At 45.2% G+C, this 54,984-nt stretch overlaps 1 protein-coding gene and 1 pseudogene across 2 annotated transcripts; one reads left to right on the forward strand and one right to left on the reverse strand.

Moving 5' to 3' along the window:
* The first annotated feature begins 2,153 nt into the window (after positions 1 to 2,153).
* LOC117076207 lies at positions 2,154 to 4,554 on the forward strand (annotated as a pseudogene).
* Positions 4,555 to 8,255: 3,701 nt separating this feature from the next.
* Positions 8,256 to 49,546, reverse strand: CUNH1orf100 (chromosome unknown C1orf100 homolog). 2 transcript variants are annotated; one of them, XM_033197679.1, is made up of 5 exons: positions 49,310 to 49,546; positions 37,367 to 37,435; positions 26,664 to 26,759; positions 22,229 to 22,401; positions 8,256 to 8,944 (listed from the first exon to the last, which is right to left on the reverse strand). In XM_033197679.1, the coding sequence occupies exons 2-5, from the start codon at positions 37,420 to 37,422 to the stop codon at positions 8,826 to 8,828; spliced, it is 444 nt and encodes a 147-aa protein (XP_033053570.1). In that variant the 5' UTR covers positions 37,423 to 37,435; positions 49,310 to 49,546; the 3' UTR covers positions 8,256 to 8,825. The 2 variants fall into 2 exon arrangements, with proteins under 2 accessions (XP_033053570.1, XP_033053571.1); XM_033197680.1 differs by lacking the exons at positions 37,367 to 37,435; positions 49,310 to 49,546 and adding an exon at positions 34,588 to 34,654.
* Between the last annotated feature and the right edge of the window lie 5,438 nt (positions 49,547 to 54,984).

Below are 54,984 nucleotides of genomic sequence, written 5' to 3' on the forward strand. Positions count from 1 at the left end.
CTCCAGCCTGGGTGACAGAGCGAGACTCTATCTCATAAAAAAAAAAAGGAAGTGACCTCAAGGGTTCTGTATATGATATTTTTGAACATATTTTGAAAACTAAGGAGTAAAAGAGCATTGGTTATTGCTCTTAAGGTCACTGAAATTGCTGAGAATCAAATCCTGGGACTTGATGAATTTCAGCGCATGTTGAATTTCCAGCCCCACAGCATCCGCTCTTAAAACAGGGGCATTAATTAGGAAATAGTGGAATCCTGTCACTTGAAATGGGGATGTTTGGGAAGACCTAGATAAAGCTGGAGACACTGAGCCCCTAAAATCTGATGAGTCTTTTTTGCCAGCGGTCCCCCCATCCCAGCGGAAGTGACTTCCCCAACCCCAGTGACAGTGGCATTCCTGCTCACAGTGATGTCAGCCTTTCCTCCGCTGAGGAAACCCTGCATTACGTAAGGAAACTGTGACAGGGTGGTGATTCCCACCGCATCCCCATTCAACACTATGTGGCCTGTGCAGAAGAAGATGGATCTTGGAGAATGACAGTGGATTATCAAGCTTAACCAGATGGTGACTCCCATTGCAGCTGCTGTACCAGATGTGTCATTGCTTGAGAAAACCAGCACATCCCCTGCTACCTGGTATGCAGCTCTTGTCTTGGAAAATGCCTTTTCTCCATCCCTCTCCATAAGGCCCACCCTAAGCAGTTTGCTTTCAGTGACATGACCAGCAATGTACCTTCACTGTCCTGCCTCAGAGGCATATCACTTCTCCAGCCCTAGGTCACCATTTAGTTCATGGGGATCTTGATCACCCTTACCTTCCATAAGATATCACACTGGGCCGGGCGCGGTGGCTCAAGCCTGTAATCCCAGCACTTTGGGAGGCCGAGACGGGCGGATCACGAGGTCAGGAGATCGAGACCATCCTGGCTAACATGGTGAAACCCCGTCTCTACTAAAAAATATAAAAAATTAGCCGGGCGAGGTGGCGGGCGCCTGTAGTCCCAGCTACTCTGGAGGCTGAGGCAGGAGAATGGCGTGAACCCGGGAGGCGGAGCTTGCAGTGAGCTGAGATCCGGCCACAGCACTCTAGCCTGGGCGACAGAGCGAGACTCCGTCTCAAAAAAAAAAAAAAAAAAAAAAAGATATCACACTGGTCCATTACTTTAATGACATTATGCTGATTGGACGTAGTGAGCAAGAAGTAGCAATAACTGTAGACATATGGTAAGACATTACCATGTCAAAGAGTGTGCAGTAAATCCAACTGAAATTCAGGGACCTTTACCTCAGTGAAATTTCTAGGGGTCCAGTGGTGTGTGGTGTCGAGATACATCTTTCTCTTTCTTTCTTTCCTTCTTTCTTTCTCTTTCTTTCTCTTCCTTCCTCCTTCCTTCCTTCCTTCCTTCCTTCCTTCCTTCCTTCCTCCCTCTTTCTTTCTTTCTTTTTCTTTCTTTCCTTTCTTTCCCTTTTTTCTTTTTTTCTTTTCTTTCTTTCTCTCTTTCTTTTTTCTCCTTCCTTCCTTCCTTAGAACGTCATTTCAAACAAATTTATTTGTTTCATGAGAAAGAGTATTCTAAAAGCAGTGTAGCCAGCATACAATCACATTGCTGCAGAACATTGAATGAGCTTTTTAAAAATCACAGGGCAGAGAATGGGATGGCAAATTGTTAAAATCAGGAAAGAGAGTCCAACAAAGTAGGAATCCAATTTTTTTCCCACAGTGGGGTAATCAGTTTAGGAAGTCCATTCATGATGTTAATTACAACAATGGAATGGAAACGTTTCAGTTGATACTATTTTCATATACTTGTTTTGGTAAGAGATATCCTTTCTAAGATGAAGTTTAAGTTGTTTCATCTGACTTCTCCCACAACCGAGAAAGAGACACAGTGCCTGCTGGGACTGTTTGGATTTTTGGAGGCAACATACTAATTTGGGTGTGTTACACTGGGCCATTTACTGAGTGACCTGAAAAGCTGTGAGTTTTGAGGCCCAGGGCAAAAGAAGACTCCACAACAGGTCCAGGGTGCTGTGCAAGCTGCTGTGCCACTTGGGCCACGTGACCAGCAGATCTGTCAATGGCAGGTAGGGGAGCCTTTGGGTAGGTGAGTCACACCTCCAGCTTTTGATGCCCCATGCCCAGCCTGAGGCTTCATGGGCCCAAAAACCACTAGGAAAAGTGAAGACGGGACTCAAGCTCAGAGATGGAAGGACACTTGCCCACGGTCACGGCACCAAATGAAGGACAGGGCCTTGCTTGTTCATCTGGATTTTCAGGGGTTGAGTCTGGTACCAGGCCAAGGGGCCTGACCAAGGAGAACGTCCAAGAAGCAATCAGTAGAGATGGCTCACCACTCTCTGCAAGGCTTGCCCCAGGTCCAGCCTAGCTCCTAGGCACCACATTGGACAGTGATCTAGGTGAAGATGAAGGCCTCCTCTCCCTGGCAGGCAAAAGGAAGCTCAGGGGGAACCTATCCAAGGAGTCAGTGGAGATCCTCGGGGACTGGCTGTACTTGCACATCTGTAATGCCTGCCCCCTGGGGCCGGGGAAGCTGAGCCTTTGTGGTCAGACCAACCTATCAGCACTGCAGATGTGTAACTGGTTCATCAATGCCTGGCGGTGGCGTCTCCCAGACTGCAAAGATGCGAATCAGTTTACCCTTTCCAGAGGTAGGGGTGAGGCCTCAGATGTGCCCTGCCCAGTAGCAGCAGCCCCTCAGGGCTGGCTGTGTCTGTCCCAGCTCCCACCGATGTGCCCTCTCTGTCTGTGTGCTGGGTGCTGCTCCACTCAGGCCAGCGGGGACAGCCTGCAGCCCCCTTCCCACCTTGGGAGCTGGACCCCCCCAATACCCTATGACTCCTGGTTGCACACTCAGCCTGCTGACCAGGACTGAGGCTGGAAGCCCCACAGGTGGACTCTCCAACATGCCACCAGCCACATCCCTAGAACAAGACAAAGAGGCTTCAGCAGCTTCCAGCTGCTTCCAGTCCTCCAACTACAGAGGGCTACTGAGATGGAGCTTGAGAAGTAGCAGCACCCATCACTCCCATTCCTCCACACTCCTTTAGTCTCTGAAAATTTCAAGTAGGTGTCTGTCAACAGGGGTGCTTGAGGCTGAAACCAGCAGTCTTGGGTTCCCGTTTGGGTCCCCTCCATACAGAGGGTTTTCTATGGATCACTGCCAAACATTGGGATCATGTCCTCCGTCCAGAGGTCTTCAGTAGAAAGATGCCAGCTGGTATTGCTGCACTGTGATGGGGGCCCTCTTCTCTACTGACTCTGACATTTCTCCAGGCCTCCCCTCAGTGAGGCGATGGGAGACAGGCATGGTGCTGCTGCTACTGCTCCAGAGAAACCCTGGGACACCTTTGTTCTGCCTGGTTTCCTGGGCTAGGCTCAGGAAAGCTGCCCAGTTCAGGCCTATGTTGGGTCCAAGCTGCCCCTGTGCTGCTCTGTCAAGCCAGGTGTGGACATTCCAAGTTCATAAGCATGAACAAAAGAGCAACCCAGCAGATGTAACAGAACTGACTCCAGTTGAGTGTGTAGATTTTTGCTAAACTGTTTATCCCTTTTTGCTGGGGTTTCTATTAATGGCGGTAGTTAGCCCAGGTGTGGGGAATGAGAATGCATTGCTTGATGGGATCTGATGAACTGGGAGTGACCCACCATTGCAATCGGGAATTGTTTTGCAAGGAAGTAGTGTTTTTATTTGGGGGACCAGCAAAATCTCTACATTAGTGTAAAATTTCAAATAGTTGTTATATCGTTGGTTTGGTTTACCAGGAAAAAAGGGCAGAACAAAAGTTTAAAAAGAAAAAATTTTGGAGCAGGGCCCTGCCAACATCCTTGGATAGCTTCTCTCCTTTTGAGAGACAACTCTTGGCCTACTACTGGGCTTTAGCAGAGACTAAATGCTTGACTGTGGGCCACCAAGTTACTGGGCAACCCTCGCTGCCCATCACGAACTGATGTTATCTGACCCACCAGGCCATAAAGTTGGGCTTAGCAACACAACATCCAGTTATGAAATGGAAGTGGTATATATGTGATTAGGCCCTAACAGGCCCTTCTGAAGGCACAAGTAAGTTATATGAAGTGGTCTAAATGCCCGTGGTCCCCACTCCTTCTACACTGCTTCTTCCCAGCCTGAGTCTGTGGCTTCACCGGGAGTTCCCTGTTATCAGCTGACACAGAGAAGGAAGACTGGGGTCTAGCGTACAGATGGCTCTGCATGATATGCAGCAGCACCTGGAAGTGGACAGCTACAGCAGCACAGTCCCTCGCGGGGGCACCCTGAAGGACAGTGGTAAAGAGAAGTCCTCCTAGTGAGGCATAACTTTGCATAGTAGACATGGTTATGCACTTTGCTTGGAAGGAGAAGTGGCCAGATGTGCAATTAAATATTAATTCGTGGGCTGGAGCCAGTGGTTTGGCTGGATGGCCCAACATGATTGGAAATTTAGTGACAAAAAGGGGCCAAGTGTGGTGGCTCGTGCCTGTAATCCTAGCACTTTGGGAGGCTCAGGCAGGCAGATCACTTGAGCTAAGGAGTTCAAGACCAGCCTGGGCAACATGGCAAAACCCCATCTCTATTATAATTTTTTTTTTTTTGAGACAGTCTCACTCTGTCTCCCAGGCTGGAGTGCAGTGGCGTGATCTCAGCTCACTGCAACCTCCGTCTCCCAGATTCAAGTGATTCTCCTGCCTCAGCCTTCCAAGTAGCTGGGATTACAGGCACCCACCACTATGCCCAGCTAATTTTTGTATTTTAGTAGAGACAGGGTTCCACCATGTTGGACAGGCTGGTCTCGAACTCCTGACCTCAAATCCACCCTCCTGAGCCTCCCAAAGTGCTGGGATTACAGGCATGAGCCACCACACCTAGCCGCTCTATTATAATTAAAAAAAAAGAAAGAAATTTAGGGAACAGTATTTGGATAGATCTGTCTAAATAGGGAAAAAACACAAAGATATTTATTCCATGTGAATATTCATTGAAGAGAACCTCAACAGAGGATTTTGTTAATTAATTAATTTTATTTCTGAGACAAGATATGCTCTGTTGCCCAGGCTGGAGTGCAGACGTTTGATCATAGCTCACTGCAGCCTCAAAGTCCCAGGTTCAAGCAGTCATCCCACCTCAGCCTTCTGAATAGCTGGGACTACAGGTGCGTGCCTGGCTTATTTATTTATTTATGTATTTATTTAGTAGAGATGAGGTTTTATTATATTGACCAGGCTGGTCTCAAACTCCTGGGCTCAAGCAGTTTTTCCTGCCTCTGCCTCCCAAAGTGCTGGGATTACAGGCATGTGCCACTGCACCCAGCCAACAGAGAAGAATTTTAATAATCAAATGGATAGGATGACCCATTCTGTGGATACCAGTTTCTTTCTCCAGCCAACACTGCATTACCCAACGGGCTCATGAATAAAATAGCCATGGTGGCAAGGAGGAAGGTTACACATGGGCTCAGCGACATGGACTTCAACTCACCAAGGCCAGCCTGGCCCCCGTATGGCACCATTCCCTGGAGCGATCAGTCAGCTACCTGGTGGCAGGTTGGTTACATTGGATTGCTTCCATCATAGAAAGGGCAGCAGTTTGTCCTTACTAAAATAGACACATACTCTGGATGTGGATTTGGCTTCCTGAACATAATACTTCCGCCAAAACTGCTATCTGTGGACTAACAGAATGCCTTATCCACCATCATGGTATTCCATATGGCATTGCTTTCTGATTAAAGAATTCAAACTTCACAGCAAAAGAAGTGCAGCAATGGGCTTATCTCATGGAATTTTTTTGGTCTTACTATGTTCCCCACTATCCAGAAGCCACTGGCTCGATAGAGCTGTAGAATAGCCTTTCGAAGAATCAGTTGCAGTGCCAGCTAGGTGGCAATACCTTGCAGGGCTGCAGCAGGGTTCTCCAGAAGGCTGCAAATGCTCTGAGTCAGTGTCCAGTATACGGCGCTCGCTCTCCCATAGCTAGGATTCACAGATCCAGGAATCAAGAGGTAGAAATGGGAGTGGCATCACTCACTCTTACAGTAACCCATTAGCAAAATGTTTGCTTACTGTTCCCAGGACTTCATGCTCTGCTGGCCTAGAGACCTTAGTTCCAGAAGGAGGAATGCTTCCACTAGGAGACACAATGAACCCGCTGGACTGGACTTAACACTGCTGCCCAGCCATTTTAGGATCTTCATGCCTCTGAGTCAGCAAACTAAGTAGGAAGTTATGTTGCTGGTTGGGGCAGTTGATCTGGACAAGCAAGGGGAAATTGAACTGCTACTCCACTACTCCACAAAGGAAGAATATGTCTGGGATATGGACCACTTAGGATGTCTCTCAGCATTACCATGCCCCAACCCAATCCAGGCAGGACTACTAATGTCCAGATCCTTCAGGAATGGAGGTTTAGGCCACTCCACCCAGTAAAGACCCATGACTGCTGAGTTGTGTGTTGAAGTCAAAAGGGATACAGAATGAATAGTAGGAGAAGGTAGCATTTTATAAATACCAGTTGCAACTGTGTGGCCAGTTACAGGAATGAGGACTGTAATTGCCATATGTCCTCATTTTTTTTTTTTTTTTTGGAGACAGAGTCTTGCTCTGTCGCCCAGGCTGGAGTGCAGTGGTGCGATCTCGGCTCACTGCAGCTTCCACTTCCTGGGTTCTAGTGATTCTCCTGCCTCAGCCTCCTGAGTAGCTGGGATTACAGGCACACACCACCATGCCTGGCTAATTTTTGTATTTTTAGTAGAGATGCAGTTTCACCATGTTGGCCAGGCTGGTCTCGAACTCCTGACCTCAGCTGATCCACCTGCCTCGGCCTCCCAAAATGCTAGGATTACAGGGGTGAGCCACTGCGCCCAGCCTCATCTTTTAGTAAGCGTGTTTGCATGTATACATACATATTTTAGGCAAAAATGTTTGCTTTATTTCCTCTCATTCCTTTATCATATTAGATGTACTGACCTTATATATAGTATTTGAGTATTGTTAATGCTACATCATAGTATTTAAGTTATGGAATATCAGGAGAAGAGTAAACTTCATTAAAAGACTTTACCTCCTCTTCTGGGAGGTAAACACCCTGGGATTAGCACGTTTTCAGTTGTATGCAGAATGTTAATATCATATTAGGCAGGATTATGACCTTGTTATTATCTTTTTTGGAAGTTAAGTATGGTTTAAGATGTTTATAGGTGCCAAGTTGACAAGGAGTAAACTTGTGATGGTTAATTTTTTTTTTTTTTTTTTCCAAGACAAGGTGTCACTCTGTCACCCAGGCTAGAGTCCAGTCATGTGATCTTGGCTCACTGCAGGCTCAAACCCCTCAGGCTCAGGTGATCCTCCCACCTTAGCCTCCTGAGTAGCTAGGACTATAGGCATGTCCCACCATGCCTGGCTAATTTTTGTATTTATTTGTAGAGATGGGGTTTCACCATGTTGCCCAGACTAGTCTCAAACTCCTTTCCTCAAGTGATCCACCCACTTCTGCCTCCCTAAGCACAGAAATTACAGGAGTGAGCCCCTATACCTGGCCTGATGGTTAACTTTATTTGTTCACTTGATTGGGCTAAGGGATGCCTAGTTAGCTGGCAGGACATTATTTCTGGGTGTGTCTGTGAAGGGGTTCTGAAGGAGATTACTGTTGGAGTCAGTAGACTGAATAAAGCAGACGTCCTTCACCAACAGGACAGGCATTATCCAATCCTTTGAGTGCCTTAATAGAACCAAAAGATGGAGGAAGGATGAATTTACTGTCTCTGGTTGAGCCAGGACGTACAGCTTCTCCTGTCTTTTGACATCAGCACTCCTAGTTCTCAGGCCATCAAACTTGGACCGAGACTTACAACATTGGTTCCCCAGTTTTCCAACCTTCGAACTTGGACTGGAACCACAACACCAGCTTTCATGAGCTTCCAGCTTGCAGATGGCAGATCCTGGGACTCTCAGCTTCCATAATTGCACAAGCCAATTGATCAAAACAAATCCTCATTTCATATATATATATATATACACACATACATACTCTGTTTCTCTAGAGAACGCTATGATTTAATCATTGATTAGCCCTTCACATCTAAAACTAAGGCGATGGAAAGCTACATGGAACTCTGCATTCTTGGAGAAGTTTATCAATTGATAGGTGTTACTTTGGAGTGAGTGAGGAGGGAGCTAACCAGTATGCTGGGGAACTGGGGGAGGGCAGGGGTCCCTAGAAGCCAAATGTAAGGTTTTTTTCCTTGGGATCCTTACCTCTCCTTAGAGAAGACCCTTTAGCTTTCTGCCTGAGGAGCTGATGCCTAGTTGTCAGGCTTTCTTCTTGCCAAGATAGGGGTGCTAACTCCTGTATACAGACTCTCAGTTAATCCTCTTCATCTCCCTAACAGCCCCAGACTACACCTGGGTTTCTCCATCCAGAGCCCCTTGACGGTCTCCAGTGCTAGTTTTCTTCCTAATTGGCCAAGTCCCCCAGGTTTTTTTTTTATTTTTCCCAACAGTGTTGCAATTATTGTGCAGACACAATGATCTTCTTACCTGATCCTACGTGTAACCGTTGGCCTAAATGTAAGATAGCTTGCCAGCATCAGCAATAAGAGGGAGGGGCTAAAATTCAAGTTCTTTTAAGGATAGATCTTGAGTCCCTGTTCTAAGCTGACCAACTTAATCTGCAAAGAATTTGCAACATGTAAATATTTTAGGATTATAGCCATCTGTATACACACTTAAATTGAAAGTAGTTCTGCTGCCATTAACTTAGTCTAAAAGAGCCACCTAAGAATGCCAAACGTTATTTTGTTCAAATGCCATGGTTATTTTAGTTTAAAAGCATTTCTTTCAAAGCCGCCTCTCTCTTCACAACAGTAGAGCTCTGGCAGTGAATTAAGTGGTCGAGGATTCAGCGAAACTGTGGCTAATTTCTGGTTCCAATCTGGAATTTAAAACAAATTAAGGATTTATTTAAAGACTACTCGCTCCTAATTTTTAACACACTGTCCTTTTAGCAGTTGTGCACAATAACAAAATAACTTTTGGGGTTTAAGACAAATGACTGCACTTAAAATATGGGAAAAAGGACTCAGTCAAAAGGTTGTTTCCTTGGTTCAGTCTCTGATTAAGAGGCATATTATTCAATTATGCCAAGATGTAAATAAAATGAAATAAATTACATAAATTTGCATGTTGACATTTCATTCTGTACCCCCAAACCTTTTTACTCTTACCTTACCAGTGCCTTATTTTGATCAAATTGCACTTGTTGCCATCCCTAAATTCTTTTTTTCCCTTTTTTCAGAGGTTTCTTTGTTTTTTCAAATTTTATTGACTATAAACCTTTGGATTAGAAAAGTTCAATGAACTCCAAAACAGAATAAACAAAGTTAAAAACCATACAAAATCAATCACTATGTTATTTGGGAATAGATATGTATATGGTAAAAACAGTCAATAGCAAAGGCAAGATTAACACAAATTCAGGATAGAGGGTATGTCTGGGTAGAAGGATGGGAGACTCAAAGGCGTTAACTATATTAGGAAATTATTTTTCACAACTGACCTAAGGGATAAATAAGTATTTTTCTTATTACTCTTTAAATTGGATATGTACAAAATATTTTTTGCAGGTATGATAGATATCACAACAAATAGAAAATAGGTCAGGCGCTGTGGCTCAAGCCTGTAATCCCAGCACTTTGGGAGGCCGAGGCGGGGGGATCATTTGAGGTCAGGAGTTCGAGACCAGCCTGGACAACATGGTGAAATCCCATCTCTACTAAAAATACAAAACATTAGCTGGGCGTGGTGGCAGGTGCCTGTAATTCCAGCTACTCGGGAGGCTGAGGCAGGAGAATTGATTGAACCCGGAAGGCGGAGGTTGCAGTGCGCCGAGATTGCATCACTGCGCTCTGGCCTGGGCAACAACAGGGAAACTTCATCTCAAAAGTTACAAAAAAAAAAAAAAAAAGAGAAGAGAAAAGCAAAGAAATCAATGAAGTTCATCCATTCTTCTGTGTTACTTATAATAACACAAACCAGAAACCTGGGAGTCACCCTTGACCACTCTCTCACCAACCAAATCCAATTAATTTTCACTTCCTACTTCTCTCCACGCCCCCATCACACCCTGGCCCAGGCCACCTAGACTCTCACCTAAAACACTGATATCCTTTCCTCTTCCTTACACTCCTGCTGTAATCCAGCCTCCACACAGCAGCCAAAGAAAACACTTTAAACCAGTCTTTCTTCAACTTGAATCTGTTTCACCATCCCCTGTGCTATCAGAAGCAACAGAGTGACAAGTACATTGCCCAAGGTCACACAGCCAGGAAATGGCGGAGGCAGAACTCAAAATCTACTGGTCTTACTTGAGATTTCACATGTCTTATCTACCCACTCTCCTGCCTTGGGTGATCCTGCCATTCCTAATTTCATACCCATTGGTGTTCCCTCGTATTTTATAATCTATAATCTATAATCATTAACAGTTTTGCTTCTCTGAAAATAAGAGTTCAAAGAGGGCTTCGCTTTAATACAATTATTGCTCAAGGAACCAAAGACTAGTGTTTCAAAAGCATTGTAAAAAAACTTTTTTTTTTTTTTTTCAGACGGAGTCTTACTCTATCGTCCAGGCTGGAGTGCAGAGGCGCCATCATGGCTCACTGCAACCTCCGCCTCCCGGGTTCAAGTGATTCTCCTGCCTCAGCAAAGTAGCTGGGATTACAGGTGTCTGCCACCATCCCTAATTTTTGTATTTTTAGTAGAGATGGGTTTTTGCCATGTTGGCCAGGCTAGTCTCGAACTCCTGAGCTCAAGTGATCCGCCCAGCTTGGCCTCCCAAAGTGCTGGGATTACAGGCGTGAGCCACTGCACCTGGCTGCATTGTAACAAAACTTTATTATATTATTAGGTGAATATTAGAGTGTATTACATTACTCTAATATTTAGAGTAATTCTCAGTGGTACACTGATATCGCCATCTCACAAAGATTAATTTGCCCAAGTATACATCGCTTGTAAGAGGTACAGTCCACATCTGACACAGAACAGACTCCAAAATCATTAATCCTTCATTGTTCTAGTCTACATTCCTTAGTGCTTCAACAGTATCTCAAGAAATAAACATTTCTGGATATTAAGAATGGATAACATTTCACTAGCCCAAGGAGTATGACTAGAAATGAAATCTTTGAGGAATTTTAGATTTAATCGAGTGTGATCCTGTCTGTAGCCAGCAACAATATGACTTTTCAAGGTTTTTTATGGAGTCAAATAGCAATGATGGCCTTCTAATTACACTATCTCTGGAAATGTATTAAAGTAATTTAGAAGTGTGAGGAATTCCATTCAGCAACTCTTCGTGATCCTTGTAGGCTGTACGATGGGTTTGAATCATACACAGTTTAGCCAGGTGAACTCAACAGTCAATGTTGTGAGAACAGTGGGTGTTATCAACCCTGAAACGTGCTACACAGATTGAGGATGCTATGGAAAGAAAGTGTGAAATGATTTTTTGGATTTCCTTATCATCTGACAAAATGTAATTATTGTTCACGTGGATTCGTGGTGGTGACTCCTTTGAAAGTCGTTGGAAAATAAAATGAATAATTAGTTGATAACCACAGAGAAACTTTAACCACCTTGCTGAGAATTCCATGTATTCCAAATACGTTAATGATTTCATATAATATCACTCTTTAACAATCAAGAGTTTTTGTTTGTTTTTGTTTGAGATGGAGTTTCACTCTGTTGCCCAGGCTGGAGTGCAGTGGTGCAATCTTGGCTCACTACAACCTCCACCTCCTGCAGTTCAAACAATTCTCCTGCCTCAGCCTCCTGAGTAGCTGGGGCTACAGGCATGAGCTAATTTGTGTGTGTGTGTGTGTGTGTGTGTGTGTGTGTGTTTTGTAGAGATAGGGTTTCACCATGTTGGCCAAGCTGGTCTCGAACTCCTGACCTCAAGTGATCCACCCACCTCAGCCTCCCAAAGTGCTGGGATTACAGGTGTGAGCCACTGCACCTGGCCAGTCTAAGATATTTTTCAAGGATAACTTCGATCATGCATGATTTTTACCTTGTGTGCCGATTTTAGAACTTAATCTCAGTGATATATGCAATTCCATTGTATTGGTCTTTTACAGATACTGATTATGGGACACGTTTATTCTTGATCAATACTAATAGTAACTAACATTTTTGAAGGCATGGTAATATTACATACAGGCACAATGCTTAAATTCTTTATATCGGTATCTCAATTCTATTAGGTAGATACTATTTTTATCCTTTTCACAGATGAGAATATTGAGCATCAGAGAGCCTAAGGGTCATGCTGTCAGTAAAGGCATGTATTTTAGTTTGGAAAAATGAGTTATTTGAATTATTTGGCACTAGGGTGAGTCACACAAGGGTAATTTTCCGCCAAGGGGCCATCTTATCCTCCCAGGCTATAAACTCTCTGAGGACAGCGCCTTCTACATACCCTCCACTGTGTCTTGTACATAGTCAGTGCCCGAAAAATGTTTCCTAAGGAAATCAATGAAATGACGTGTGCTGAGAAATCATCTTAACTGAGGAAGAATTGCTTAAGCAATAACCATGCTCTATCGTGGTCTATATTTAATCAGACACCTCAGAGAACGGAACATAAATGTAAATCCTTGCTAATCTAGATATATCTTCTGCCCTGAAAATCTGATCAAACACTGGCCTAGGCAGGGCACGGTGGCTCACGCCTGTAATCCCAGCACTTTGGGAGGCCGAGGCGGGTGGATCACCTGAGGTCAGGAGTTCAGCTTGGCCAACATGGTGAAACCTCTTCTCTACTGAAAATACAAAAATTAGCCAGGTATGGTGGTGGATACCTGTAATCCCAGCTACTCGGGAGGCTGAGGAAGGAGAATCGCTTGAATCTGGGAGGCGGAGGTTGTGGTGAGCCGAGATCATGCCACTGCACTCCAGCCTGGGTGACAGAGTGAGACTCCATCACAAACAAACAAACAAACAATCGTTAGGATCGCCAAATCGTTAGGATAAACAGCCTATACCTTTGATAAACAACTTAATATTCTTTCTCTTATTCTGTGAAAAACTCTTCCCCAAGGAATCCTTGTCAGGCCTCTTGCAGACCAGCCCTTTACCGGCCTGTTGTTTATAAAATCATTGCCACCTACGCATCTCTCAAATGTAGATACGTTTGCTAACTACTACACTGCTAACACCCGGCATCTGCTGCCTAAATCACTGCTTCTCAAACTTGGCTGCGCTATGGAATTATCTGGGGAGTTTTTGTTTTTTTTTTAAATAATTATATTTTTTATGTAAGAAAGTTGACAATTTGACAATTCAGATAGGAGAAAAAAAACCACCTCCAATCTATTCCTAAAAATAATCACTGATAACATTTTTGTTATTCTTCTAGAATTTTTAACACATATATAATTTTTACCTTTAAAACCATTGTTATTTTATAACTTTTCGAATTTAGCAATATGTTACTAAATTGTTCAATTTATAGATCTATGTAATTTTTTTGTCATTATTATACTTTAAGTTCTAGGGTACATGTGCACAACGCGCAGGTTTGTTACATATGTATACATGTGCCATGTTGGTGTGCTGCACCCATTAACTTGTCATTTACGTTAGGTATATCTCCTAATGCTATCCCTCCCGCCTCCCCTCTCCCCACAATAGGACCCAGTGTGTGATGTTCCCCTTCCTGTGTCCAAGTGATCTCATTGTTCAGTTCCCACCTATGAATGAGAACATGTGGTATTTGGTTGTCTGTTCTTGTGATCGTTTGCTGAGAATGATGGTTTCCAGCTGCATCCATGTCCCTACAAAGGACACAAACTCATCCTTTTTTATGGCTGCATAGTATTCCATGGTGTGTATGTGCTACATTTTCTTAATCCAGTCTGTCACTGATGGACATTTGGGTTGATTCCAAGTCTTTGCTATTGTGAATAGTGCTGCAATAAACACGTGTGCTTGTGTCTTTATAGCAGCATGACTTATAATCCTTTGGGTATATCCCCCATAATAGGATGGCTGGGTCAAATGGTATTTCTAGTTCTAAATCCTTGAGGAATCGCCACACTGTTTTCCACAATGGTTGAACTAGTTTACAGTCCCACCAACAGTGTAAAAGTGTTCCTATTTCTCCACATTCTCTCCAGCACCTGTTGTTTCCTGATTTTTTTAATGAGTGCCATTCTAACTGGTGTGAGATGGTATCTCATTGTGGTTTTGATTTGCATTTCTCTGATGGCTAGTGATGATAAGCATTTTTTCATGTGTCTGTTGGCTGTATGAATGCCTTCTTTTGAGAAGTGTCTGTTCATATCCTTTGCCCACTTTTTGATGGGGTTGTTTGTTTTTTTCTTGTAAATTTGATTGAGTTTTTTATAGGTTCTGGATATTAGCCCTTTGTCAGATGAGTAGATTGCAAAAATTTTCTCCCATTCTATAGGTTGCCTGTTCACTGTGATGGTAGTTTCTTTTGCTGTGCAGAAGCTCTTTAGTTTAATTAGATCTATCTGGGGAGTTTTAAAAACGATTGATGCCTGGGACCCCCACTTAACCGCCCCACCCAGAGATCCTGATTTAATTGGTTTTGGGTATAGCCTGGGCGTCCAGATTTCTTAAAACTCCAAGCAATGTAACCAAAATTAAGAATCTTTAACCTGGCCAGGTGTGGTGGCTCATGCCTGTAATACGAGCACTTTGGGAGGCTGAGGTGGGCGGATTGCTTGAACCCAGGAGTTTGAGACCAGCCTGGGCAACATAGTGAGACCCTGTCTCTACAAAAAATACAAAAAGTAGCTGGGTGTGGTGGCGCGTGCCTGTAGCCCCAGCTACTCGGGGGGCTGAGGCAGGAGGATCACTTGAGCCTGGGCTGTCAAGGCTGCTATGAGCCGAGATTGCACCATTGCACTCCAGCCTGGACAATGGGAAGGAGACCCTGCCTCAAAAAAAGAAAAAAACTTTAACCACTGCAATTTCCTCCTGACTCTCCACATTCAATCTTCGCCCCATGCTGCTCCCCACCCTGCCCCTCCTTTTCTTCTTCACAGTTAGAGTAACATTTTAAAAATTTTTTTATTTCCATAGGTTTGGGGGGAACAGATGGTATTTGGTTACATGGTAAGCTCTTTAGTGGTGACTTGTAAGGTTTTGGTGCACCCATCACCCAAGCGGTATACACTGACCCAGTTTGTAGTCTTTTATCCCTCACAAAATGAAATTGTAACCATTACTTCTGCCCTCCTTGAAACTTTTCAGCAGTTTCCCCTTATTCTCAGACTAGAGGCCAAACCCTGAATATGACCTGTAACCTCTTTCTTACTCTGGTCTTGCCGTCCCTCCACCACACCCTGCTCCATGATCCCTCCTGATTTCTATACTCCAGCACACCCTTATTTTTTTTAGTTCCTCAAACGTGTCATGCTCCTTCCTGCCACAGGGCCTTTGCACATGCTGTACTCTCTGTGAACCTGTTTCCCCACTCTTTGCCCAGTTAACTTTTGGCTTATCCTTCAGCTCTTGGCTCATCATTTCCTAAGGGAAGCTTTCTCTGACTTACTGTACGCTCCTATACCCCCATATAAACTCTGCTTTGTAGCATTTGAGGCAGGTAGACTTTTATGGTTATTTACAGTTATTTATTTTTTAGAGTTGGGGTCTTGCTATGTTGCCCAGGCTGGAGTGCAGTAGTATAATCATAGCTCATGCAGCCCCAGACTCCTGGGCTCAAGTAATCCTCCTGACTCAGCCTCCTGAGTAGCTTGGACCACAGGGGCCACTACGCCCAGTTAATTTTTAAATGTCTTCTGTAGAAGTGGGTTCTCACTGTGTCACCCAGGCTGGTCTCAAACTCCTGTCCTCAAGCTATCCTCCCACCTCGGTCCCCCAAAGTGCTGGGATTACAGGCATGAGCCACCACTCCCATCCATGGTTATTGAGTGTAGAAATCTTGTGTCTAGTTTTGCTTCACGTGGTATTGCTAAAACCTGGCACATTGACTGGCACTTAAACAGGCCTTCAAATTATTTACTGAAGGGATACGTATGAGTAAGTGAAAGTGTTCTTGGCATCAAATATATCACCAAGTCCAGTTGATGCCACCCCCAAAATATCTCTGGAATCCATTTACTCCTCTTTATCTTCCCTGCTGGTCCCAGCCACCATCATCTCTGGTCTAACCCACTAAATTGTTTCTCAGTGGTCTGCCTGAGAAACTCTTCCCCTCCATTTTCGCCTCCAAACAGTGTCTTAACAGCAGCCAGAGGGCGGGCATGGTGTCTCTCACCTGTAATCCCAGCACTTTGAGAGGCTGAGGCAGGCAGATCACAAGGTCAAGAGATTGAGACCATCCTGTCCAACACGGTGAAACCACGCCTCTACTAAAAATACAAAAATTAGCCGGGCCTGGTGGCACGCGCCTGTAGTCCCAACTACTTGGAAGGCTGAGGCAGGAGAATTGCTTGAACCCAGGAGGTGGAGGTTGCAGTGAGCTGAGATTGTGCCACTGCACTGCAGCCTGGGCTACAGAGCAACACTCCGTCTCAAAAAAAAAAACCGCAGCCAGAGTAATACAAATAATGCCATTAAAATATAAGATGTCAGTCTTCTGTTAAAAATCCTTCAATGTCTTACTAGTGCTCTTAGAATAAAATCCAGTTGCCTGATCCCTCTTAACTCGTTACCCACCAAATGACACTGGTCTCCTTTCTGTTCCTCAAATATGCCAAGCCCTTCCCAGCTTCCAGGCTTTTGCACTTACTGTTACTTTTGCCTGAAATGCCCTTTATATGACTCATTCTTATTTTTCAGGGCTCAGCTAAAATTGCATAGACATTTTCCCTGACTGCCCTATTTAAAGTAACTTCCTTTAGCTATCCTCATCTCCCTGCTTATTTCCCATATAGCACTACCACAATCTATGATTTGAAAAAAAAAATGCACTTGTCTATGATCTATATCCCCCACCAGAATGTCAGCTCTGCGGAAGCAGGTATCTTATCTTCCCTGGTCACTGTACTCGGCAGATAGCAGTGTCTAGTTCATAATAGTTGCTCAACAAACAACTAAATCATACTGGAGTCACCAGCTTCCAGCATGGACCCCAATGATTCTCGCCCCCTGGTATTCATGCCTTGTGTAATCCTCTGCACACTGCTTTAGAGCTGACTGTATGTGACTAACAGGATACATCAGAAGTGACAGTGTATGACTTTTGTTTTCTGTTTTTTGAGACAGAGTCTTGCTCTGTCACTCAGGCTGGAGTGCAGTGGCATGACCTCAACTCACTGCAACCTCCACCTTCTGGGTTCAAACATTTCTCCTACCTCAGCTTCCTGAGTAGCTGGGATTACCAGCATTCACCACCATGTCTGGCTAATTTTTGTATTTTTAGTAGAGATGGGGTTTCACCATGTTGGCCAGGCTGGTCTCGAACTCCAGGCCTCAGGTGATCTGTCTGCCTCGGCCTCCCAAAGTGTTGGGATTACAGGTGTGAGCCACCGTGCCTGGCCAAGAAGTGTCAATGTGTGACTTTTGAGCCCGGGTCATAAAAAGCATTGCGGTTTCCACCGTGGTCTCAGATTGCTCTGTCTAAGGGAAGCTAACTGCCATGCTGTCGGGACACTCACACAGCCCCATGGAGAGACCCACGTGGAAAGGCACTGAGGTCTCCAGCCAACAGCGAGCACCAGCTCAGCAATCATGTGTGTGGGTCCCCTTGGAGGTGGATTCTCCAGCCCCAGTCAAGCCTTCAGGCCAGACTGCAGCCCCCACTGACATCTGACCAAAACCTTAAGAGAGACCCTGAGCCAGAATGCCCAACTGAGCAGTTCTCAAATTCCTACCCACAGAAACCATGAGAACAACAACAAAAAAAATCATTAATGTTTTCAGTCATTACATTTTGGAATGATTTGTTACTCAGCAATAGATGACAAATAGACATTCAATGCGTAATTCAATAAATGAAGGATGAATATATAAATAAAAATCATCTCTAGAACTGGTCTAGCTTCAAACCTCACTAAATAGGGGACTGTCTGAAGCTGTTTCTCCTCTTATGGTCCCCAGGCTGCACCACTTTCTGGTACCGTGTTTTTAATTGTCCCTAGATCCCAAGTTGACTACATCTCTTCTGCCTAAATCCATTATTTCTATCAGAAGCATCACCAATGTTGCACAAATGAGAGGGTGCAGAGTTGTCTTTCATTTCTCTCCATTTCTTTTTCTGTTCGCACTGTCCTTTTTCACTCCACATGCTCTGCCATATGAGTCTTCTTTCCATTTCACCTGTAACCTCCCTCATTTAATTGAAAAGCATGGGCTTTGGAGGGTAACATATCTCCTCTTGGGCTGGACTGATGACTTACCAGCTACTTGCTTGAGTAGACTTTTCAAAGTCTCAAAGCCTGTTTCCTCTTCTGCTAGATGGGGCTAACAATAATTCTACTACTACCTAGTTCACGGGGACTGTTACCACTAATTGCAGCGAGGAGTGTGTGCACGTACGTGTGTGAGTATGCCACTTAGCGCGGTTCTAGGCACATGGCAGACATCCTTAAATCCTAACAGCTGTCCTCAACAGTGGACTCTGATTCTTCATCTTACAGAGGAGCAAAAAGGTTCAGAGAAGCTAAGTATGTTGCCCAACACCACGTAGCTAGAACGCTCCAGGCCTGCAGTGTTGTGATGCCTGAATCCTGTCCAATGCCTCATACCGCTCACACTGTATCACTGCAACAGTGAGCTGCTCTTCTCACCTGCAGTCCATGCCTTCTCCAACCCATCCTGAGCAGAACTGACAGACTCATGTCCTCTGAAGCTGACTGGGTCACTCCCTTGACTGTGATCCTACAATGGCTCTGGTTGTCCAAATTCAGCTTCCCACACTCCTTCAGCTGCTCTTCTGTTCGGGTATTCTCTCCTACTACTCTGCCAGTCCGCATGTCATCTCTCACTGCCCCTTCTACGCTGCCCAGTCAAGCCAGTATTTGCCTCACTGGAGTCCTCTCCACTCCCGTACATGCCTCACCCATCCTGTGTACTGTCCCTAGTTTCAGGGTCCCCATCTCTGCTGTTCTTGTTTCTTCTCCACTGTGCACACCTGACCCATCAAGGCCCAGCTCCTGTCCCCATTCCTGCACACTGCTCTTCCGGCTATTCTAGGTCCCAGTGATCTCATTTTTATTTTTTATTTTTTTGAGATGGAGTCTCGATCACCCAGGCTGGAGTGCAGTGGCACAATCTCAGCTCACCGCAACGTCCACCCACTGGGTTCAAGCGATTCTCCTGCCTCAGCCTCCCAGGTAGCTGGGATTATAGGTGCATGCCACCACACCCAGCTAATTTTTGTATTTTTTAGTAGAGATAGGGTTTTGCCATGTTGGCCAGGCTGGTCTCGAACTTCTGACCTCAGGTGATCTTCCTGCTTTGGCCTCCCAAAGGGCTGGGATTACAGGCGTGAGCCGGCGTGCCCAGCCTCATCTTTCAACTCCTGCTCCCCTATTTGGTATTTAGTCAGTCCCAAGCTTCATCTTCCCAATTGGATTGTGAGTTCCCTGCAGGACTGAAATCATCTCCTGGACTTTCTATGAACTGGCACAATATATAGTAGATGGTAAGCATTTCATTGCTTTGCTAACATTCATTTAGCTCCATAGGTTTGGAAAGAACTAAAAACTGTTTTCTAAACTAAGCAAGGGAGAACACCTTTTGTGTCTGTCTGTCTGTCTGTCTATGAGATCTCCTCATAGCAGAGGAGTTGCAAAGAAGGTCCTGTTGAAGGTCACTTTGGAAACTGGAGGCCCACCTGGATTTCCTCATGCAAAGGAAACAGATTTCAAACTCCCAGTTGGTCTTGAAAGGACAACCTGCTCAGCCAGTTCTGTGGGGACTGGAACCCCACTGACGTTTTCTGATCCCTTCTTTTTAGCCCCTCCTCAACCCCCAGCAACTTCTGCCGCCCCAAGCTTCATAGTTCCTTCAGCCCTAACCCATGTCCCACGAATCCCCGGCTTCCATTGCCACAACCCTCCCCAGGGTCCCCTGGGACGGCCACCCCCACCACTCTGCACACCCTCCCAGCACCTCCTTTCCCAGTGACCCTGACCTCAGCTCCAGCCTCCTCCCCAGTCCTTGAGCTCCCGCTGTGGTCAGGCTCCAATCTTCTCTGAGCCTCCAGAACCCAGCTTTGCCCTGCTTGAAGCCTCTCATCCCAAACCCCTGCTGGCAACCCCTGGCTCCCCTGGCAGTTCCATCTATGGCCACCCCTATCCTTGGCTCAACTCCCCCAAGACCCACCTCTCCTGCCCAGTCCTGCTCTTCTGATGCCTGTATTCGCTATTCCCGGGGGCCCAGGGGCCCAGCCCAGGCATTCCATATTTTAAGTAAATAGAAAGTGACTCTCTTTAAAGAAAACTATTAAATAACTAGCAGTACAGGTGACACTCAGGTGTGACAGAGGCTGTGTATCTTCCAAGTCAAGCACAGCTTGAAATGACCTGGGGCTGAATTCTGCTTCTCCTACTGCCTAGCTGTGTGGCCTGGGGCTGAAATCTGCTTCTCCTACCGCCTAGCTGTGTGGCCTGGGCTCGTTAATAAACTGCCTCTGACTTGGCTTTTCCTACGGTAAAGCTGGGAAAATAGTAGGACTTTACTTCAGGGAGCTGCTTTCAGGACTAAATATGTGCCTACCACAGTGTAAGAGCCTCCAAAATATTGAGATTTACTCATTTTAAAAGTCTGTTGGCCAGGCGCAGTGGCTCACGCCTGTCATCCCAGCACTTTGGGAGGCCAAGGCAGGCAGAGCACTTCAGGTCAGGAGTTCGATACCAGCCTGGCCAACAGCGTGAGAACCCGTCTCCATCAAAAATACAAAAATTAGCCAGGTGTGGTGGTGTGGGCCTGTAATCCCAGTTACTCGGGAGGCTGAGGCAGGAGAATCGCTTGAACCCAGGAGGCAGAGGTTGCAGTGAACCCAGATGGTGCCACTGCACTCCAGCCTGGGCGACAGCGTGAGACTCCATTTCAAAAAAAAAAAAAAAAGTCTGTCAATGAAGTAATTCATCCCAAGAACTAAAATTCAAAGCACCAATGACAGCAGGAACACAGCAATGTTTAAATTGGTGTCTACATGTCCTCCCCCAAGGTCCTATATGTCGGGAGCCTCAGTCCCTTTCAGTATTTATTTAATTTATTTGAGATGGAGTTTTGCTCCTGTTGCCCAGGCTGGAGTGCAATGGCACAATCTCGGCTCACTGCAACTTCTGCCTCCTGGGTTCAAGAGATTCTCCTGCCTCAGCCTCCTGAGTAGCTGGGATTACAGTCACGCACCACCAAGCCTGACTAATTTTGTGTTTTTAGTACAGATAGGGTTTCTCCATGTTGGGCAGGCTGGTCTCAAACTCCTGACCTCAGGTGATCTGCCTGCCTCGGCCTCCCAAAGTGCTGGGATGACAGGCGTGAGCCACCGTGCCCAGCCCCCTTTCAGTATTTTTTTACATGCTGCAGCCTCACATATTACAAGGGGAATTTAGAATGTCTGAAACATACCTCCAAATGTCAAATCATTGTTGTAAAGTTTGAAATCAGGAATAAGAAAAGTTCCGTTAACACTATGTTTAGGCACAATAATGACTTTGTCATGTGACAAGGGACTCAGTGAAGACCAGGTGTGGTGGCTCACACCTGTAATCCCAGCACTTCGAGAAGCTGAGGCAGGAGGATCACTTGAGGTCAGGAGTTTGAGGCCAGCCTGGGCAACATAGTGAGACCCTCATCTCCACAAAAAAAATTAAGCAATTAGCTGGGTGCAGTGACTTACGCCTGTAGTCTCAGCCACTCAGGAGACTGGGCCAGGAGGATTGCTTTAGGCCAGGAGTTCAAGGCCACCCTGGGCGACATAGCAAGACCCTGTCTGTAATTTAAAAAAAAGAGTGGTCAGACTTGAGACCGTGTGTTAAAAAGGATATATGCATTTTCATCCCTGAAGTCTCCTCTGCAGGAAACTAGATAGGGAGGAGCCTTGGGAGGCCCTCTAAATTCTTCCTGCACGCAGAAACACACACACATATCCACGCCTCCAACTCGACTGGTCCCAAACAGGCTCCCTGAGACAGCGAGCCCATGGGAGATGCTGATCTGTGGCCCAGACAAGGTTAATCTCAGAGAGTTAAGAGCAGTTGGCCTGACTTACCAATCTCATAGAACGGCAGAGAATAGTCTCTTTGGTAAGTGGTTTCTTTACACCACGGCTCAGCAGGCTTTGAATGTCTTCGAAGGCAAATATATCGAATGAGCGTTTGTTGGTCTAATTGAGGCTGATAGTGGTATTTTCTCTTGGGTGGAATTGTCAAGTCTATGAGCGGTCTAAATGGAAACAGAAACAGTTTGCTGAAAACCCAGTAGAAAAAAGCAGTCCATTTTCTTATCAGCTGGAATCCATTCCCTGGAAATGGCCATGAGGCTAACAAGAGAGTGTTGACAAGACTCCCATAGCTCTACTACTACTACCAGCCCTGGCAGAGCTGTAGTAGATGGTTCAGGGACTTCTGTTCCCTGTTCTTCCCTTTAGCATCCCTCCTTCTCTCCAATGACAGGTCCTAGGAGGTGATGCATATCACACTCTCCACTAGACCTGCCCGTGCACAGCCACTCCCTGTGCTCCAAGGTCCCTGGTGCCCTTTCCCAGTGTAACTGTTCTGTGGATGTTTGTTGCTTCAAGGAACCAGTGCAGGCCTGGAGTGGTGGCTCACACCTGTAATCCTAGCATTTTTGGAGGCTGATGGGGGCAGATCGCTTGAGCTCAGGAGTTCGAGGCCAGCCTGGGCAACATGGCGAAAACCCGTCTCTACAAAAAAATACAAAAAGTAGCCAGGTGTGGTGGTGTACACCTGTAATCCCAGCTACTAGGGAAGCTTAGGTAGGAGGATCCCTTGAGCCCAGGAGGCAGAGGTCGCAGAGAGCCGAGACACAGCCTGGGTGACAGAGCAAGACCCTGTCTCAAATAAATAAATAAAATAAAAAAGGAATCAATACATCTGGTTAGACTAACCACTATGTGCCTCTTGGGGTTTGATGGACTTGAAATCAGTTATAACCTTCCTGTACCCCTATTCAAATAGGTATCCCTTGGAAAAGCAAAGCAAAGAACAACCAAAATGTAATGGCAAAATATCGTTTGTGGCAGTATACTTTCACTGGTCCAGCTTTGGTGACATATATTAAGACCTTGAAAATCTGCACATATTTTGTCCCAACAATTAGGATGTCAGCAAAGACTTAGCTCTAAGAATGCTTGTCCAAGTGTTTTTATGATAATAAAAAGAGTGGGATAGCTTGCACGCAAAAAAGTAGGAAATTATTTAGACAACGACACAGAAATATGTGGGAATGCCACGCCACCATTAAAAATGATGCTGTACGGCTGGGTGCAGTGGCTCACGCCTGTAATCCCAGCATTTTGGGAGGCCGAGGTTGGCAGATCACCTGAGGTCAGGAGTTCAAGACCAGCCTGGCCAACATGGTGAATCCCATCTCTACTAAAAATACAAAATTAGCTGAGCGTGATGGTGGCCACCTGTAATCCTGGCTACATGGGAGGCTAAGGCAGGAGAATCACTTGAACCCAAAGGCAGAGGCTGCAGTGAGCCGGGATCGCGCCACTGCACTCCAGCCTGGGCAACAAGAGTGAGACTCATCTTAAAAAAAAAAAAAAAAAAAAAAAAAGGATGCTGTAGTAGGATTATAACTTTTGAAATGGAAAAAAGTCCACAATACGTGTTTAAACAAAGGTTTCAGTTGAATTATTCATTGAATTGAATTGAATTCATTCAATTGAATTAAATGGATAAATCATATGGTATGTGAATTATCTCAATGCAGCTATTACCAAAAATAAAAAGGTTTCAAAATACCCATCCCATCCTATTTTGATGTAGATCTGGATGATTCTGCATGATTATCTTTGGGTGATGATATTGTGGGTAACTTTCAATCATCCGTTTTTGATTGTGAATGTTTTCTAAATGTTCTCATACACGTTTATGTTTTTAAACTATAAAATAGGTGAGATGAGCTCCTGTTGTTGTGAAAACTATTGAGATGAGCTGCTGTTTATGTGAAAACTATTAAGTGTTAGCTGAGATTTAGGAACATCTAAATCTAAAGGGCGTGATAGCCTTCTGTGAGTTTATCGCTGTGAACTAATCACACAGCGTCACAGAGGAGACGAAGACTGCTTCATCATCAGTTATGTGTGCCTGATTGGGTGACCTCGACTGTGACGGGCCTTCTTTAAGAAAGAGCGTGTTCTTCTTTAAGAATGGAGTGGCTCTGCCTGACGTTCAGAAAAAGCAAGAGCAAGTATCTGACCGTGCTCGTGGGGTACTGAACGGGTTGAGATGCTGGATGATTGGAAGGTGCTCTGTTGTGGATGGGCCTAAAGAATCATTGAGAATACCCACCCACCTCTACTTGTTCTTATTTCATGCTTATCAGGTACGTGACCTTGTAAAGTAGGTGCCTTAAATGATGGTGAGGGTACTCCTTTTCCTACGAAAGAATGTCTCCCGCTGTCAATCAAAACATTAGCGCCGGGGGAATGCATCAGTCTCTTGTGAATTCGGATTCTGTGTGACCATCACTACCAATCTAGTCACTTGTGTGTCACTGATGGCTCTGAGTGCCGAACCAGCCCCTGGTGACTGCTCCTAGATTGCCTCTGCTGGACTGCCAGCCTGCCTCTACCTTTGACTGGGTGTTTCTCTAGCACCAGAATATTCTCCCTTTTCAACTAATACATCAATGCCCTTCTGAAGACAAGACTTTCACTCAAAGGAAGGACTCTAATACTGAAGGACATCAAGTTGGTGGAGGAATATATCTGGGGAAGGTAAGCCGTTAGACACCTATCAAGTTATACCATAACTACAATAGCTGAACTTAGGTCTCGTCCTGACAACGTCATTATTTCCTAGTTGTTGTTTTGTTTTGCTTGTCTTCTTTTTTCTTCTTAACTAGAAGCTTAATGAGCTCATAGACTGACATTTGCATTGAGTTTTCCACTTAAGGCTAACCTTGGGCAGGCACAAGTCTTTCAGATCAAGGTTCCCTTTAATTGAGCCATCCTCTGGTAGGACTGATATTTGGGTGCCAGGCGAGGTGGCGGTGGGAAGTGGAGGAGAGTGATGTCAGAGTTCACACAACATGGAGGGTGTCCTGTGGAGTTGGGCCATGAGCAGCTCTGGCAATGGGGGTCTGTCATTTCCTTTCTTGTCTATCCTCTGGCAGAAAACATAGCCCTAATAGTTTAACATAGTATGGATTTGAGTTAGAACAGAGTCTTGAACTGGGAACCAGAAAATGTAAATGGATTCAAGCTCAACTTTTTTTTTGAGTTTCACTCTTGTTGCCCAGGCTGGAGTGCAATGGTGTGATCTCGACTCACTGCACCCTCTGCCTCCTGGATTCAAGTGATTCTCCTGCCTCAGCCTCCCGAGTAGCTGGGATTACAGGCATGCACCACCACGCTTGGCTAATTTTGTATTTTCAGTAGAGACGGGGTTTCTCCATGTTGGTCAGGCTGGTCTTGAATGCCTGACTTCAGGTGATCCGCCCGCCTCGGCCTCCCAAAGTGCTGGGATTACAGGAATGAGCCACCGTGCCCGGCCACCAAGCCCAACTTTTATACCAACTAACTGGGTGACCCCAGGCCAAACATGTCACCTCTCTGAGCTCCACTTCATTCATCTAATTAAAACAAAATGGCCCTTAAAGCTACTTCTTGTTTGATCATCGATTACATTTAGACTCTGCACTGTGTGAAGCCACACATGCTGTGGCTCCCTTCTTGCATGGAGGATACCCAGGAGCCAACTATGTCACAGGCAATTAAGAGAAATGTGTAATATATACTAGATGTTGAGTCAAAGGATAGCAAACATATGTCGAGTGCTTAAAATGCTCTGGAATGTTACTCCAGTTATTTTATTTAATAGATAAGGCAATTGATATGTGGATAAGAAATGAAAATTGCCCAAAGTCAAACATTTTGTAATTTATTCTACTTCCTGCTTTTAACCCCCGTGGTTTCCAGCCTCCTCTAACTAGAAAATAAGGTCAAAATGCCTGTGGGCTGGGTGCAGTGGCTCATGCCTGTAAACCCAGAACTTTGGGAGGCCAAGGTGGGCGGATCACTTGAGGCCAGGAGTTTGAGACCAGCCTGGCCAACATGGTGAAACCCTATCTCTACTAAAAATACAAAAAAATTAGCTGGGTGTGGTAACATGTGCCTGTAGTCTCAGCTACTGGGGAGGCTGAGGCACGAGAATTGCTCGAACCTGGGAGGTGGAGGTTGTGGTGAGCCAAGATCTTGCCACTGCACTCCAGCCTGGACAACAGAGTGAGACCTTGTCTCAAAACAGTAAGATATAAAGTAAGAATAATGTCATCACTCATTAAAAACAAAAGTAAGAGTTTGGTATATTTCCTTCCAAACCTCTTCTATCCGTTAAATAATACTTATTTTTGCTGTCATCATTATTATGAGGAGTCTTCCCCCTGCCCACCACTTTTTATCATTGTAACTTTCGTGACATTCTTGGAAATTGAGACTGAGGAGGGTATCTCACCTGGGAGCTCTCTTTGCACCGTGATCAAAATGGAGTCTTGCCAGCTGCCCAGGGTAATAGCCTTGCAGGTCTCTTCCTTGGTGAGCAATGAATATACTAGGGCAGAAAGTGAGAAGGTGAGAAGAAAGCCACTCTTACAACTAGTTCATTCCAGAAGAATGCCAGCTGCGGCATAATACAAAACGTATTTGGTCTTTGTCCCCAGTTCCTGGCACTGAGCCCCAAAAACCCGTGGAATTTCCTGGTAAGAGTCTTTTTCATGCATAACGAGGCCTTTTCTACCATAGCTAAGTGTATGGGCCTTGCAGGCCTCCCTCCTCCCACCACAACCTCCCGCATCTGTAATAAAATGTTATTTATGTTCAGGATTCATAAGGAAATATTTAATGTATCAGGTATTAAGTTCAAAATATTAGGAAAAAAGAAATAAGTGGATATACAAAACCAGTAGGTGGGCAAGCATATTTCTGGAATAAAATAAAATCAAATGAAAAGAAAAATAAAATAAAAATAAATAAAACCAGTGGGGCAAATGTTGATAACGGTTGAAATGTGGGAATTGGGCTGGGCGCCGTGGACACCTGTAATCCCAGCACCTTGGGAGGTCGAGGTGGGCGGATCACTTGGGGTCAGGAGTTCGAGACCAACCTGGCCAACATGGTGAAACCCCGTCTCTACTAAAAATAAAAAAATTAGCTGGACATGGTGGCACATGCCTGTAATCCCAGCTACTGGGAAGGCTGAGCCAGGAGAATTGCTTGAACTCGGGAAGCAGAAGTTGCAGTGAGCTGAGACTGTGCCACTGCACTCCAGCCTGGGCAACAGTATGAAACCCTGTCTCACAAAAAACAAAAACAAACAAACAAACAAAAAAACGTGAAATGTGGGAATCCGTAAATGGAGGGCTCTGTCTGAAAAAAATAAATAAAAATAAAAATAATAAAAGAAATGTGGGAATTGGTAAATGGGGGCTCATCATACTATATTTTTTTACTTTTGATGTTTACAAAATTTCATCTTTTTTTTAACTGTAACAACTAAGTCTGTAAAGACTACATGTGAAGCAGCACTGTGATGTCAAAGCACGAGGTGCTTGCAAGCCTAGGAGGGGGACTCAAGCCCTGTCTAGAGGCTGAATTTTGAGGTGTTTTGGGAGCATCACTGAGCTAATGTGGGGACTGGAAGGGAGTGCTTCTGTGGGGTGAACGTAAGAGGGAGTGGGACGGGGGTGGGTGGTACAAGTGGAATACAGCAGGGCTGAAGGAGACCAGGCTGGAGGGCAACGGTGTGCAGGTTTTACACCTTAAAATACACCTATTTTAATTTATTTAATTAATTATTTATTTATTTATTTTGAGATGGAGTCTCACTTTGTCACCCAGGCTGGAGTGCAGTGGCCCGATCTTGGCTCACTGCAACCTCTGCCTCCTGAGTTCAAGCGATTCTCCTGCCTCAGCTTCCTGAGCAGCTGGGATTACAGGTGCCGCCACCACGTCAGGCTAATCTTTGTGTTTTGAGAAGAGATGGGGTTTCACTATGGTGGCCAGGATGGTCTCAAACTCCTGACCTCAAGTGATCTGCCCACCTCGGCCTAGCAAAGTGCTGGGATTATAGGCGTGAGCCAGCGCCTGGCCAGAAATACATCTCATTTTATAGTACATTGCTTTTCCTTTTATATTATAGTTATACAACTATAATGACATAGGTTGGTGTAAAAGTAATTGCGGTTTTTGCTATGACTTTCAATGGCCATTACTTTCAGTGGCAAAAACTGCAATTACTTTTGCACCAACCTAATATTTTTAAATTATATGTGGTTGGTTTATATTATTTACAGATTTTATTTCCGAAGAATAGCAGAGATATTACAAAGTATCTGTTATTTAAAAGGGGGTTTTGTGTCTGAAAGTTTGAGAACTACTAATGGAGGTGATAGGAAATCTTTGTGAGGTTTGTTGTTGTTTGTTTTGTTTGCTTTTAGAGATGATGTCTCACTCTGTTGCCCAGGCTGTAGTGCAGTGTGATCATAGCTCACTGTAGCCTCTAACTCCTAGGATCAAGAGGTTCTCCTGTCTCAGCCTCTTAAGTAGCTGGGAGGGACTACAGGCATGTACCATGTGCATATATATATATATATTTTGTAGTTTCACTATGTTGCCCAGGCTACTTTGTGAGATTTTAACAAGATTCATGACATGATATAGAAAGATCTTTTTTGATGGCAATGTGGAAAACAATTTTTTTTTAAAGACAGGGTCTCACTATGTTGACCAGCCTGGTCTGGAACTCCTGGGATCAAGTGATTCTCCAGCCTTGACCTCCCGAAGTGCTGGGATTGCAGGTGCGAGCCGCTGCACCCAGCCAGAAAACAAATTTGAAGACCATCTGACTCAAAATAGAAAGACTGCTTAGGACATGATTGTAGTGCTTTATGTGGGCCATGATGAAGCTCTGATATGATGGAAATGTGGATGGAGAGGATAGGGCTGATTGAGGATATTTTAGGAGATAGGATGGAGGAGGGTAAAAGACAGGGAAGTGTCCAAGACAAAGCTGCGTCTTCGAGCACTGGAAAGAATCCCGCCTTTCCCCAAGAGAGGGAACACAGTAAGTGGCCATCATTGGGAAGGTGACTTTATTGAGTTTGTGATGCCTGGACATGTGGGGTCTTTCGGGATGTCCGACAGATTCTGAGCAGTCAGTAGATGCCATAAAAATTCAGAGTCAGGAGGCCGGGCACGGTGGCTCACGCCTGTAATCCCAGCACTTTGGGAGGCCAAGGCGGGTGGATCACAAGGTCAGGAGATGGAGAACATCCTGGCTAACACGGTGAAACCCTGTCTCTACTAAAAATACAAAAAATCAGCCGGGCGTGGTGGCGGCACCTGTAATCTCAGCTACTTGGGAGGCTGAGGCAGGAGAATGGCGTGAACCCGGGAGGCAGAGCTTGAACTGAGCTGAGATCGTGCCACTGCACTCCAGCCTGGGTGACGGAGTGAGACTCTGTCTCAAAAAAAAAAAAAAAATTCAGAGTCAGTAGAAAGTAGCACATCGTTTTGCATAAAATATCTCACTAAATATGTGTTAGATGACGGACAAAAACTGAAACTATGCCTTCAGTTCGACTCAACCAACATTTATTGAATGCACACAAAACACCCTGCACTATGCTAGGCTCTGCAGATACAAAGCTGACTAAGCAGCAGCCCTTGTCCTCAAAAAGCTCTTCACATGCTGAAATAGTGATCTGAATAAAGGATCGATAGGACACAGAAGAGGGAGGAGTATCTAAGACCAGTATAAGCAAAGGGGATGGGGAGGAGATTCCAAGCAAAGGCAATTATAGACAGCAAAACTGGACACAATCGGGTTCTGAGTGGAGTGTGTGAGGGCCGGAGTGGACCTGGTGGTCTAGTATGGAAGGCAAACGCTGAGCAGGGTGAGTTCTGTTTCTGTCTGTGCAAAGAGGACCTCTGGGAGCTCTGATTTGCAGAAAAACCACAGGCTGTCTGGGCCTGCCCACTGCCTGGGATAATCTGACTGAGCCCTGGTTGGTAAATAACAATGGGGTATTAAGTCATAAGAAGAGAGAGGAACTGACACACTAAAGGAAACAAGTGCCCTTTCTGAATGCACAGGGGAGGGACACGTAGCTTTCTTAGGCACCTATCCATTTTCTAAAGCACCACCTTGGAATGTTACCCCAGGGCCACACTACAGTTTAAGAATCCACCTAAAGGACGTTGGTTTCTCCAGTGGCGGGGTTGTTGGCGGTGGGCCGGGTTTTGACCGTGGCGTGCATACAAACACACACCTGCTGAATACAGGAGAAGAAACTCAGCGCCGCTCCTTAGAAGCAGTCAGTAAAAGGTGGTTTGAGGATAAAGAATCCTGGCACCAGCACCAAGTAATACTCCCTGCCGCCACCCCTTGGGAGTGTCTCTTGGCAGGTTGTGGGAAGAGTGAAGAGACAATGGGAAGGTGCGTGTAAGGAGATGGGTGTGGAGGGAGGGCTGGCTGGGTGGAGAAGAGACTTTTGACCTCCTAAGGGGAAATGCCTAGCCAGGCCAGAGGCTGTGCATTACCCGGCCTCAGCGAACGACTGTGAAAGCACGTGTGGACTCTTCAGACTTGGCTGTGGAGCCGAGCCCAGCCCAGCTCAGGGCTCTGCTCAGAGTGATTCTGTTGACCTGGGTTTTCACCAGCTCTAGCAAGCCCTTTCCTTTGCTCTGGGCGGGTGCAGGCACAATGCATGATTTCGAGTCCCTGATGGCTTGGCTCTTTGAGGTGGTGTATTCAGTCCACATGAGAGCAAACCTGTTCCCTGGGAGGGTTCCCTGGGAGGGTGACTGTAACCGGAGCGGGATCTGGGCTGAGCCACAGTCAAAATTCAACATTGCATAGGAGAGGCCAGGTGTGTCCGTCCTCCAGAGCCTGGCCCCACAGCCCCAGGTAGCCTGTGCTCCTATGACTGCACTCTTCTCTGTTCCGGCCATATTGGGAGTCATGCTCCACCGAGCGTTTTTACAGAAATGATCTCACGTCATCCTCACAGTCACCTCGCAAGGTAGACCTGATTAACTCTCTGCTTTATAAGAATAGCCCAAGTCTCAGAAAGGTTAAGTGGACTTTTTAAATAGTGAAGTCCACTTAAACGAGGAAATGCCAGCACTGTGAATCAAACCCAGGTATCCAGACTCCATGTCGCATTCTGCCACCCAAGGGTGTGTGTGATGATTTTTTAAAATAAGAATCCAGTGCTATTTTCATACAAACTCTGTGATTCTCTCATTTTGGGGCAGACAGCAAATAGACATTGTATACTAAAAATGGGAAAAGCCATAAAGACACAGCAATGTTGGCTGGAAGATGCTTTTAACTCAATGAAGAGTACTCACTGTGAGCTCTGTTGTGTCTCCAGCGTGCTAGGTGCTAGGGACACAGGGATGATAATATTGTCTTTCCACTCCAGAGTTCATAATCTGGTCAGGAAAGCCATATTTAGGCAACTATCTAATCACAGACAATGTGGTGAGCGCTATACCTGATAAGAAACTGAGGCTCGGGGGAGATAAATAACGTAGCTAAGGACATGAGCTAGTAAGTCCAGAAGACGGAACTAAAGGAAGGACTGGGAAGCCCCCAGACCTGTGCCCTCATCTCCCAGGTTTTACCAGCTCCAGAAGAATCTCCTCAAGGAAGTGGGGAGCCTCAGTTTCCTCATCAGTAAAATGGGAATGATACCATCTTCTCCATTAATGGGTACATAAGAATAAACGAGACATTTGTACTTGGTGGCTGACATCTCCCAAGGTAATGATATGGATACAGGAGACAGAAATTATTTAGGCAGATGGAAAAGGCAACAGAGTCCTCGGTGGAATTTCCCTTTTAACAAAAACCAGCCCCAAAGTCATTTCTTTTCTAACAAAGAGCAGCCTGTAAAATCGAGCTGCGGACATGAATAAGCAAGCTGGAAACTTGCAGGATGAATGCCAGCAGCTGTGTCCATAGAAAAGGGCTACCTGGGGTCCAGGCAGGTTCAACATGGAGGCTCCATCTTCCCTTTTCTCTGTCACCACGTGTATAGTAAAAACAAAAACACGCAACTGAATGTGACCCGGCCAGGCAGAGAACCCATCTGCATAATAAAATATTAGGGTGGGGTGGCTAGCTTCTTCACATGCCATGCGAACAACATACCTAGTCCTAACCAGTTCTTCTCACATTATGCAAATGGCACACCTGGTCCAACCAATCTTTCGTGCCCTATGTAAATCAGACACCACCTCCTCAAGCTCATCTATAAAACCTCCTGCACTTCACCAGGGACCAGAAGACCCACTGGGACTCCCTCTCTCCACAAGAGAGAGATTTTCTCTTTCTTTAGCCTACCAAACCTCCGCTCTTAACCTCGCTCCTTGTGTGTTCCCGTCCTTGATTTCTTTGGTGTGAGGCAATGAACCACGGGTAGTACCCCAGAAAAATGACGCTGCTTCAGTATCATCCCACGCAGGATGGGCTGGCCACACGGCTGCCTCTGGATCTTCAGAGACTGTTTCGATCGAAGTTTTAAAAATGTATTTAAATCACACACAAATTCTGTATCTTTGATCTTTTACAACACACTGAATTTAACCCACTTAAAGTGATCTTTTCAGGAGTATCCTGCGTTCCACAAACCAACACCACACTCAGCCCTTCTCTGAGTGACAGGCCTCTCCAGCCAGGGGATGGCACCAGTAAACAGTTGCATATAATAGGATTTTTTTTTCTTTTTTTTCCTTTTTTTTGAGACAGAGTCTGGCTCTGTCGCCAGGCTGGAGTGCAGTGGTGCAATCTTGGCTCACTGCAACCTCCACCTTCCCAGGTTCAAGCAATTCTCCTGCCTCGGCCTCCCGAGTACCTGGGACTACAGGTGCATGCCACCACACCCCGCTAACTTTTCATATTTTTAGTAGAGACAGGGTTTCACCATGTTGGCCAGGATGGTCTCAATCTTTTGACCTCATGATCCACCCACCTTGGCCTCCCAAAGTGCTGGGATTACAGGCATGAGCAGCTGCGCCCAACCAATATGATTATGAATACAAGAATTTTGTGTGGCCACCGCTAAGTGTGAACCATTTAACATTTACTTTGATTCAGTGTCCCTGCTGATTTTAATCTGGTTTTCCATAGCATAGCTCTGAGGCTTGGGCATTTAAGGATGAATTGGATACGTGCTTGTGCAAAACCGCACAAGGGCAGGCTCAGGTGCCATCAGTCACCAGGGGACAAACCACACATAAATGACTGGATAATTTTGCTCACTCATTCATTTTAACGTTTTCAACAACCGTGCCTACAGGGCCTACCGGGAATGGTAATCTGCAAGGCGGAGGTCATGATAGTGAGTTGCAGAGAAAGGGAAGTAAGCCCTGCCCGGGGGGCTAACCTGGAGATGCAGCAAAGTGCACTGACCATAAGCACAGACGTGAGTTTAAGATCCATGTCCGCCAGTCACTGGCTGTGGGATCTGGGACAGTCATTTAACCACACAGTGCCTTGGTTTCCTCATATGGAACTCACAGTAGTGAAAGTTAAAGGAGTTCAGATGCACCTAGGACAGTGCTTGGCACAGAGTAAGAGCTTCAGAAGTATTTACCATTATTATTCTGGGGGGGGCGACAGGCAGGAAATAAAGAAACAGATAAAATAGGCCAGGCATGGTGGCTCACACCTGTAATCCCAGCACTTTGGGAGGCCAAGGCGAGTGGATCATTTGAGGTCAGGAGTTCGAGACCAGCCTGGCCAACATGGTGAAACCTCGTCTCTACTAAAAATACAAAAATTAGCCAGGTATGGTGGCAGGCACCTGTAGTCCCAGCACTCGAGAGGCTGAGGCACGAGAAATCGCTTGAATTCAGGAGGCAGAGGTTGCAGTGAGCCAAGATCATACCACTGCACTCCAGCCTGGGTGACAGCACAAGCCTTTGTCTCAAAAAAACAAAACAAAACAAAAAACAAAAAACCTTTCCTTCCCAAAACCCGGATGAGGAGGAAGCAGGGAGAGAGGAACAGAGCTGGCTCCAGTGTTTCCTGATTGTCTTGCCACAGGCTTCGCTCTTTCTGGGTGTTTGAGATCTGTTTTGTTCGCTGTGGGGCCTATTTAACTCTGGTCTCCTCTGGGGAAAATGGAAACAGACCTCCACTGGCCGCTCCTGCCTGGTGCTCTGTGGTGTCTGGACCTGGCCTGGAGTCTGGGGGTTTGGGTGGAACTGAGCACAGCAGGCCCTGGGGCCCCTGGAGGCCTAAGGCTGGGCTGTCTTCAGCTTTCTGGGGCTTGTCCTCAGAGCCGCACGTGGGTCGGGGGGCATACTGATGGTTCCCACTCTTCCCGCACCTAGTCTCGGTGCCCCCACCCTCTGCCCGTAGTGCTCACCGTGGGACAGCTCTTGATGCCTTTCCTGACCTGCCATACATGGGTCCAATCCATCAGCAGGTCCGTGCATTCCCCCTCCAGGCTGGACCTCCCATGGGATGGCTTTTCTCCAGCTCACAGCCGCCTCTTGGTCCAGATCACCATTGCCTCCCCCTGCTCTCTGCAATAACCCCCACTGTTGTCCTCAGACAATCTGTTCTCAGAGTGAGCTTCATAAAAAGTAAATCGGATCAGGGTCCTCCATTGCATAAAACCCTTCAACTCATTGCATGTGTAATAGCATAAAACCCAAATGTACTGTTGTGGGCCACAAAGCCCTCCAGGAACTTCTCCTGCCTCTACCTCCCCAAACTTCTCCCAGCTCCAGCCCCCATGTCACCATGTCATGGTGTCTTTCATGACTCAGGGCTTTTGGACCTGCACTTCCTCCTCCCTAGACCACTCCCTCCTCCCGCCCCCCTACCCCATCACCCAGCATCATGCTCAGCTGTCAACTGCTCAGAGAGCTGTTCCCTGCACACCCTGGCTAGAGAAGATATTCTCCTTCTGCCCGCCTCTCTGCCTTCATTATTCTCTCTCACACCCTTTTTCATTTCCTTTATAGCCTTTATCACAACTTCCAATTATTTTATTTGTTTCTTTTTCTCTTTTTTTTTTTTTTTTTTTTTTTTTTAGACAGAGTCTTGTTCTGTTGCCCACACTGGAGTGCAGTGGCACAATCTTGGCTCATTGCAACCTCCGCCTCCTGGGCTCGAGCGAGTCTCCTGCCTCAGCCTCCCGAGTAGCTGGGATTGCAGGTGTGTGCCACTATGCCTGGCTAATTTTTGTATTTTTAGTAGAGATAGGTTTCACTATGTTGGCCAGCCTGCTCTTGAACTCCTGACCTCAAGTGATCCACCCGCCTTGGCCTCCCAAAGTGCTGGGATTACAGGCACGAGGTGCTGTGCCAGGTCTTAAAAGCAAATTCTTAAGGTGTACCCAAGAAGGACACATCCATCCATTCACTCCTTCTGTAGTTTCTGGAAGAAGGACTTCTCTTTGTTGACCAAACATGGCTAAAATAACTCAATATTAAAATAAACATGAGGCCGGGTGTTGTGGCTCACACCCGTAATCCCAGTACTTTGCGATACTAAGGAGGACTGCTTGAGGCCAGGAGTTCCAGACAGTCTGGGCAACATAGTGAGACCTGGTCTCTACAGAAAATTTAAAAATTAGCCAGGCAGCTTGTAGTCCTAGCTACTCAGGAGACTAAGGCAGCAGGAAGATCAGTTGAGCCCAGGAGTTGGAAGATCATAATCCAGCCACTTCACTCCAGCCCAGGCAACAGAGCGAGACTTTGTCCCTAATAAATAAATAAAAATAAAATAAAATAAACATGAGGCTTGCTCAAAGCCACGAAGCCAATGGGGCTACAAGAGGCTGACGCCCAAATCACAGTGTGAAGTTTCTGTCACAAATTTATAGCTACTACACTTCTGCAGACTCCATCGCAGGTGGTGAAGGGAGAGTGGGGCTAGGATTTACAGACTCATCTGATATTAAATTTAGTACAACCAAACATATCTAGGGCTTGTTATTCTTGTGCCATAGAGGACCTTGAAGAAAGACTGAAACGGCTCCTTAGTTTCCATCTGTGCTGTCAGCTCTCATCGTGCAGCAGCACAGGGGCAGTTGGTTTTACCCCAAGCAGAGTAAAATGGTCCAATCCAAAATATAGGCCTGGGTTGCTCAGACTTCTCAGTAAAGCTCTTCCCAAGCAAAAACCAATATCCTTCTGGTCTTTTGGGAATTTGGAGTTGGATTTGCTTGGATTCTGCAATGAGTGTGAGATTTCTCTTTCTCACAACTTCCCTAAACCCAGGGTAGAGGCTAGAGCAACTCTGTGTTGGATGCTAATTCACCATGTTGGCTTCTAATTAACCCCTTTTATTAGCCCATTTACCTACTGCTATGAAGAAATACCTGAGACTGGGTACTTTATGAAGAAAAAAAGATTTAATGGACTCACAGTTCCACATGGCTGGGGAGGCCTCACACTCATGGCAGAAGGCAAAGGAGGAGCAAAGGCACATCTTACATGGCCTCAGGCAAGAGAGTTTGCTCAGGGGAACTCTAACTTATAAAACCATCAGATCTCGTGAGACTTATTCACTGTCACGAGAACAGCATGGGAAAGCCCACCCCATGATTCAATTACCTCCCACCAGGTCCCTCCCATGACACGTGGGAATTATGGGAACTACAATTCAAGATGAGATTTGAGTGGAGACACAACCAAATCATATCACCCCAGGCCTCTAAGATTTCCAGTTTCTCTGTAGTTCCTGGTGTCAGAGCAGGTACTCACTGTAAGTTCTGCCCTTTGGCCAAACAGCGTTGGTGTTATCATACTTCAATTGTCCTCTACATCCCTTCTGTATCACTCCTTCCCTATGGTATCTAAACCCTGGGTCTCGGGGGTAATGGTGCAGACATCCACCATCTCATCTCACTGCCACCCGAGACACATATGTGGCTTCTGTTCATAAGTCCCTGTTAAATATTTCTTTGTAAGAAACTGGATTTGTCAGTCTCTTTCTTTGGCGTCTCAGCTTCCTCTGACTTTTGCCAGTGGGTTTGCATAGACCTGCTCATCAATAAACATCCAAAGAGCTTCCCTAGAACTCCCTGGCAGTGGTCTCTCAACCACTGAGCAGCAGGATGTGCAGTTCTAACTCCCCAGGCACCTGGCTGCCTGGCCTCAGCCCTGGAGGCAGTGCATCTGGAAGAACTATACCTTGGCGGGATCAGTGGGCGACGCTCAATAAATTCTCGTAGTCGGATGGCTGTCATGATGGATGGGGATCTGAAAAAAATATATAGAGTAAAGGATCATATTGCCAGTTTACACATAGTTCCATGGGTGAGCTATCTAGTACTGCAAAGTCCATCTTGAAAGAAATCGGTAAAAATATTTGACATGGTAGAAGGATGATGCTTATAGGCTATTTAGGGAAGGAAATACAAGATTAGTAAAGGAGCAAAAAAAAAAAATGGCAAACGTAAGGCAAATACATACAGATATGCTTTTCTTTAAAAATCAAAGGTAAAAAAAATAAGTATAATCAATAAGAAAATAAAAAGCAAAGGTACTGCGCTAATGTTAGCTGGGCAGTCTCCTGTCTCACCTCATTGTTTTTTTGTTTTTGCTTTGATCAGTTGTGCCCCAAGATCCTGTCTCATTTCTTGCAAGCTAAGCACAACATTTCCCAGAGTCCCTCATGACAAGAATCCCGGCTAAGATGAGATTCTTGGGATTTGGAAGGTGGACATGAGGCAGAGACTGCTGCCTTGATCTTCTCTACTGGCCAGCAAGGTTGTGGAGACATAGCACTTCTTTGCAGCAAACGTCCAGTGTGTCATCTCCAGCTTTCGGGCAGACAAGAAGCAACTGTTGTGAAGGCAGTGGCGGAAGTCTGTGTCCCAAGGTTCAAATTCCAGCTTCCTGGGTAGCAGAGGCAGTGGTGTTGCGATTAGGTTCTTGAACTGATACTCCTGGAAGCAGCTTCCTGATCGGGACTGACATAGCTTTACCAGTGATGGGTCAGTTTGGTGGAGATGTTCTGGATGCCTCCTGGGGGCCCCACCTAGAGCCTGTTCCTCCAGCCCTTCTGAGGATTTTTTTAAGCACTTCATTTTGTGTGTTAACCCCCTTTCTGTTTCCCACACTGATCCTAGACTAAACATATATTTTGTTTCTAGTCTAAAATTTCTTATTTTATATATATATATATATATATATATATATTTTTTTTTTTTTTCCACAGGGCCTCACTCTGTCACCCAAGCTGGAGTGCAATGGCACAATCTTGGCTCACTGCAGCCTCTGCCTCCCGGGTTCAAACAATTCTCCTGCCTCAGCCTCCTGAGTAGCTGGGATTATAGGCACCTGCCACCACACCCAGCTAATTTTTGTATTTTTAGTAGAGATGGGGTTTCACCGTGTTGGCCAGGCTGGTCTCGAACTCCTGACCTCAGGTGATCCACCCACCTCGGCCTCTCAAAGTGCTGGGATTATAGGCATGAGCCACCGTGCCTGGCCCACATCTGATTATTTACTGGAGAATATGGCTTGCCACAAGCAAACTACTACATTTAAATAATCACATAAAGTGGTGAGACCCCACCTCTATGAAAAATACAAAAAAAAAAAAAAATAAAGCCTGTGTGTCGGTGCTTGCCTGTGGTCCCAGCTACTCAGGAGGCTGAGGCGGGAGGATCGCTTGAGCCCAGGAAGCAGAGGTTGCAGTGAACCAAGATCACACCACTGCACTCCAGCCTGGGTGACAGAGTGAGACCCTGTCTTAAAAAAAAAAAGAAAAATCACAGGAAAAAGAGTAAACAATGGGAAGGAAAACTGAGTGGCTGGGGGACAAAGGCACACTTTTTACCATTTACCTTAGGAATTTTGCACCCTACCTATCTATTCTGTATGCATAAAGACAAGTGGGCCTGCAGTTTGCACAAACATAGCTTGTGGTGTAGCAGGAGAACATTGGACTGAGACCTACGTGATCTGCGGCAAGTCATTTCCCCATTCTCCACATTGATTACAATAGCTCTCTGCAGGGTTAAAGGAGGCAGTGATGTGTGCGAGAGTGTTCTGTGTCCTTGAAAACATCTTTGAGAAAGGAGAAATGTGAGTTCCTATTGACAATCATGGATTATGTATCAGGTAACATGTATTAACTCCTATTAGCCTCCTAGCAACCCTACAGAGTTTTATCGCTATTTACTCCCAAGAAATTGAGGTACTGAAGAAGTCAAGTTAACTTGTGTGAGGTTACCAAGGAACCAGGGCTGGAACCCTCTGGCTGCAGAAATATTTATTTCAACTCTTATGCTCTATCAAAACAATCACAAGGCACCCAGACCATCAGCCAACACAAAACTAGGACTATTCTGTAACCAGGAGACAGAAAGGACTGGAAAAAAAAAGTGTATGATGTCTCCTCCTCTTCCCTTTCATAGACAACGGTTAACTCATTGCCTGCCGGCTGGCTAGCTGCTTTATTTCATCTGAGTGTGTTTTTCAAAGCAACTTGAAGATTTTAAACACATTACATTATAATGGAATAGCTGGCTATCCAACAGAGCCTAATTATTTATAATGTACTTTCACTGCTGTGATTATTTGAAAGAAAAAAAAAAGAGAGAGAGAGAGAAGGAAGGAAGAAACAATGAAAGAGAAAATCTGAGTAAATACACCTGAGCTCTTGGTTAATTTGATAACCCGAACTCCGAAAGCTTCGTGACTGCAGAGTTTACTTCAGTAGAAGTGGTAAGCTGGACAGAAGAGATAGGCTGGACAGAAGTGATGAGAGGCTGGACAGAAGTGGTGACAGGCTGGACAGAAGTGTTGATAGGCTGGACAGAAGTGATGATAGGCTGGACAGAAGTGATGATTGGCTGGACAGAAGTGATAGGCTGGACAGAATAATGCAGGGTATTCAGGGCTCTTGGCGCTCCTAACAAAGACAGCCCCAACTATCCTTTCGAAGATAGAGTGAGTGCTCAGTGCCTAGAAATTCTGAATCAGTCTTGTAAGGGAATAAATTGCTCATGAGTTGCCATGCTTTTCTTGGATATATAGGAGATGTACATATTTATGGGGTGCATGTGCCATTTTTATACAAGCATACAATGAGTAATGATCCAATCAGGGTAATGGGGGTGTCCATCACCTCAATAATTTATCATTTCTTTGTGTTAGGAACATTCTAATTCCACTTTTTAAGTTATTTTGAAATGTAGAACAGGCCGGGTGCGGTGGCTCAGGCCTGTAATCCCAGCACTTTGAGAGGCCGAGGCGGGCAGATCACTTGAAGTGTTCTGAATCCTTGAACTCAGGAGGCAGAGGTTGCAGTGAGCCGAGATGGAGCCACTGCACTCCAGCCTGGGCAACAGAGGAAGACTCCGTCTCAAAAAAAAGAAAAATAAAAAAAGAAAGAAAAAAAAGAAATGTACAATAAATTGTAAATAATAGTCACCTGTTGTGCTACCAAACACTGATCTTTTTTCTTCTAACTGTATTTTTGTTCCATTTACCATCCACCGTTTATTCCCTCCTCCCCACTCCCCTTCCCAGCCCTGCTAACCATCAATTCTACCATCATTCTACTCTCCATCTCCACAAGCTCAATTTCTTTTCTTCTACAAGTTCAAATTTTTTCAAGCTCCCACATATTAGTGAGAACAGGCAACATTTGTCTTTCTGTGCCTGTGTTATTTTACTTAATATAATGTCCTCCAGTTCCCTTCATGTTGTAAATGACAGGATTTCATGCTTTTCTTTTTGTTTGTTTGTTTTTGTTTTTTGAAACGGAGTCTCGCTCTGTCACCCAGGCTGGAGTGCAGTGGCGTGATCTCAGCTCACAGCAACCTCTGCCTCCCAGGTTCAAGCGATTCTCCTGTCTTAGCCTCCTGAGTAGCTAGGACTACAGGCACCTGCCATCGTGCCCAGCTAATTTTTGTATTTTTGTAGAGATGGGGTTTCACCATGTCTTGGAACTCCTGACCTCAGGTGATCCTCCCGCCTCAGCCTCCCAAAGTGCTGGGATTACAGGCATGAGCCACTGTGCCCAGCCAATTTCATGCTTTTTTATGGCTGAATAATATTCCATGCATATATATATATCTCACATTTTCTTTATCCATTCATCCATTGATAGACACTTGGGTTGATTCCATAGCTTGGCTATTGTGAATAGTGCTGCAGTAAACATAGGAGTGCAGATACCTCTTTGATATAACAATTTCCTTTCTCTTTGATATATACCCAGCAGCGAGATTGCGGAATCATATGGTAGTTCTATTTTTAGTTTTTTGAGGAACTTCCACACTGTTCTCCATAGTAGCATTCATTATTGCCTGGCTTTTGGATAAAAGACATTTTAACTGAGGCGAGATGATATCCCATTGCATTTTTCTGATGATTAGTAACGTTGAACTTTTTTTTTTTTTTAGACTCACTCTGTCTCTAGGCTGCAGTGCAGTGGTACAGTGGTGTGATGTTGGCTCACTGCAACCTCTGCCTCCTGGGTTCCAGTAATTCTCCTGCCTCAGCCTCCCTAGTAGCTGGGACTACAGGCATGCATCACCACGCCCAGCTAATTTTTTGTATTTCTAGTAGAGACAAGGTTTCGCCATGTTGGCCAGGATGGCCAGATTCACCTTGTGATCTGCCTGCCTCGGTCTCCCAAAGTGCTGGGATTACAGGCGTGAGCCACCGCACCCAGCCATGTTGAACATTTTTTTTATACACCTGTTGGCCATTTATGTGTCTTCTTCTGAGAAATGTCTATTCAGATTTTTTGCTGATTTTATTTAATTAATTAATTAATTAATTTTTTGAGATGGAGTTTTGCTCTCATTGCCCAGGCTGGAATTCAATGGCGTGATCTTGGCTCACTGCAGCCTCCGCCTCCTGTGTTCAAGTGATTCTCCTGCCTCAGCCTCCCGAGTAGTTGGGATTACAGGCGCCCGCCACCACACCCAGCTAATTTTTTGTATTTTTAGTAGAGGTGGGCTTTCATTATGTTGGCCAGGCTGGTCTTGAACACTTGACCTCAGGTGATCCACCCACGTCAGTCTCCCAAAGTGCTCGGATTACAAATGTGAGCCACTGCTCCTGGCCCTTTGGCCCATTTTAAAATCAGATTTTCTTTTCCCTATTAAATTGTTTAAGCTCTTTATACATTCTGGTTATTAATCCCTTGTCAGGTGGGTAGTTTGCAAATGTTTTCTCCCACTCTGTGGGTTGTCTCTGGTTGCCATGCCATGCAAATGTTTTTAGAGGAATGCATTAGCAGTGGTGTTTGAGTCCAAGTCAATGCTCCTCCGATAATCAGACGACCTTGTCTGGGAGTGGTTACCGATCTTTAGAGAATTTCCTGCACTTTATGTAAGGGATACCAAATCACATTTTTTTTTTTTTTTGCCGTTAATCATAATCTCTTGGACACATAAGGAAGTGTAGTTTGCGATAAGATATATCAGTACATTTTATTTTAGTCCATCTTAAAAAATATAGCCACATACCAAATCCAAATGTGATAACTCAAGTATGAACATATGGTAAACTTACCATCATTTTCATAGTCACAGCCAGTACTGTACAACTGTTGTTCTCAGCACCAGGAACAACATAACTTTCAGCTCCCTTAAATATGTAATTGTTTAGCTGCCTTAATAAAAGACACTCACTTAGATGTGCCCCAAGTAAAATTCTTCCAAAGCAAACAAAATTGCTATCCGTACCCTTGCCCTACCATTCACTCAATTTCAATGACGCCTAGGAAATCTTTGAATGTTTTTATTTACCACTGAAACCATAGTATGTCCAGAGTAAATAATGCCATAAGACAATAGTAGAGCCATCCATGAATTCTACACATAAACAACTATTTTCATGTTTTTATAGCATATATATGTGTGTGTGTGTGTCTATATATATATATATACATACACACATATACATACTTAAATTTTTTTTTTTGAGACTGTCTCACTCTGTCACTTAGCCTGGAATGCAGTGGCACGATCTCAGCTCACTGCAACCTCTACCTCCTGGGTTCAAGCAATTCTCATGCCTCAGCCTCCTGAGTAGCTGGGATTACAGACATGCGCCACCATGCCTAGCTAATTTTTATATTTTTAGTAGAGATGGGATTTCACCATGTTGGCCAGGATGGTCTCAAACTCCTGATCGCAAGTAATCCACCCACCTCGGCCTCCCTAAGGGCTGGGATTACAGGTGTGAGCCATCATGCCTGGCCCATACAGAAATATTTAAACCACAGCAGATATTCTATTTTGCAATTTTTAATTTAATTTAATTTTATTTTCCTTTTTGAGACAGAGTCTGGCTCTATCACCCAGGCTGGAGGACAATGGCGCGAACTTGGCTCACTGCAACCTCCACCTCCCGGGTTCAAGTGATTCTCCTGCCTCAGCCTCCTGAGCAGCTGGGATTACAGGTGTGTACCACCATGCCCGGCTAATTTTTTGTTTGTTTTTAGTAGAGATGGGGTTTCACCACATTGGCTAGGCTGGTCTTGACCTCCCGGGCTCAAGTGATCCTCCCTCTTCAGCCTCCTGAGTAGCTTGGACTGCAGGTGCATGACACCACACTCGGCTAATTAAATTATTATTTTTTTTTTTTGGTAGAGATGGATCTCACTATGTTATCTGTTATCTAGGCTGGTCTTGAACTCCTAGGCCCAACCAATCCTCCCACCTCGTCTTCCCAAAGGGCTGGGATTACAGGCCTGAGCCGCTGTGCCTGGCCCTATTTTATATTCTTTGTTTCTCATTGAACAATATATCATAAAACTTTTTCCACATTGCTAGACTACTTTTTTTTTTCCCCAAGATGGAATCTCGCTCTGTCGCCTAGGCTGGAGTGCAAGGCACAATCTTGGCTCACTACAACCTCTGCCTCTTGGGTTCAAACGATTCTCCTGCCTCAGCCTCCTGAGTAGCTGGGATTATAGGCGCACGCTACCACACTTGGCTAATTTTTGTATTTTTAGTAGAGACAGGCTTTCACCATGTTGGTCAGGCTGGTCTCGAACTCCTGACTTCGTGATCCATCCGCCTTGGCCCCCCAGAGTGTTGGGATTACAGGCGTGAGCACCCTGCGCCCGGCTGAGTATTCTGAATTGTAATATCTCACATTCCTTTGTGTAGTTTAGTAAGGGCATCCGCCACTCTATTTAACAGAAGACTCCACTCCACCCCACTTCTGAACCCCTTTTCCCTGCCTTTGCTTTTTCTCCAAAACACTTTTCCCCATTTGCCATACTGTACGTTTACTTATGTGTCTTATTTATATTTGTTTTACCCTGCCCTCATTAGAAAGTAATCTCCGTGGTGGTTGCAGTAGCTCATGCCTGTCATCTCAGCACTTGGGAGGCCAAAGTGGGTGGATCGCTTAAGATCAGGAGTTTGAGACCAGCCTGGGCAACATGGTAAAACCCCATCTGTCCAAAGAATACAAGAATTATCTGGGCAGGTGGCGTGTGTCTGTAGTCCCAGTTACTTGGGAGGCTGAGATGGGAGGATTGCTTGAGCCTGGGAGGTGGAGGTTGCAGTGAGCTGAAAAGACGCCACTGCACTCCAGCCTGGGTGACAGAATGAGACCCTGTCTCAAAAAAAAAAAAAAAAAAGGAAAAGAAAAGAAGAAAGGGCAGGGTTGTCTATTTTGTCTACTGCTATAGCAGTCAGGTCAAAGATAATAATTAGCACATGGTAGACATCTGACAAATATTCATTGAATAACTGAGTGAGTTATAATTTATTTAACCCAATACCCTAATTTTGGACATTTTGGTCATGCTGAACATCTCTATGAATATGTTTCATTCTACTGAATTTATTTCTTAAGGTACATTGCTAAGAATGAGTCAAGGCTTGCGCAGCTTCATGGCTACTAGGAGGATTCAGCCACCTCCATTAACTAATGTTGGCCCCCAGACCACTGAGGTTAGACTCTCTGCACACAGAAATTAAAATTTAACAATACAACTTTTTATCACATTGGTGTTCAGAAGGTGAACCAAGATAAATGAATTAAAAATGCACGTTGCAACAAACTTCCTCAAAGTTAGTGTTCAACATGCTGACTTCAGGAACAAATCTGTAAGATTTGTCAACTTTCTCAGTACATTTTTGGCATTATATAATATGGATTAAATCAAATTTCTACAACATACAATAATAGTAAAGAACCTAATAAAATTCACCCATCTGTGGTAAAATTTCTTAGCAAACTGTAGGGAACCTTCTCAATCTGATAGCGAACATCTACGGAAACCTACAGCTAACGTCATACATAATGGTTAAGGACTGAGTGCTCTCTTCCTAAAATCAGTAGCAAAACAAGAATGTTTACTCTCATTACTCATATTAAACATAGTGCCGCAAGTCCTAGCCAGCACAATAAGAAGAAAAGGAAATAAAACGTATACAGATGTCCTTAGCTGCAAATGACATAACTGTCCACATAGAAAATCTCAAGAAATCTACAAATAAATTCCTAAAACCAACAGCTATGCTTAGCAAGATCGTAGGATTCAAGATTGACATGTAAAAAAATCATATTTCTAGATATAAATTAAAAATTGGAACAAAAATGTAAAACACAACTATTTGCAATTGCTTAAAAATGAAATATGTGAAAATCGAACAAAACATATACAGGATTTGTATGCCGAAAACTACAAAATGCTGATGAAAGAAACCAGAGAGACCTGAGAGGTAGACTGCATTCATGGACTGGAAGACAACAGAATAAAGATAACAATTCACTGTACAATGATCTGCTTTATCTTAACAAAATCCCAGCAGGATTTTTTGTAGATATACACAAACTTATTCTAAAATTTATTTGGGGCTGGGCGCGGTGGCTCACGCCTGTAATCCCAGCACTATGGGAGGCCGAGGCGGGCAAATCACGAGGTCAAGAGATCGCGACCATCCTGGCCAACATGATGAAACTGTCTCTACTAAAAATACAAAAATTAACCGGGCATGGTGGCGCCTGCCTGTAGTCTCAGCTACTCGGGAGGCTGAGGCAGGAGAATCGCTTGAACCCGGGAGGCAGAGGTTGCAGTGAGCTGAGATCGTGCCACTACACTCCAGCCTGGTGACAGAGTGAGACCCAGTCTCAAAAAATAATTAATTAATTAAAAGAATAAAATTTATTTGGAAATACAAGAGAACTAAAATAGCTGAAGTGATTTTGAAAAAGAGCAACTACCCTCTGGTAGAGAGGGGTGGGGAAGAACCTCAGCTAACAACCACCATCTACCAGACCTTTCACATGCGCTATTTCGTCCAGTCCTTGAAAGAATCCTGCACGATGTTCATGATTACTCTTAGTTTATAGAAAGTGTTAAACCACATGTTTAAGTTCACACAGCCAGGTCTGTCTGACTCCAAGGCTCAAGGCCCTTCCACTGTAGCATCACTGATCCACTGATCCATTCAGCAAAGATTTATTAACCAACTGCCTTTGCCTGACCCTGTCGGGCAACTACAGGAAATGTGTTTAGCAAGAGACACGTGATTTCACCGTCCTGTTGCTTACAGTCTGGTGAAGGAGATAAAGTCAGATATTAATCATAGAGCCACAGAAGTGCATATAAAATTAAAGCACAGTCACTACTAAAACAGAATCCTTTCGTACCAGATTACCTTCCAGGCAGCTGGGTGGCTGCGTCTCCCTCTCCTCTTTCAGAGATCTAAAAAAATAGACTCTAAGAGCAGGTAAGTCACATTTGCTTTAGAAAACCTGGACATTTTCCCTGATATGAAGCATCTGAAAAGCTTTCCTCAAGGAGAAGGACTTTCTGAAGACTTGGTTGAAAAACATTTTTAAAATTGGCATCTATTTTTATGATAGGAAAGAATTTTTAAAAATGTTGTTGAATCAGGCCAGCCATGGTGGCTCACGCCTATAATCCCAGCACTTTGGAAGGCTGAGGCAGGCCTTCCAAAGTGCGGAGGTCAGGAGTTTGAGACCAGCCTGGTCAACATGGTGAAACCTGTTTCAACTAAAAATATACATACACAGATAAGTCGGGTATGGTGGTGCGCACCGGTAGTCCCAGCTACTCTGGAGGCTAAGGCAGGAGAATCGTTTGAACCAGGAGGTGGAGGCTTCAGTGAGCCAAGATTATGTTACTGCACTCCAGCCTGGGCAACAGAATGAGACTCCATCTCAAAAAAAAAAAAAAAAAAATCAAAGTTTGGGTACTCCCGGTACAATGTCAGGTGAAACCAGTCACAATTATTTAGCAAATTTAATCAACTTACGGCCACCATGAAAGACAACTAGCCAGTTATGAATTACTCTGTCCAGAGAAGGGACGGAGGAGGAGGAAGGATATTCGAGTCAGGGTCCCGAGACTCTGATGTTATACATCTAGTAAGATTTGGAAAATTCAGTGAGTCAATGGAAACCTGTGGAATAGTCAGAAAATGGCATTTGAACTGGTGAGTAAATTGTATCAGTTGATTTTCTGGATGCATTTATTTTATAATGCCCCTTTTCCTTGTAAGTGTTGCATCTGTGCTCATGAAATGCAAACTATCACAAGAACAGAAAACCAAACACCGCATGTTCTCACTCATAGGTGGGAACTGAACAATGAGATCACTTGGACTCGGGAAGGGGAACATCACACATCGGGGCCTATCACGGGGAGGGGGGAGGGGGGAGGGATTGCACTGGGAGTTATACCTGATGTAAATGACGAGTTGATGGGTGCTGACGAGTTGATGGGTGCAGCACACCAACATGGCACAAGTATACATATGTAACAAACCTGCACATTATGCACATGTACCCTAGAACTTAAAGTATAATAATAAAAAAAAAAGAAATTAGAGGAAGTTCAGCCTCTGGGGAAAGCCACGCCCTAGTGACCTGAGGGTGTAGAGAAGGCATAGGTGGGGAAGTGCTTTAGGACTGACGTGACTCACCCTGCTAAGAGCATGTCGACCGTTCTAACTGCCTTTGAGCATGCGTGCTGAGAGGCTGTTTAGAAGAGAGCTCACAGCAACTGAGTTACTTTTTCAGTCCCCTATTGCTTCTGTTTTTTCAGGCAGCCAGTTTTCCCAGTTTGGGAAGGCTGGTTCCCCTCTCCCCTGATTCTCACCAGTTCTGTAGTGAATTCTGCTGCCTGAATACTCACTCTTTCTCCTTCTCTAGCCTAAATTAAACCCACTCTTCAGGGCTTTGTTCAGGTCCTACGTAAGTTCTCTACGAGGCCTCTCTTCTGAGTTTCAAATGGCCCATTTCCCTCCTCCGAATTCCCAGAGCCCCTGGTAAATTCTCCTATGCATTTTGGTTCTGAGTCTTCTCCTTTTCGGTTTATTGGTTTCTGAATTAATTTATTCTATTATTTAAGAAAAATGAGTGACAACTCTCTGCCAGGCTTTGGATAAGGCTCCAGAAATTCTTCAAACAACAAGACATCTGGGTTTTTTGTTGTTGTTGTTGTTCGTTTTCTTAAATAGAGACAGGGCCTTGCTATGTTGCCCAGACTGGTCTCAAACACCTGGGCTCAAGTGATTCTCCCTCCTCGGCCTCCCAAAATGTTGGGATTATAGGTGTGAGCCACCATGCTTGGCCAAGACGTCCATTTATAGAGCCCTTTGTCTCTTCAGGTAGAACAGGAGCTCCTAGATGCTGGGGACCCACTTCGTTTTGGTGGCCACGATCTTCGCTCTCTTTGTCCTTCTCCTATCTCATTCTCTTGCCAAGTGTTCGCTCTCCAAGGAGTGCTTGATGCATACTTCAGAATGAGTGAATGAGTGAAAGAATCTATGGATCAGCTAACTCAGTGACCTGTTCATCTAGTGAACAGTTCTTAAAACCTAGGTATTCTTGTATCCCAGAGAACCAGATATCTTATTAAATATAGGTGTACCTGTTTCTGAGAAAAAAAAAAAAGACACGTCGAGTTAAAACTATGACAAGAATTCTAAGTTGAGAGGGATGAGCATTCACTTTCTAAAAGAAATTTTTGCTTTACCAAAAGGCTTGCCATAAAGTTTCTTTATGTTGCGAGTTCCTGTCTCTAAAATATTTGAAATGCAGTCAACCATGTAGTAATGCAGCCACTAAGTGAGGCGAGAGAGGTACAGGCAGTAACAACCACACGGCTCTTACCTGCCTCGGCTGCCCTGGGCAGAGACCCCTTGTTCTTAAAAGTACTCTGAGGACAGTGATGATTACAGCTGCCTCCTGCTGCTGGATCAACTGCAGAGTGGCAGTGGCAGGGCCTGATTCCTCTACATCATTCAAAGGGTATTGTGATGCACGATGGCTTACAAGGTTTGCCAGGAAATGCTTTTCAGGTCTTAGGCTTACAAAAAGTAGAGATCCTTTGGTCTCTAGAGACAGCCCAGCTGCACATGAAAGAAAGGGCAGGCCGGGCGCAGTGACTCAAGCCTGTCATCCCAGCACTTTGGGAGGCCGAGACGGGCGGATCACGAGGTCAGGTGATCGAGGCCATCCTGGATAACACGGTGAAACCCCGTCTCTACTAAAAAATACAAAAAAACTAGCCGGGCGAGGTGGCGGGTGCCTGTAGTCCCAGCTACTTGGGAGGCTGAGGGAGGAGAATGGCGTGAACCCGGGAGGCGGAGCTTGCAGTGAGCCGAGATCCGGCCACTGCACTTCAGCCTGGGCGACAGAGCGAGACTCCGCTGGGAGGGAGGGAAGGAAGGAAGGAAGGAAGGAAGGAAGGAGAAAGAGCAAAAATTAGTGTGAAAAGGAAAATCATGTAGGCGAATAATCCAGGCTATCTAATCACTAGAGCTTTCTTTTCTGTAAAGATGGTCCCAAGGACAACGTAAGGTGAAAATCTGGGTGGTGCCACACTGAGGAGTCCTGCCCTTTGCAAGCTAGAATTGAGGAAGTATGGTTTGGCACGAGGGGCAGACGAGGCCAGCTCTGCCTTGTCCAAGGCTAGATCAGGCTCCAACCTGCTTCTTTGCAGGTATCAAAGGAGAATTTTAATTATTTTAAAATATGGTTCAAACCAATCCATGAAGTGTTACAATAGCACTATTATATAGAAGCAAGCCATAACCCGAGAAAAAGAAGTGGCAAAAATATTTATTCAGACCAACCTGTCAAAACCAAACCAAAACCAAACCAAAACACTGGCATTGTCTCTTTTTTTTTTTTTTTTTTGTGATAGAGTCCTGCTCTGTTGCCAGGCTGGAGTACAGTGCCACGATCTCGGCTCACTGCAACCTCTGCCTCCCGGATTCAAGCCATTCCCCTGCCTCAGCCTCCTGAGTAGCTAGGACTACAGGCACCCGCCACCACACCTTGCTAATTTTTTGTATTTTTTAGTAGAGATGGGGTTTCACCATGTTAGCCAGGATGGTCTTGATCTCCTGACCTCGTGATCCTCCCGCCTCGGCCTCCCAAAGTGCTGGGATTACAGGCGTAAGCCACCACGCCTAGCCAACAGTGGCATTATCTACAGTAGGTTGTCCTGGAAACAGGGACACTTCTCAGTTAAATACAGTCTGCAAGTTAGAATGTAAAATATTTCCATAAGATTCCAGATGGCACTCAGGAGAGACCAGGGCTAGGCTGGGTTCCTGCTGGGAGCTTAACCTATATGGAACAGGCATGAAATAATGTAATAACAGAGTCTTGGTGACACAGCATTTTGTTGAAAGCGGATAAGCTAAGGAAAACTTCAGGCCGGGCGCGGTGGCTCAAGCCTGTAATCCCAGCACTTTGGGAGGCCGAGACGGGCGGATCACGAGGTCAGGAGATCGAGACCATCCTGGCGAACACAGTGAAACCCCGTCTCTACTAAAAATACAAAAAACTAGCCGGGCGAGGTGGCGGGCGCCTGTAGTCCCAGCTACTCGGGAGGCTGAGGCAGGAGAATGGCGTAAACCCGGGAGGCGGAGCTTGCAGTGAGCTGAGATCCGGCCACTGCACTCCAGCCTGGGCGACAGAGCAAGACTCCGTCTCAACAAAAAAAAAAAAAAAAAAAAAAAAAAACTTCAATATATGAGGACAGAAGCAACAAACTGGAACCACACTAAGAGAAATGATAAATTGGGTCTGATTTGTTGAGTAAGCACCTCATGTTGTTTTAGCTATTAGACACACACCATCTAGAATCTCCATCACCACCATGGAGGGAGATTCTCTATTGCAAATGAAGTATTTCTATTTGAAATGAAGGCTAAGAGAAGCTAAGGAACTTGCCTTACAGTCAAATCTATGATTTGAATCTAGCTATTTGATGTCAAAGGCGTTTTAAGAGTAATAACCCATATTCTTCACTGAGAAAAAAAATGAACAAAAAATTCCCATGTTCTTTATGTAAGATATACCTGTCAATATAACAAAAAGTTCAAAGAAGAAAGTCTCAAAATGAACACAGGCCAGGCGTGGTGGCTCATGCCTGTAATCCCAGCACTCTGGGAGGCCAAGGTGAGTGGACCACTTGAGGTCAGGAGCTCAAGACCAGCCTGGCCAACATGGCAAAACCCCATCTCTACTGAAAATACAAAAAATTAGCCGGGTGTGGTGATGTGCACCTGTAATCAGAGCTACTCGGGAGGCTGAGGCAGAAGAATGGCTTGAACCTGGGAGGCGGAGGTTGCAGTGAGTCAAGATCACACCACTGCACTCCAGCCTGGGCAACAGAGCAAGACTCTGTCTCAAAAAATAAATAAATAATAATTACAAAAAAAGGAACACAAATCTCACTGGTCAGAAATTATCATTGTCCACAACTGGTGAATATCAGTTTAGATTTCATTCTAGAAATATAAACAGATGGAGGTTAAGAGTGAGAGAGGGGTTTTATAGACAAATAATTTTAGAAAACTGGGATCATACTATACACGCCATGTATATAAAATGTAAATATATAATTTAAGTGCGTTTTAAAATATTTCACTGAAGAGTCAAACCGAAGTTATGACGAATCTACACAGCAGAAGAGGTTGTGCGGACTGCTCCTCAGAACGGCCTCTGAACGGCAAGGGCCGCTTTTGCATAAAGACGCTCATTGGTAGACATTTCTTCAAGCCTGTGCCGTGCCTGGTGACCTCTAACACCCAGTTCTCCATTCCTCTCAGCTTTCAAATGTCCTCCAGTCTCCCCCCTGGGTTTTGTAAATGGCAAAGTTAGTGTTTCCTTAGATGAGCGGCATTGGGATTGTCCTGCAAAATGTGAACACAACACTATCGGTCTATCTTTCCACCATGTCATATTGTCCTTTGAGTCTCTCAAAAGGCAAAATATTGCCAGGCCATACTGACCACCATCCGGGTCAGCCTCATCACCTTTTCTTACAGTACATCCAAGTCTTATCTTCATGTTTGGAAGCACATTCGTTAAATAACTCTTCCCCAGGATCCACCATTAATTTGGAGTCATCTTCTGTCCACTTAATCTCATACTTCTCCCTTGGTGATGTCAGAGAGCTCGGAGACCTTCCTCATCTGCATAGAACCTTTAAATCTTTAAAATAATACATGTCCTGGCTGGGCGCAGTGGCTCACGCCTGTAATCCCAGCACTTTGGGAGGTCGAGACGGGGTGGATGACCTGAGGTCGGGAGTTTGAGACCAGACTGACCAACATGGTGAAATCCCATCTCTACTAAAAGTACAAAATTAGCCAGGCATGGTGGTGCATGCCTGTAATCCCAGCTACTCGGGAGGCTGAGGCAGAAGAATCGCTTGAACCTGGATGGCAGAGTTTGCAGTGAGCCAAGATCACACCACTGCACTCCAGCCTGGGCAACAAGAGCAAAACCCTGTCCCCAAAAAATAAATAAATAAAAATAAATAAGTAAGTAAATAAAAAAAATTGCATGTTCTCATAATTCAGAAAATACAAACAAAAGTAGGAACATTAAAATAGTATGAGATTTTTCAATCCAGAGACTCTACTATTACTATTTGAGTTCATTCAATAGATCGCAGTTATGACTGGGGTAGGGTACCATGTATATTTCAGTTCCCAGGGGGGAGCCCTGGCTGGTTAGCCAGAATTCGTTCTAGGACAGAGCAACTGTGCTGCGTGCTCCTCATCCACTTTCCACCTTCGAACATGGAGCCAACCCAACACGGCAGATTCCCTGCCCTTCCTCTGTCCCCTGCCGGCTCCTCCACCTCTCCAGTCTAAAGGTGCCTTTTAAACAGATGAGCCCTCTAGTCACGGAAAGTACAGGGATCCCTGCAGTGGAAAATGCGGTGCTTTGCCTCGACTCCCCTTAGGGACCAAGCTGTGTCCATACCTGCTGAGACTGTAGGTTGCCTCTTGATAACTCACAACTAAATTGCGCTTCAAGAATTGCCCTTAGGCAAAAACAAATAAACAAAACTGATGTCCAAGGTGTGTGCTCCCCGCTGCAGGCAGCCGTATCCAATGACTTGTCAATATGAGGGTGACAAGGACGAATCCCCTTGCCTGGGTTTGGGACAACTGCGAAGGGTCATCCCAGCTTCAAACTCCCTGTGGAATCAACTGGCTGAGGCAGAGCCTTTGCTGCATCTGAGTTATTTTTTCCCTCTGCTGAAACCTGCTGCCTTCGTTCCATGGTGGAGATAGTTGTTGTGCCTCTCTTCTCCAATAAACCACCTCCACACAAATCTCCCTGTCAGAGTGTTTCCCAGTGTTTCCTGATTGAAAAGAGTTGGTCTGGGAATGGGCTGAGGATGCAGACTCTGAGATGAACTTTGGGATTCCGTCACCTACCAGCAGGCTATCAGTAAAGTCCTCCTTACCAGTGAGGAGGAGTAGGGCTAGCCTCTGGCATTCTGTAGGGAAGCAACTGTTAAAACATTCACCTAGGCCGGGCATGGTGGCTCATGCCTGTAATCCCAGCACTTTGGGAGGCCAAGGCGGATGGATCCCCTGAGGTCAGGAGTTCGAGACCAGCCTGGCCAACATGGTGAAACCCCATCTCTACTAAAAATACAAAATTAGCTGGGCGTGGTGGTACATGCCTGTAATCCCAGCTACTCGGGAGACTGAGGCCGGAGAATCGCTTGAACCCGGGAAGTGGAGGTTGTGGTGAGCCGAGATCACGCCATTGCACTCCAGCCTGGGCAACAAGAGCGAAACTCCGTTTCAAAAAAAAAACAAAACTTTCACTTACAGTACAAAAGGACAGAGTAGGGGGAGGAGGAAGCAACTGGCAGGTGCAGTTTCTCAGGCATTTGAGAGGTTGGAGAAGTAATTATGAGAGTAATGAAACTGGATAGTTCCTGATGAATACTATCTATGCTTTGCAGTGAGACGGCAAACATCATCATTAATTTAGGCAAAGTGTGAAAGCAGGGCTCCCCCTTTGCAGCATACAGAGAGGCTCTCATTTCCTGCAGCAGGCGGGCAGGAAAAGATGAGAATTAGACTAAGGATTTAAACATAAGGGTAGTGGGGGCCCTGAGAAGAACCCGGCAAATCTGCTCTACCAACATCATGGCTGAATTTGGAAAGGATTGGTGACTTCAGATGTGGTTGAGGACAAAGAGGTCAATGCACTTGATAGCTTGCAAACTCAGATTCATCTCTGTCCAGGGTTATTGTTCCTCCCTGGCTTGATGGCTTGAAGATAATGCAGGGGCCATCTCACCACCGCCTCAGGGTTTACCCCATTTCCTCTGCTGGCCGCCAGATGATAATTACATGGAGCAGCAACATGACCTGCAGGGGAAGTGCCTGGCCCACCAAGAGAAGAAAGAAGTGATGAGTCAAAGGAAAATCATCTGAATTTCAGTCATAAGGAAAGATTAGACAAATTCAAACATTCTGCAACATAACTGGCCTGAACTCTTTAAAAATGATAAA

Source organism: Trachypithecus francoisi, unplaced genomic scaffold (assembly GCF_009764315.1).
Source record: "Trachypithecus francoisi isolate TF-2019V2 unplaced genomic scaffold, Tfra_2.0 Lachesis_group5, whole genome shotgun sequence".
Lineage (NCBI taxonomy): Eukaryota > Metazoa > Chordata > Mammalia > Primates > Cercopithecidae > Trachypithecus > Trachypithecus francoisi.

Excerpts from the sequence above, each read along its gene's own strand:
- CUNH1orf100 (XM_033197679.1), bottom strand. The coding sequence starts at position 37,422 with ATGACAGCCATCCGACTACGAGAATTTATTGAGCGTCGCCCACTGATC. Across the intron at positions 26,760-37,366 it reads CGCCCACTGATCCCGCCAAG|TATATTCATTGCTCACCAAG; the intron begins GTATAGTTCTTC and ends TTTCTGCCCTAG. Across the intron at positions 22,402-26,663 it reads GGTGCAAAGAGAGCTCCCAG|ACCGCTCATAGACTTGACAA; the intron begins GTGAGATACCCT and ends GTTTCCATTTAG.